This window comes from Benincasa hispida, chromosome 7 (assembly GCF_027475165.1).
Source record: "Benincasa hispida cultivar pf3 chromosome 7, pf3_genome.v1.1, whole genome shotgun sequence".
Lineage (NCBI taxonomy): Eukaryota > Viridiplantae > Streptophyta > Magnoliopsida > Cucurbitales > Cucurbitaceae > Benincasa > Benincasa hispida.
Window position 1 is genome coordinate 60,640,788 of NC_143484.1, and position 53,516 is coordinate 60,694,303.

General features: G+C 35.3%; 1 protein-coding gene, 5 non-coding genes and 1 pseudogene across 6 annotated transcripts; 1 reads left to right on the forward strand and 6 right to left on the reverse strand.

Moving 5' to 3' along the window:
* Positions 1 to 36,364: 36,364 nt before the first annotated feature.
* Positions 36,365 to 39,727, reverse strand: LOC120080935 (large ribosomal subunit protein uL22y). Its single transcript, XM_039035621.2, has 7 exons — positions 39,600 to 39,727; positions 39,383 to 39,419; positions 39,222 to 39,262; positions 37,058 to 37,288; positions 36,870 to 36,972; positions 36,713 to 36,780; positions 36,365 to 36,622 (listed from the first exon to the last, which is right to left on the reverse strand). The coding sequence occupies exons 1-7, from the start codon at positions 39,600 to 39,602 to the stop codon at positions 36,554 to 36,556; spliced, it is 552 nt and encodes a 183-aa protein (XP_038891549.1). The 5' UTR covers positions 39,603 to 39,727; the 3' UTR covers positions 36,365 to 36,553.
* On the reverse strand, positions 37,574 to 37,701 carry LOC120082276 (small nucleolar RNA snoR74). Its single transcript, XR_005483112.1, has one exon. It is a non-coding gene; the product is annotated as a small nucleolar RNA snoR74 (small nucleolar RNA).
* On the reverse strand, positions 37,873 to 38,007 carry LOC120082274 (small nucleolar RNA snoR74). Its single transcript, XR_005483110.1, has one exon. It is a non-coding gene; the product is annotated as a small nucleolar RNA snoR74 (small nucleolar RNA).
* Positions 38,255 to 38,384, reverse strand: LOC120082275 (small nucleolar RNA snoR74). Its single transcript, XR_005483111.1, has one exon. It is a non-coding gene; the product is annotated as a small nucleolar RNA snoR74 (small nucleolar RNA).
* LOC120082273 (small nucleolar RNA snoR74) lies at positions 38,502 to 38,631 on the reverse strand. The gene has a single exon (XR_005483109.1). It is a non-coding gene; the product is annotated as a small nucleolar RNA snoR74 (small nucleolar RNA).
* LOC120082272 (small nucleolar RNA snoR74) lies at positions 38,770 to 38,899 on the reverse strand. The gene has a single exon (XR_005483108.1). It is a non-coding gene; the product is annotated as a small nucleolar RNA snoR74 (small nucleolar RNA).
* A 1,862-nt stretch (positions 39,728 to 41,589) lies between the features above and the next one.
* Positions 41,590 to 45,301, forward strand: LOC120082220 (caffeoyl-CoA O-methyltransferase pseudogene; annotated as a pseudogene).
* Positions 45,302 to 53,516: the final 8,215 nt, after the last annotated feature.

A 53,516-nucleotide genomic window follows, 5' to 3' on the forward strand; every position in this document is an offset into this window, starting at 1 on the left:
ACTTGAATCCTGAGCTAACTATGAACTCCTATTTTTTTTGGGATTATCCTTAGATTTGCATGGGTGAGGGTTGGCTCAACAACGCCAACTCAATAAACCTCCCATTTTAGGGGTAAGACCAGGTAGATAGTTGGGGACATAGGGTGCAAAATGAAATTCACTCCTACCCGTTTTCAGGGATAGTAGAGAGTTTATTCCCTTAGGTACTGACTCTAGGTCTTGAATAAGGGGCCCTACCCTCTCATTGGCCCTAGAGGAACTTGGTTTGATGATCAGATCACAAACAAATTGTTCATTAGAGGATCAGTGGGACTTAAGAAACAAGAGGTAATCTCGGGGGTAAAACAACTGTTTGACCTAGCTGTTATTACGAACAACTTGTGAATAGTTAACTTACTAATCATGGTTATATCGAGTGGACATAATATATCTACAGTGAGAAGATTGCAACTTTGGGCTTTAGTGGAGTGACCCAGTAGTTAACGAATGAGGTTTAATTCGGTGTAAAGTGTTTAGCCAATTAATCTTGGATCGTTGGAGCTCATGATTGTAGGTTCACGAGGTCCCCCTACTAGCTCACAAATGGATTAGCTTTAGAGTAGTGTGATAAGTAAGGATGTTCAAAAAACCTGATGACCCGAAAAAACCGATCAACCCAACCCAATCCGTTTGATTTGGGTTGGGTTTATGAACTCTTTTGGGTTGGATTGAGTTCAAAATAAATGAATATGGGTTGGGTTGGTTCATGGGTCACCTAAAATAACCCAAACCAACTCGAACCAAGCCGAACTTATTATTAACTTTATTATTATTATTTTTTGCTTATGTACAATTAGATATAAATATATTTATTTTAGTTTTATTTAATTTTGTAAGTTTTTTGGATAATTTATTCTTAAAAAACTTTTAAAAATAGGTCTTTTGCACTTTGAAAAAAGATTATACATTATATAAATTGAAATTGAGTTGTTAATCTTAATTTATATCGAAATAGTTAAATAAAATTTTTACGTATTAACATTTTACTTCCTTTTATGAAAAAAATTAAATAAATGACCCGACTAATCCAAACCAACCCAACCCAAATGTTTCATGGTTGGGTTGAGTTGGGTTCATTTTTTAATAAGGATTATTTGGGTTGAAGAAATTTACAACCTTAACAATTGGGTTGGGTCTAAAAAGTTCTTCAACCCAATCCAACCCAACCCACGAACACCCTAGTGATAAGTTGATTTGAAATGTTCAAATTAGAATTAAGGGAATTAATAATTATATGTGATATAAACACGTTTAATTTTGGAATTAAACAAAATTGGATAATCAATTAATATTTAAATATGATTTAAATATTAAATTCATGAATAGGGTTTCATGATGGTGGAATTGGTGTTAAATTAATTTAATATTTGATATTAAATTGTTTAATTAATTATTAATTATTAATTTTATTATAAAAATTAATTTTTGTAAAATTAAATATAATTTCAGTTTTAGTTATTGAATTAAAAGCTAAAATTAAAATTAATTTGAAAATAAGTTTCAAATTAAAAGAAAAAGTAAAGAATTGGAGAGTGGATGAACCAATAAAAATGGGATTTTTCCACTTACTACTTAACCACCTTACTCAATATGCAACTTTCCAAATTTAGTCGATCTTCCAAGCATGAGCTACAATTCATGCAACAATAGTGTTTGCATGATAGTCATGCATCAAATAAAGAAGATTGGACTGAAAAAATGAGGGAGACAATAGCTGAATTGAAAAGAAAAGGCTGAAGAAATAGTTCTTCAAACTTTCTGCTGAAACCAGTAATCTCCTCTTCTCATTCCCTTAATCCAAACTTATTTTGAGTCCCACAACTCAATTCAAGACACCAAAAGGACAGTAGGGAAGATCTTATGGTGGTTCACAAGCTGAATTGAAGAAGATTGCAGCTGAGATTCAAGATTAAAGTGTTTCTTCAAAGGTATGTCATGAAACCCTCTTGATAGTTTATGAGCATGCTTAATTCAAAGCCAAAATTAACGAATTAGAATGCTTAATGATCCGTTTTCCTTCCGTTACATGTTTTCTAACTCTATCATTTTTGTCATTAGTTTGAAAAACCACTATATTCTTGAACTTAACCCTAGATTGTATTACAGTATATACACATATATTACTAAAAATTATTAAGGTTGAGTTAACAATTTAGTTTGGTGGTTTTAAATTTGTAGCAATCTAGTCTCTATATTTTATAATTTATAATAAAATGGTTTTCATTGTGAACAATTTAATGAAATTTCATACACGTGTAGATCGTCAAACTTATAAAAAATAAATTTTTTTAATAAATTTAAAAAAATTAAATTGTTACATAATAAAGTTAATACTTAATTGTGAAGAGATTTTTCATAGTAAGGAATAAATTGTTAAGAAGTCGTTTGGTGCACTGAGTTGAGTTTGTATGTGAAGTTCATATGTTTGTGTTTTTAGTATTTTGGGTGTTGAGTTTAGAGGTATTTGGTGCAATTTTTTTTTTGCATAAATAATATGTTTTTATGATGATTTTTTTTTGTTTTGAAAATTTTTTATTCAATAATTTAACATACATACATACATATATATATATATATATATATTAATAAACTATAGATTACATTTTATTTTATTATTTTTTAAGCACACATGTATTGTTTGGAGTTGTGGGAAATGAGGTTTAGGGTTTACTTTTGGATCATGCATTTCTTTATTTCTTCTTCTTCTTTTTTCTTTTTTAATTTAAGCAATCAACTTACAAATTTGTGCATGTGATGTTTCTAGTTAAGTCATTTTATTTTAACACTTGTGATCAAAACTTTTTAAAATCAAACACTTATGTGTCTGACAATCTTTTCTCAAAGATGTTTTTACATGTAAGTTTGTTTGATTTCTTAGATGTGAAAAGTGATTTTTATTAATGTTAAATTATTATAAAGAGCGACTATAAAATTCTATGAACTAATAAAAAAAACCCAGGAATTCAACTTATGTACTTTTGTATCAACAAAGGTGTTTTTATTAACAAATTTATGTGTTAAATTAAATATATTCATTTATTGATGTTTTATATGTATTTTTAATTAATATTTATTTTTAAGCTTTAAATTAAGATTTTTTTTACGGTTTTATGTCACGTCAACAAAACAAAAAATTTGTGTATCAACAAAGCCCAAATTTGTAGTAGTCATAATTTAAAACAATGGTCGTAGGAGTTAGCAAAATGGTTGTCGGAGTTGGGCATCAACTGTGGTGGTTGGATGTTGTTAGAGTTGGCCGCATGCAGTGGTTGTCGAAGTTGGTTGTCGAAGGTGGTCGCCGGAGTTGGTCGTCGAAGTTGGTCATCACAAGTGGTCGCCAGCAATAAGTTCAATTATATCTCAACTCGTCTCATCTCAATCTCCCCACCCCAAATACTATTAGAAATGACTAACATAACAAAAGAAAAGAAAACGAAAAAAAGGTTTTTATTATTGTTTGAAAAAAATTCCAAGAATTAATTGATTGTAATTAATTTCAAGAATTAATTCTATTGATTCTAAAACAGTTTTAAAATTAATTTCAAAACGTTTTTTTTAAATGGATCTTATCTTTCCTTTAAAAGGCTCTCAATTATTGAAAAAAAAATATATGAGAAAATCATCCTTTATTTTTTCTATTTCTCTCTATAGTCTGAGCATAATTTCCAATGATTCCATTCATTCCTCTGATGCACGCTTGAGGCTAGAAGTTGTATTAACCTTGAAAAGTAATCGGCATATGCAATTTAACACTGAAGTGTATTGAATTTTTCTAACAGTGAATTTTCTATGGTACAACAACGATCGATATTTGATGGTTCCAACAATTTGAAAGCAAAAATATTAAAATGAAAAAAAGCCTTCATTGGTTCCAATAATTTCCAATTTCGTTCTCACTATCCTCTCTATCGGATTTTGATTCAACGTTTTTTATTCAAAGATCAATTTTTATCTTAATTGATTTTTATCTTAAACATTTTTGTTAATATATATATTGGTTGTCTTCTTAAAACATTCACTTGGTCAATAGGCTGAAACTGAGAAAACCAATTTGAACAAGGTGAGCGGCGAAGATTTAGGTGGAACTGAGATGTTGCAATTGGATTTGGACGATGGTAAGCGACTGATTTCTAGCCTGAAAATCGACAGATCTGAACAACAAAGGTGGTCGGCAATGCAATGGAATTAAGATCTTGGACAGAAAGAGAGATCCACGAGCGAAGGTACTCACGGGGGTAGATCTGGTACCGACGGAGGAAGACGAACATGGAAGTCATGGATTTGGTTTTTAGAGGCGGTGGAAGATGGCATATTAGATCCGACTTGGTACCAGCGGCAGAAGACGAGAAAATCGATAGAGGTGGTAGTGACTATGCAGAAGGTCTACTTGGGAACATTCATCCCCTCACTCCTAGAGATTTGGAATTGATTTTACACACAGTTTAATTGTACGAAATTAGTTTGGTCTTGGAGTCGTGGCTATTCAAGCTAAGTTTAAGTGGAGGCATCCTATGCAAAGAATTTGCATAAGACTAGACCAAGAAATAAGAATTTGTATAAGACTAACCAAAAAATAAGTTCAATAAGCCTCCTATTTTAGAGGTAAGACCGGGTAGATAATTGGGAATATAAGGTGTAAGACGGAATTCACTCCTACCCGTTTATAGGGATAGTAGAGAAGTAAACAGGTTTGGACCCAAACGTTATTACGAACAACTTGTAAATGGTTGATTTACTGATTATGGTTAAATCAAGTGGAAAGAAATATATCTACAATGAGGGGAGTGCAACTATTAGGCTTTAGTAGAGTGATCCCGTAGTTAACGAAGGTTGATTAATTCGTTTTAAAGAGTTTTAGCCAATTAATAGCATGATGAGAGAATTTGAAACGTTCAAATTCGAATCAAGGGAATTATTAATTACATAATGTTTAATTATTGAATTAAACGAAATTTGAGAGTTAAAAAATATTAAAATTTGATTTAAATATTAATTATATTCAAGATTCATGATTGTGGAATTGGTGTTTTAATAATTTAATATTGGATATCAAATTATTTTAATTAATTAGATTGTTTAATTATATATTTAAATAAAATTTATTTAAAATTATTTGTTTGAATTAATTTTATTCAAAATTTTATAAAAATTTAAATATTTAAATCAATTTTGTTTTAATTTTATTTTTGAAAATTGAATTTTATTGAAAATTCAAATTAAAACTATGAGTGGGGTTTTCCCACTTAAATACTCATAATTCCACTTTCCTTATTGTGGTTTTGGTGTCAAGATAGCATGCAATCTGATTGCAGAGGTACTGAATAAAAATCAGTTCAATTTGTTGAGATGGTGAGAGAAAAAGTTGCTATTTTTTTCTTTCTGGTTTTGAGTAGAAGAAGAGGATTCTTCAACGTTTGAACAAAAACCATACCTTCTCTCTAATATTCTCAGAATTCAATTCATTTTGGAGTCCATCTTCCAATCTAAGATCCTAGAGGATAGTAAGGAAAATCAAGTGGTGGTCTACAAGGTGTTGCTGAGAAAATTTGAGTTGGAATTTAAAGATTGAAGAGTTCTACAAAGATATGAATTTCATAAACCCTACTTGTATTTTTTGATCTTGCATGTTTCTTTGCTAAAATTGATGGAATTAGAGTGCTTAAGATCCTAATTGTTTCCGCATGCTAAATATCAACACCAACAACCTATGCATCGATTCAGATAACTCACCTTCATTTTGGTTTGCCCACACGGGTGTCATGCAGACATCCAACTACGAGCAAGTTCTTTTCATGACTAAAGTGTTATGTTTTCTGTCTTGGGCTTAGATAGTGGAGTCTAGGACATGTTGGTCTTAGTTACTTACCTTCGATTTGGCTTGCTCCCACGGGTGTCATGCGGATATCTAATTACAAGTAAGTGCCATTTCCAATATTAACTCATATAAGGTTGGGTTATCCTTTTACGCTGATAGTGGAGTTTTGCTATTATGTCTAAAATATATTTATTATTATTATTATTATTATTACATTTTTTTGTGGAATAAGTGATATTATGAATATTTTTATAACTAGAGAACGCATGAAGTCGAACCTCCTCACCCCCAAATTTTGGAGGTCAGCAAGGTCCTCATTGTTGAACAAGAACTACAAAAATGTCTTAGAAAATTTCAAAATGAGGTTTGAGGTGAGGCTTGCACGCATGGAAAATAAAAAATATGTTTCATTTAATGAGGTTTTTAAACTTAGATTTCTAAAGCCTATCCTAAACACGGTGTGTTGGCTTTTTGGCCCTTAACCTCAAATTAATTTAATTAATTAATTAATATTTCGATGATAACAAACCTGCCTTTATTCATTAACAATTTAAGTGTTTTGAAGTACCTATTGTGTAGAGCTCGGAATAACGATTCCAACATAATTTGAATTGCTCAAATCAAAGTTCAAACGAAGAAGATATGACCGAAACAAGTTTAATGGAAAAATACCGTGGTGGATGACGTGGCAGAAGTTTTCTTATCAAAGTGGACCAATTGAAAGGTGCCACTTGGAGCAATAGAGGACTGACACACGGTGGACTTTTGATTTTTGGATTGTTTTTTAAAATAAAATGAATTTAAAAATAAAATGAATTAAAAAAGAAAATAAATTTAAAAGAAAAATAAATTTAATATTATTTTATTTTTTGTGTCTAACGGCTAGTTTTTTACACATGGTATGTTTTTACTTTTTGTTGGGTTTTTAAAAAGAAAATGAATTTCAAAAGAAAAAGAATTTAATATTATATTTTGTCTATGTCTAATGGTAGTTTAGTTTAAAATCTCCACCATTGATTATTCTTTTCCAAGATCCAATGACCCTAATTAAATGTGGTTTTCAACAAATTTTCTTCTCTATTTAAACTCATCTTCTTCTCCAAGTCATAATAACAATTTTACATTATTTTTCAATTCTCATAACTCAAAGGCTCCATTGTTACTCTCTTTGAGCTTCAATTTTCTTATTTTCATCTTCTTCTGAGTGCTACAACTTGTAAATCCACTCTATTGAGAGAGTTGTAATTGTGCTCTTTATTTTTACAAATATTTTGTGAGGGTTGCTCTTGATCCCAGAAAAAGAGTTGTTATAACGGTTTGATCATCAACTGTAGAAAGATCGGGTTCGTTCTTACTCCCGAAAAAAGAACGTTGTAGCAGTTCGACTCCAAGCCGTGGAAAGAGTAAAAAACTTCTAGTGAAGTACCCAAGAGGAGCTTGGGAAGTAGATGTAGGTTGGGTTGTGCCGAACTACTATAAAATTACTGGTGTCAATTTCTCTATCCCTCTTCTCTTTAATTTTTGCAATTAATTTGTTATTATATTTTATGCTTGAAATTAATTGCATTTTTTGTTATTGAAATTAATTGTTCATATTGGATTATTTTGATTGGTTGTTCTTGAATTTTTACATCCATTATCAATCTTGTTATGAGAACCAATTTGAGTACTTTAAAGTAGTATTATTAACTTCTTGATTATTTTGAGTTGAATTAATTTGCATGAATTTATTGTTCAAATTACTTGTTAGCAAAAAGTGTATTAAATTGTTTAATTGGGCCCACTTAGTAAAAAGTTTTAATTAAGTTAAATAAACCCTATTCATCCCCCCCCCCCTTCCCCCTCTAAGGTTGCCATACCGATTTAATAGTGAGTTATCAGATAGTGTCATCATTGGGGTACCAAAGCATGAAGCAAGACACAAGAGTAGTGATAAAGGAAAGGTAAGAGGAGTATTGAAGACAAACACAAGGATTAAAATGATGTAAATTTCATTCATGACAAAGTTGTATACATGGAATTCAAAATGGATAAACGCATACATGAAGTTTATATAAAAAAAGAATATAATCAAAAGGCTAACACCCCAAAATTTATTTACGAGGTCATTGCGTTCAGGGGTAGGGTCTTCATCCATGAATATAAAGGGATTGCGCAAGTGCTGCGACAGTGGAGGTGAGGCAAACATTTCCATCAAAACTTGATTAATATACCGCATCATGAAGTCGAATTAGTCTTGAGTCCTCTACATTTGCTAATACAAGTAATCCCTCAATACAAGATTTTGGCATTGCAGAGTTGCCTGTTGTAGGTGAAGAGCTTCCATAGATGCGACCAAGAGTTGGAGTTGTGTTTGGATGAACTGTTTGAGCTCATCCATATTGACTTGTGCGGCAGAAGTTGTAGATGCATTAGATTGGAGAGGTTATGGTTCATGCATCTCCTAAACTGGACTATTAGTAGGGTGAACATTGCTTGTTCCCAATCCAGCTGGGTCATAGATGACTGTTGGAGGGTCAAAGGTAGGAGGTAAGGGAGAGCGGAGAGGAGAATGCCGAGGGCTTACCGTTTCACTAATCTGGTCCCTATGCATTCCATTGTGTTGACTTGGACCATAACAAATGCCTTATGAGCTTTATGTTCATCAGCCTATCAACTTCCTCAAAGTCATCCCCCCAGAGGATGCCAGCGTGTTTGCACAATGCACAGATAAGCCACGGAAAGTAGCCTGTGTGGCTTCCCCTTGACACTCTTGATTTGATCAACTATAAGTTTTCCCATGTCAAGGGGTATGTGTTGCATTATACAGTAGGTGGTTAGGACTCTCTCCCGCAATACGGTTTCATCATGCGTTTATTAGGTACAGCCAGGTTGGAGTCGGGGAGAAGGTTTCTAGGTGCCATGGTAATGACGCTCGTTCTTGAAATTTGCCATGAGCTCTCGGGCTTGGCCACTACTCGGACCGCATCTCCCAATTGGTTTGGAGTTGGCTACTCTATGATACGGTTCACATCAAGATTATCTTGTGCATCGAGCACTTCGTTGATGATTCTAGGGGAGAAGCGAACAACACAATCTTCCACCTATGTCGTGTTCCTTGCTTCGTCGAATTCGCTGTTGTAGAACATGCGGATGAGGTGGGGCCAGATTCTTAATGGACTGATACATAGTTGACACTAACCCATTGCGTCATGGTATCAGAGATGTACTCTGGCAGGGAACTTTGTTCTGGGAAAAATCCCTTCTTTATGAGGATGTCATTGAATTGATGCTTCCTCCCCATTGCTTACTTGGGTGATGCAAGTGCCACACTTTTTCTTTCTTCTCTTTTTTTATACCTTTCGGCCTCTCGAGCCAATGCTCTCGCCTCCTCCTCTAGCTCTCTTTGGAGGGTTCCCTTTTTCTATCCAAGTTTTACAGGCCTATACTTTTCTAGCCTGAGTTCCAACTTGTTTGAATCAGATGAGCTACCTTTCTGCATTGCAACTACGGGTCTGACCGCAACTTTATTATTCTTCTCTTCTTATTTTTCCACTATTAACCTTCTTTTTCTTCTTGGAGGTTTTACTAAAGACCCTCATTCGCATCTGAAAGTCGTGGTAGAGATGCATCAGGGTCGACTGTTGCATGGCTAAATTCCTATGATCCTTCTTCGTCTTCCACAGTGGCCATTTCTGCTTCCAATATAAGGGCATAGCGGTCAACATCATCCATTTATTCCTCTGCCTGGATTGACACACTTTCAATCCTTTCTCTTTTTGGTTCACTTCCAACAAAGTGACACCAGCTTCTTAATGCATGAGCTGATCCACTTCCAAACATTGTCTCTGGTCAAGGCTGGCTAAAATAGGTCCAATGACCTCTTTCTCGTCTCTTCGAGCCAGTTCACTAAGATCAGGATGAGTTTCTTCAGGTTGGACCTTGGTGGATCAATTGATGGTGGTGGTGGTGTAATAGAAGAAGGGTTAGGTGGTGTGTTTGGTGAACCAGGCGAAGATGCGGGAGAAAGAGGGGCTACCTCAATGGGGAAGATAGTGGCTAAGGGCTCTATAGCTAAGGGTATTGCCAGATGCATGACAGGTGATAGTGCGATTCTTAAATGTTCAGGCACAGAGTCATGCATTGGCACGTGGGTGTGGTGGTTGGAATGATTGATGGAAAGGCTGGTTGTTTATAGGACTTTGTGGCAGATTTTTTGGCAGGGCCTTTTGATGCATGCTGCCGCGACGGTTTGGAAAGAGTTGTAATCTTGGGATTTTTAGGTCTAGGGGAGATGAAAGGTTTGGGTTTTGAAGGGGTTTTGGAGGAGATGGACAATTGTTGGAGGATGGAAAGTCTCGCCGGCACCATTTATGTGGAAGGTCGCATAGCTCCCTTGGGTTTGGGTTGAACGGTTGTTTTCTGGGAGGAAGATGACATGGCCAATTTCTTGGTTGAAGCAATAGATTTTGAAGGTGGAGATGGGGATGAAGGTGGGGAAGGCGAAACTGATAGGGATGAGAATGAGCTTACGAGGTTGTCTCTGATGAAGCTCATTATTTCATTTTGATTGTCTGGGGCATTTGATATGGCTTCCGGTGAGGAAGCTTGAAGATTATTGGAGATGATGATCAAAGTTGCAGAAGAACGACAAAAGGGATGAAGATGGATTAGGGCACAGGAAGATAGAAGGAGAAGAAGAAGACTTAGAGGGTGAACTTTAATCCTTTCATAGAAAATGCATGAGGGGAGAGAGAGAGAGGGGGGGGGGGGATATGACCCTTGTCAGCTGTGGGTAGTGTTACGATTGCGCAATTAATGCGGGCCTGAAGAGACACACCTACAATACTTAAGTGGTTTGTCTCCCAATATAACGACTCTTCTTCTTCCAACACATGGGTATGCATTAGTTCAACTTTAATGTCCCAATTCAAGTTCCCTAAATTAAGAATCCATAAAGTTGATTTTAAGATATACATTCAAAAGAAAAACTCAAAACTCACTACCAAACAAGAATTTAAACATGTGCATAAATGAAACATAATATATAAAAAGCAAAAAGAAGGAAAAGGAAGCGTCCCTAGAATATATGTATCTGATTGCACGAAGGGACGACTTCGACGTAAGCTTCAAGTAAGCTTGCATAGGTCGATGGATGATTTGCAACAATCCACATTCCCTTCAAAGTATGGCTTGACTCTTGTCCCATTTACTTTGAAGGCGTCTGTTCCATCCTCTCGAGTAAGTTCCACGACCCCATAAGATTTCCTAGATAATGAATGGTCTGGACCACCTGGATTTTAGTTTTCCTAGGAGCAATCGTAAATGCGAGTTAAATAGCAAAACTTTTTTACCAACGAAAATTTATTTCTTACCGAGGCATTGGTCATGCCAACGTTTGGTATTTTCCTTGTATATCTTCTCGTTTTTATACACGTTCAGCCACCACGTCCAACTTGTTTAGTTGTAGCTTTTGACGTTCTCTAGTGACTTCTAGGTCTAAATTTAGCTTATTAACTACGTAGTACGCTTTATACTCCAATTCTAACGACAAGTGGCGTACTTTCTCAAACACTAAGACGTACAGAGACGTTCCTATTGGCGTTTTGAACGCTGTTCGATATGCCCAAAGTGCTTTATCAAGTTTTTGTGCCCAATCCCTTTTTGACCCGTTGACTACTTTTTCCAAAATCATTTTGATTTCTTTATTTGAAATTTTAGCCTGCCCGTTTATTTCTGGGTGGTAGGCGGTAGCCACCTTATGCCTAACATTGTATTTAGCAAGTAACTTATAAATAATACGGTTTATAAAATGTGTACCTTCATCACTGATTAACGCCCTGGGTGTTCCAAAACGTGTGAAGATATACTTGGTCAGGAACTTTGAAACTGTCACCACATCATTCTTTGCACAAGCTACTGCCTCAACTTATTTTGACACATAGTCTACTACTACCAACATATATTGCTGAATAAAGGAGGGAGGAAATGACCTAATGAAATCAATACCCCAAACATCGAATAGTTCCACTTCAAGTATGTTGTTAAGGGGCATTGCGTTTCTTGCTAATATATTACTCATGTGTTGGCACGGGTCACATTTTAGTACACAGTCTAATGCATCTTTGAACAGAGTGGGCCTAAAGTACCCACTTTGAAAAACCTTTGCAGTGGTCCTTTGTCCTCCGAAGTGGCCTCCATAGAGGGAGTCATGACATTCAAATAGTATGTGTTGTATCTCAACTTCGAGAACACATCAACGTATGATTAAATTAGGCTTTACTTATAAAGGAATGACTCATCCCAAAAGTAAAACTTGCTGTCGTGCATGAGCCGTTTTCTCTATTGGGCGTTGAACTCTTTAGAAAACTGTTTGGTGATTAAGTAATTAACAATATCAGCATACCAAGGTTTTCGATCTTTAACTTTAAGCAGACGTTCGTCAGAAAATGTTTCTTCAATTTCAACCAGCTCCAACTGAATTTCCTTATTCTCCAAGCGTGATAAGTGGTCAGCCACTTGATTCTCTGTCTATTTTTTATCCTTAATTTCTAAGTCAAATTCTTGTAGTAGTTGTTGGGATTGGTGTCCTAATTCTCCCAGAGTCTCGTAGTTTGTAAAATGTACACATTGTTATGAATAAAATAAGAGTTATTTTATTTGGCATTTACTCATATCCAATAAACAAAGCTCCATGGTTATTGTATGTAAAATTAAGCATGTATATGAGATATACAAGTGGGTTATGCCTTAAGTGATAACCTAAAAAGGTCTAGAATATAAGGATTAAGGAAGGATACCTGATCCTTGTGACACTATGGATACAGGTTTACAAGTTTTGTGAACTACTACAGATGATAGATCCTGACCATTCATGTGGAGACATGCAAGCGGGGGTTTCCTATACAAAGAGTTTGTATAAGACTGGACCACGAGATGACTAGTCTCTTTAGATAACGTCGTTGATACTTGAGACTTACATCTCACCTAAACAACCATAGGTGACATGACCTTAATCCTGAGTGTTTTGGGAACTCCTACCTTTGAGGTCAGTCCTTTGATTAGTATAGGTGAGAATGGCCAAATTGCCAACTCAACAAGCCTACCTTTATGGGGAATTATCTAATTTGGGAGTTGATAACTCAGTTACAAAAGATGAAATTCACTCCTTCCCCGAAGCAGGGGCAAGTAGATAGATTACTCCCTTAAGGGTTGATTCTGGGTCTTGAACATAGTGGCCACAACTTCTCTTTGAAAGAGAAGACTCAGTCATAGTAGGACTATGACTTATGTTCATTAGAATGATTAGTGGTACTTAAGAAGTTAGATGTAACTATAGGGGTATAAAGGTTATTGGCCTAGCTGTACTTACGAGCAATTTATGAAGGGTTATCGCACTGTTGATTGGCTGATATGGACACAAAATATATCTATAGTAAGGAGAATGCAACTGTCGATCTTTAGTGGAGTATCCGACAGTTAGCGGATGTTGGATCCCGTGACTAAAGAGTTTAGTCAGTTATTCATGTACCGTTGGAGTTTCAAGCTATAAGTCCATAAGGTTCAGTTGGTAGCTCAATGGATTCAAGTTGAGAATCAGTTCTTGGTGTTGATTTGAAATTTTCAAATTGACAAGAAGAAATTCGATTATATATGATATGATCGGTGTGATGTAAGAGATACATCAAGTGGAGGATTAATGTAAATATGATTTACATTAAGTGTCATAAAATAGAAAAAGAACTATGGTTTGTATGTTTCATGAGATGAAATATTAAACCTATAGGTTATAAATATATTATGGTAAGTTGGTTATCATATATATTTATAATAATATTAATTATTGGATAATTATCTCTTTTTTCTCTAATAATCAATTGAGTGGAAGGTTATTGGTGGTTTTATGGTAACCGTGAGATAAAAAGGAAAAATATTTTCCTAAATTGGTAAGAGTTGCTATTCTCGGTAAGTACTCATGGATTGCTATCAAGTGAATCGTTTTTCACTAAATGATAGCTAAAAGAGAGACTAAACGATCGTGGAGTGTTACTATACAGTAGTTCACTCAGCTGGTCATTGCTAAACGATCGCAGGGCATTTGTTATACGATAGCTTGCCTTCTTCTACACAATTGAGCATTCGTCTATACGATAGACTCGTCATTTCTCACTTGCTCAATCGTTTACATGATCGTTATTCCTTTGGTCTCTTCCTCTAACCAAGTCCACACAGAAACCACACTTCTGGATTCTCACATGAAGAATACCAAGGTAGCCATTGTGGTGGTATCCTCACTCAACTCGACTGAGTTCAAGGTTTTTGAGGCCGTTCGTTGGGTACGTGATCTTGGAGATCGTTGAGTTCATGTTTACTATTGATCATGTTGTGTTACGGTCATAGTGTTCGAGCGTTCGTGTGTTGCTATCATGGAGAATGAACGAGCATTCGTGATCGAGGGAGTTTGAGGCATGAATCTTCAAAGGTATGTATAATCTTTCCATTGATTATCTTATAAGTATGTTGTAATTTCGTATTATGCATGACCGGTTAGTTTCCGTTTCTTGACTGTAATTGTTAGTATTCAATTTCGAATGAAATTTGGAACGATCAATCCGCTGCTCATGAAAATCCTCATGTTTGATTTCCTTTAGTAGTAGTACCCAACGAATGAGTATGGGTTTTGCTAAAGGAACTCGTATGAGGAGAACCATGAGCGGAAGTGGATTGACCAAATTTCATTAATTATCAAATACAAAATTTACAGTAAACATACAAATAGATATGCATTTAAATTAAATTACAACATGTTATGACAAGAAAAGAGTTCAGGAAATAATTGAAGGAACTCTTATCAAAGAGTACCTATGAGTGGAAGCAAGATCGTTATAAATTCATTGTGACAAAAATACTACATTCACAAACAAACATACAAATTATGCATTTAACAACAAATTATGGCATGCTTTCCAAACTTAAAACAAAGGAACCGAGAGACATATCTCTTGAAGAACTTTTCTTCTTTGAACTCTCTCTCTCATCAGGAACAGCAACTCGCGCAGTCGCTATGATCACCAGGTCTATCGTCTACCAAATCTCGTTGTTGCTCATCACCGCATGGTCTTCTACACGAACAGACAGCAAGGAGGACACCACCACTCAGTAACCTTAGTATTCTCGGAGTGAGAATCTAGGAAGTGTGAGCTCTATTGGATTTGGTAAAGGGGAGGAGGAAACAACAATCGTTTACAATGACCAAGCAAGTGGGAGAGATATGGAGTCTATCGTGTAGACGGGTGCTTGATCGTTTAGCAAAGGGTGCACGATCATTTAGTAAAACGGTGCTGATCGTTTAGGTAAATCACTCGCGCGTGCGATCATTTGGAAAAGACTATGTGATCGTTTAGGTAATCCGCGCATGTACACGATCGTTTAGTAAAACTTGAGCTATCGTGTAAACTCTCGTTAGCTAGATGATGGGCAGTGTACTAATCGTGAAATGGTTATTCGATCTCTTTACAAAATGAAAACTATTTTCATTTTATTCTTCAGTTACGAAAACTGAATGCAACCTCCCACTATCTCATATGGTTATGGAGAAAAGTCACCAACAATTATCTTATAATTGTTTAATTAAAAATAAATATAATCATATTATATTTATAACCTATGGTTTAATATCACATCATATGCAACATATGAACCATAGTCATTTTCTCCTCCACTAGATATAAATCATACTTATATCCCCAATTAATGTATCTCATACATCATGTCAACTATATCATATATAATTGACCAGTTTAATCACATCATATATAATCAAACTCCTTTTTGTCAATTTGAACATTTTAAACTGACCCAAAACTGATTCTCAACTTGAATCCATTGAGCTACCAAAGGGACCTTATGGACCTGTGGCTTAAAGCTCCAACGGTACGTGAATAGCTGACTAAACTCTTTAACCACGAGATCTACCATCTATTAACTGCCAGACATTCCACTAAGGATTGAAAGTTACACTCTTCTCACCACAGATATATTTTTGTGTCCATCAGATATAACCAATCAACAATACGATAACCCTTCACAGATGCTCGTAAGTACAGCTGAGCCAATTTACCGTTTTGCCCCTGTAGTTACATCTAACTCCTTAAGTACCACTGATCCCTCTAATGAACAATACAACATAGTCTTACTATGTGTGGACCACCTCTTGGGCCATAAGGTGTATGGTGCCACATCGTTCAAGCCCTGGAATCAGCCCTTAAGGGAGCAATCTATCTACTTACCCCTGCTTCGGGGAAGGAGTGAATTCCATCTTGTGTAGCTGAGTTTCCAACTCCCAAATTAGACGAATCCCCAAAGTGGTAAGTTTGAATCGGCAATCTGGCTACTTGCACCCATGCAAATCAAAGAACCATCCTCAAAACCAGGAGTTCCCAACTCATTCAGGATTGAAGTCATGTTACCTATGGTCATCATAGTGAAGTGAAGTCTTTGTCATGAACGACGTTATATAACGAGATAACTATAACACTTCGTGATCCAGTCTTATATAAACTCCTTTGTATAGGATGTCCCCGCTCACATGTCTCCACATGAATGATCAAGATCATACCATTTGTAGCAAGCCACAACACTTTTAACTATTCTATAAAGCGGGTTGCATCCGTAGCGTCACCAGGATAAGGTTTCTCTCATATATCCATATACTACAGACCACTACAGACCATTTTGGTTATCACTTAAGGCATGATTCACCTATATGTCTCCACATACATACTTAAGTTACAACAACAACCAGGGATCTTAGTTTATTGGTTTGTGGTAAAGAAATTAAAACATCCCATGTTTCATAGACAATAGTGAAGAAAAACATCATATATTATCACTTCACAAACGTTTGTTCAATACAGTATTTACAAACTATAGGACCCAACGAGAGTTGAGGGCATCATCCCCAACAATATTACCTTTGAAGAACCTTTTTTTCGTGAATTTCCCCGAAAGTCACGTACAACTTGAAGACTTTCTTCAAGATAGATCTCAAATCAAAACCCAAACACTACCACAGTGTTACCTTGGTATTCTCAAGGTGAGAACCAAAGAGTGGTGGGCTCTGACTATTTTGGTTTAGAGGGGAAGATTAATATGGAGGAGAAAGCTTGAGAGCTTTGTTCACACGAACACTCAAAGATACAGAACTATTTTGTCTTTCTCTCAATCGTTCAACAACAACGTTAAAAACGTAGAGGAAGAAGAAAAAATATTTTTCTTTTATTCCTCTTGCCATAAAAGATAAACGCCTCCACGAAAAGTGAGTGTAGAGAAAAGATGGGGAAGTGAGTTGTAACTCCCTTCCTTATTATTCAAATAATAATATAATATAAATAAATATGATAACTAACTTATCATATTATATTTATATTAAATTATATGTTATATCAAATATAGCATATAACCTATAGTTTTAATATTGTATCACATACAATATAAACTATAGTTTTTTTTCTCTATTATATGGCATTTAATATAAATCATATTTATATTAAATTTAATAGCTATGAATCAAATTCATAAAAAATATATTTGAATCTCATTCAAATATTTATTTCCTCCCATTAAGCTCGAATGTATCAAATACATTATGACAATTACACATATAATTGAAATAATTTAATTATATCATATATAATTAAATCCCTCTATTAATTTGAACAATCCAAAAACTGATTCTCAATTAAATCCTTTTGAGCTACCAAGGGGACCTCATGGACCTGTAGCTTGAAACTCCAACGGTATATGAATAATTAATTAAACTCTTTAATTACATTATTCACCATCTGTTAACTGTCCGGCACTCCATTAAAGATTGGCAGCTGCACTCTCGCACTACAAATAAATTTCTGTGTCCATTGGATATAGCAATCAACAATGCGATGACCCTTCACAAATTGCTCGTAGGTACAGCTAGGCCAAAATACTGATTTGCCTCTATAGTTACATCTAACTCCTTAAGTACCACTGATTCCTCAAATGAACAATAAGTCATAGTCTCACTATGACCAAGTCCCTCTCGGGCCAGGAGAGAGTGTGGTCACTATATTCAAAACTCGGAATCAGCCCTTAAGGGAGCAATTTATCTACTTGCCCCTGCATTGAGGAATGAGTGAATTCCGTCTTGTGTAGCTGTGTTCCCAGCTCCCCAGTCAGAAGAATCCCCAAAATGGTAGGCTTGTTGAGTTGATAATCTGGCCATTCACACCCATACAAATCAAAGGACCACCTTCATGAGTAGGAGTTCACAACTCACTCAAGATTCATGTCATGTCACCTACTATCATCCTAGTGAAATGTAAGTCTATATTATTAACGGCGTTATATAAAGAGACTAATCATTTTGTGGTCCAGTCTTATACAAACTCTTTGTATAGGATACCCTCGCTCGCATGTCTCCACATGAATAATCAGGATCAAATCATTTGTAGCACTTTACAACACTTGTAACACCTACAAAGCGAGCTGTATCCATAGTGTCGCCAGGATAAGATATCCAGACTTATCCATCTACTATAGACCGTTTAAGTTATTATTTAAGCAAGATCCACTTGTATATCTCTACATACTTGTTTAAATTACATGAGATAACCTCGGATCTTAGTTTATTAGATTGGGTATATGCTTATAAATAACACTTATTTTATTAACAACAATATGCTTATATAGAGTTTACAAACTACAAGATTACAAGGAGATTTAGGACACCATTCCCAACATTTACATCCTTCTTATCCATCAGAACTTAACGGTGGAGTGATTAGTATAGATGGTTGCCGACACACCAACTAGATATGCTCGAAAACTTTCAATTGCAAACACCACCACTAGCATTTCCTTTTTGGTAATTGTATAGTATTCTTGAGATTCGTTGAGTGTCTTAGACGCATAGGCAATAGGATGTATAAGATTTCCCCTATTCTGACCCAGCATTGCTCCAACTGCTACATCGCTGACATCACCCATCAAGATGAAAGATTGTGTCCAATCATAAGCTACCAATATAGGTGTTGTTGTTAACACATACCTTAAAGTTTCAAATGCATGTTAGCAGTTTTCATCAAATACATAGGGTCTATTCAATTCTAACGACGTGCTTAGTGGGCATGCGATTTGGACAAAAACCTTTGACAAACCTTCAGTAGAAACCTGCCTGACTTAAAAGCTTCTCATAACCTTGACATTTGCAGGTGCAGGCAACTTTGAGATCACATCTATCTTTGGTTCATCAACTTTCAACCCTGCCTTAGAAACCTTGTTTGTTGAGTTATATGTCCTAAAACTCGTAGTTTGTAAACAATAAACATATATATGAAGTTTATTCAGAAAAATATTGTTAAATGGAAATGAATTGATTGCTTAATAACTCTAAATCCAATAAACTACGAACCCTTGGCTATTGTCATGAATAGTTGGACTTTATATGGAGACATAAACTGGATCAAGTTTGAGTAAAATAGTCTAAACAGTCTATAGTACTTGGATTAGGTTGGGTACCTATTTCTAGAGATACTATTGAATACGACTCGCTTTATGATTGTTACAAATATTGTAAAGTGTCATAAACGATGTGATCAGTTCGTTCATGTGGAGACATGTGAGCGGGGTGTTCTACACGATGAGATTATGTAAGACTGGCCACGAAATAATCACTGTTACGTATTAACACCGTTTACTATTAACACTGATTAATTTTACTTCTTGATGATCTAGATAACTTGATTTGAATCCTGAGCTGTCTGTGAACTTCTGTTTATTCGGGGTTATCCCTTGATTTGCATAGATGAGGATAAGCTCAACAGCGCTGCTCAATATACCTCCCATTTCAAGGATAAGATCAAAGACATATAATTTGCAAGATGGAATTCATTCCTACCCATTTTAAGGATAGTAGAATGGTTGTTCCCTTAAGAGCTGATCTCCAGTCTTGAATAAGGGGTCCCATCCTCTCACTTGCTTGAGAGGGAATGGATTTAGTGATTAAGATCCTAAATCAATTTTTCATTAGAGGGACAGTGGTACTTAAGGAGAAAAAATGTAAATAAGGGGTAAAACGGTAATTGACCTAGCTGAGGTTACGAACAACCTGTGAAGGATTAACTTGTCGATGACGGTTATATCAAATGGACACAAAATATATCTACAGTGAGAGGAGTGCAACTACAGGCTATAGTGGACAGTCTTGTTAGTTAACAACTGTTGATTAACTAGGTTAAAGAGTTTGACCAGTTAGTCTCGGATCGTTGGAGCCCATGATCTGTAGGTCCACTAGGTCTTATTGCTAGCTCACTACGGACAAAATTGAAGATCTAGGTGAAGTGAGAATTTGAAATGTTTAAATTCGGTCTTTAGGGAAAATCGTATTTTATATGAGATATAATTTACAATTAAATAATTTATTAATTATTTTTAGAGGGTATATTTTATATTAAATAAAATATTAGAAAAAATTGATTAATGTGATTAATCAAAATTAGGTATCAAAGATAATTTACAATGTGATATTAAATTATTTATTTTATTAATTAAAATTATTTTAATTAAATAATTTCTAAAATATGAAAAATGTATTTCTTTTTTCTTTCTTTCTTTTTTTTTTTTTTTTTTTTTTTTTATCAAAAATTGATTTATTATAATTTTATTTTAATAAAAAAATTAATTAGTAGAAAAATCCAATTGTTGGATTTCCTCACTAACTAAGTGGATTATGAAGTATTTCTTGCACTTAATTTTAACATGCTAATGAAGTTTAAGGTGGAGGCCATGCAAGAAGAGTTTTTGCATGTGTTTTGGTTATAAATAGGTTTTGTTTTTTCAAATGCTAAAAACCTATGTTTCTTTAACTTTTGACCAAAAACTTCTACAAATTCTCTTTTACTCTCCAAATTATTAAGTGAATTTCCATATCTTTCACTAAAGATTCGGTCCCACAACCGTGTTCTTCAATCGGATAATACCGAAGATTTACCGTTAGTGGTGCCGATTGCTCACGGAGACGAAGATTCTTGTGAAATCTACAAAGCTTGTATTTCTCTCTTTGCGTGTTTAATCCTAGTTTATTTAATGTAATTAGAGCGTTATTAATTCATTGCTTCCGCTGTGCATGCTTCTTTTTATCCATCAGTTACAAGCATAACACCTTCTGTCACCATAAAGTGACAATTTTCCCAATTAAGCACTAAGTTGATTTCCTTGCATCTAGCAAGGACGACTTCAAGGTTGTTGAGGCAGGTCGGATAAGAATCTCCAAAGACTGAAAAATCGTCCATGAATACTTTAATAGATTGTTCCAGAAAATCGAAAAAATAGTCATCATACATCTTTAGAATATCCCTCGTGCGTTACACAGCCCAAAGGGCATGTGTCGAAACGCAAACATTCTAAAGGGACAAGTAAATGTTGTCTTATCATGGTCTTCTAGGGCAATAAGGATTTAATATAACCAGAATATCCATCCAAAAAGCAATAAAATTCCTTTTCGGCCAATCGGTCAATCATTTGATCAATGAAAAGGGAGTGGAAAATGGTCTTTCTTAGTCGATGTAGGATTGTATCAGCAACAACGGAAGCACAAGGATCATTTAAGCATTCTAATTCACTAATTTTGGCAAAATATAAAGCATGCTCTTGCAAAAAATGAGTTTCAAGACATACCTCTTGTAGAACTTCTTCAAAGCTCGATCTCCAGCTGCAATATTCTCCAAATCTTATTGCAGACCACCTCAAGATCTTTCCTACTATTCTCTTGGTGCTCTAAATTGAATTGTGGGACTCAAAACAAGCTTGAATCAACGGATGAAGGAGAATAACTCACAATAGCAATCTTGTTGAAGAACCCTTTCTTCAACCCAAATTTTCTCTAAAATTCTCTATTGATTGCATGCCCGAATTTCACTTCAAACTCTTCAATAATGGCAAATTAACATGCAAGGGAGAGAGTTGCATGAGTTGCAACTCATGCTTGGAGTAAGACAAGGCAAAAAAGATGGCTTTTGTGTGAGCAAGTAAAGAGATGGATAATGGAAAACCAAAATTTTCCATTTAGTGTTTTGTTTTTCTATTTTCCAATTTTAACTCAAAAATCAAAACTTGATTTTAAAATCCATTTTGATTTTAAAAACTGAAAAATGAAATTAATTTTATAAACAAATTTTAAATAAAACTGAATTAATTTAATATCAAATATTAAATTATTTTTTACACAAATCTATTAGGGGGTCGTTTGGATTGAGGTTTTCTCAATGCCCAGGAATTAAGGATGTCTAGAAATTATATGTCTGGGAATAAAATTACTGGGAATCAAGGATGACTATGTTTGGTTGTGCATGGGAAAACAATGTGTTCGTTGCTATCGTGATTCGCTCTAGGAGTGTTTTGTATAAAATAAATTGGAGGAATAAGTTCTAAGTATAAGTGATGCGTTTATGCTTTGATGCGTTTAAGTAATTATAACGCGTTGGGGCGTTAGATATATGCAGCAGGACACGTTGGCACTCAGGAAAGAAACCTTTTTCTACAAATATGTCACTAAATTGACGCTTTCTTCCCGAGGTCTTCTTAGGTAACGCGTCGGTTACCTTGTGTTTTCCTGCCGCATGCTCTTTGGCTTCCCTTGCTAGTTTCCTCAATTCATTCTCCAATTCCCTTTGGAGAGTCGTCTTCCTTCGCCTTTGCCTTGCGGGCTGATAGTCTTCCAATTCCTGCTTTAATGCATCGTGCCTTGAGCTATTTCCATGCATTGCATCCTCGGGGCCGGATGCAGATTGCTTATCTTCTTCCTCCAATATTAACCTTCTTTTCCTTGTTACTCTTTTTGATTTTAAGGGCCCTTCATTCGCATCGGATGGGCGTGATTGAGACGCGCCAGGGCCAATTCTCCCTTCTCTACCTTCTTCTTCTTCCCTTTCTTCTCTTAATTCTTCTTCTAATTCCTCTTCAAGCATCATAGCATACCGCTCCGCTTCGTCTAATTCAAGTGATGCGTTAGGTGGGTCTGAACGCATCATCTACTCTTTCTCTTGGCTTTGATTGAGAGAGCCAAAATCGCACCAAAAACTTCCTGCTCGTCCAGCCGAGCCAATTCTTCCAACTCTTCAAGATTGCGCTCTGACGCAAGACTGTCGGGGGGGGGGGGGGGGTTATGGGTGAAGTAAATGGAGGGGTGCCCACTGGGGTATGAGGCGTCCCAGGGGAGGATATGATGATAGGCAAATGAGGCGATTGGCTCGACGCGTCTAATTCCACTGGATAAATGGTGGCTAAGGGCTGGATCGAAAGTGAAGGTGGTGAACGCACGGCTGGTGACGGTGCGTTGTGGAGGTAGGCTGAGAGTGGGTCATGTGTTGCACCCACCATAGTGATGTTAGGAATGACTGGTGATGGGGCAGGCTTGGTGTAGGGTTTAGAGGCGGCCATATGACGGATGCGTCCTCGGTTTTGCAGGTGTTTTGGCCCTTGGCTTAGGGGTAGTTTTGAGTTTTGGTTAAGGGTCTTAGGTTTAGTTGAGGGGTCTTGGCCGGAGGGGTAATGAAGGCTTTGGAGGTTTTGGAAGGGAGTTTTGTGGATGTTGTGGAAGGTTTCGACTTAGACGGCCGCTGGGAAGAAGAGGTGGCTCTACTGTGCGTGGGTTTGGTTTGGACAAGGGTTTTGGAAGTTTTGCTCAGGCTCGGGGGAGGTGAAATCGAAACAGAAGAAGAGGAATAGAAGCTTACCGGTGATTCCTTCCTGAAGCTCACGGTCTGGTTCTGGATGTCTCGGATGACATTGTGGCCAGAGAAGCTTGAACAAATCGGAAGGGGGGGAGACAGGGAGGCTAGTTTTTTTTTTTTTTTTTCTTTTTCGTTTCAGAGAACTCGAGAGTGAAATGAAGAAGAAGAAGGCACTCGAATCGTTAGGTTTTTTTATAGGCTGAGAGAGAATTAATGGCTGACGTCAGGTGGCGCCTGACGTTTGTAATAAGTGTAAAGCCGAAGGGATATCTCGGGTTTCTAAACACTCGAATGTTTTTGTATTCTCGAGACGCGTCCTTTCAATTGGGCCATGCGTTAGACTTGCATCTAATGCGTCCGTTATTCCCAACTCGATTATACACAACTTTTAAAGAAAAACAAACAAGTTTTCAACTTTTATGAAGGCAAAAACAAGGTACAATCAATCTTAAAACAGACAAACAAACAAATCTACAAACTCAAACGCATCGTAAAATACAGAATGCAAAAAGATAAGGATAGAGGAAGCGTCCCTGGAATATATGGTGATGCAAACACAGGGATACTTCGACGCGGGTCTCAACTGGCTTCGCGTAGTGCGAGAGATGAATGTTGGTGTTCCAGTTCATCTTCAAAGTAAGGCTTCACTCTTTGGCCGTTTACTTTGAATGCGTTGGTGCCATCTTCTCGTGTTATTTCCACTGCTCCATATGGAAAGATTGTCTTAATGATAAAGGGTCCTGACCACCTGGATTTTAGCTTTTCTGGAAACAAACGCAGACGTGAATTGAACAATAGAATTTTTTGGCCAACAACAAGTTCTTTCTTACTGATGCGTTGGTCATGCCAACGCTTTTGTCTTCTCTTGTATAGCTTGCTGTTCTCGTACACGCTCAATCGCCACTCCTTGAGCTCATTGAGTTGAAGTTTGCGTTGAGCGCCCGAGGCATCCAAGTTCATGTTTAGCTTTTTAACTGCCCAAAACGCCTTGTGCTTCAACTCTAAAGGTAAGTGATAAGCTTTTCCAAACACAAGAGAGTATGGGGACATACCTATAGGAGTTTTGTAAGCAGTCCTGTAGGCCCAGAGCGCTTCATCCAGCCTCTATGCCCAATCTTTCCACGTTGCATTGACGACTTTCTCCAGGATAGATTTGATTTCTTAATTGGATATTTTCGCTTGACCGTTTGTTTGTGGGTGGTAGGCAGTAGCGATCTTGTGCCTAACATTATATTTTGCAAGTAATTTGGAAATGATGCGATTAATGAAGTGCGTACCTTCGTTGCTTATTAGGGCTCTTGGCGTTCCATAGCATGTAAAGATGTTCTTGGTAAGAAACTTAGATACAGTGGACGCATCATTCCTAGCACAGGCTACTGCTTCCACCCACTTAGATACATAGTCTAATGCAAGCAGGATGTACTGTTGTCCGCAGGACAGGGGAAAAGGTCCCATAAAATCTATGCCCCAAACATCAAACAACTCAACTTCGAGAATATTGTTCAAGGGCATTGCGTCCCTTGAGGAAATATTCCCACAGCGTTGGTAGGGGTCACATTTATGAACAAACTCCCTCGCGTCTTTAAAGAGGGTGGGCCAGAAATATACGCTTTGAAGGACCTTCACTGCGGTACTTTGCCCACCAAAATGCCCTTCGTAAGGAGAGTCATGACACTCAACTAAGATGCGTTGTGTCTCCTCCTCCGGAACGCATCGATGCATTATGGAGTCAGGGCCTTGTTTATATAGAAATGGTTCATCCCAAAAATAAAAATTGCTGTCATGAACTAACCGTTTCTTTTGCTGAGAGTTGAAGTTCCCAGGGAATTGCTTGGTGGTTAAATAATTGACTATGTCTGCATACCAAGGTTCCCTGCCTTCAACTCTAAACAGGCTTTCATTAGGAAATGCGTCCTTGATTTCACTTTCTTTGTCTTGCATTTCTTAATTCTACAGCCTGGACAGGTGGTCGACCACCTGATTTTCTGTTCCCTTTCTGTCCTGGATATCAATCTCAAACTCCTGTAGCAGCAGCACCCATCTTATCAATCTTGGCTTCACATCCTTTTTGCTCATCAGGAATTTTATGGCTGAGTGGTCTGTGTATATAGTGGCTGACGCACCAACTAAGTAAGATCGAAACTTTTCAATGCCAAACACTACAACCAATATTTTTTTTCCAGTAGTGGTGTAGTGTTCCTGAGAGTCATTTAGAGTTTTGGACGCGTAAGAGATGGGGTGTATCAAATTACCCTTCTTCTGTCCTAACATTGTTCTTACTGCCACATCACTCGCGTCACACATGAGAATAAAGTGTTGCATCCAGTCTGGTGCTATTAATACTGGAGTTATTGTCAACGCATACTTCAAGGTTTTAAACGCGTCAGTGCAGTCTTCATTAAAATCATAGTGTCGATTCGCCTCTAGTAATGTGCTCAGAGGTTGCACAATCTGAGAGAATCCTCTAACGAACCATCTATAGAAGCCAACATGCCCTAGAAAACTTAGTAAAGTTTTAACATTTGATGGTGGTGGAAGTTTTGCTATGTCATTTATTTTGGCTTTATCTACTTCCAGGCCAGCCTTAGATACTTTGTGGCCTAAGACAATTTTTGTCACCATGAAGTTACATTTCTCCTAATTCAGCACCAAGTTTGTTTCCTCGCATCGAGCGAGGACGACCTCCAAATTATCTAGGCATGACTGGAATGAGTCTCCAAAGACTGAAAAATCGTCCATGAAGACTTCAACGGTCTTTTCTAGGAAGTCAGAGAAGATAGCCATTATACATCTTTGAAATATCCCAGGTGCGTTACATAACCCAAAGGGCATGCATCTGAATGCAAATGTTCCAAAGGGACAGGTAAATGTAGTCTTCTCCTGATCTTCCGGATCTATCAAAATCTAGTGGTAACCAGAGTATCCATCGAGAAAACAATAAAATTCTTTGTCCGCAAGTCTATCAAGTATTTGATCAATGAAAGAAAGGGGGAAGTGGTCTTTTTTAGTTGCTGCGTTAAGCTTCCTGTAATCCATACAGATGTGCCAGCCCGTGACAGTCCTCGAGGGTATGAGCTCATTATTACTGTTGACTATCACAGTCGTTCCCCCTTTCTTGGGAATGCATTGGACTGGACTTACCCAACTACTGTCGGATATAGGATAGATGACTCCCGCGTCCAACCATTTTAAAATTTCTTTCTTGACCACTTCTTTCATTATGGGGTTCAGCCTTCTTTGAAGCTCGATTGACCCCGACTTCCCTTCTTCTAGCCTAATCTTATGCATGCAATAAGATGGACTAATGCCACGGATATCCGCAAGCGTCCAACCTATTGCGTGTTTGTGCTTTTTCAGCATCTGTAAGAGAGACTGCTCGTTAGGCTCTGTAAGATTTGCGGAAATGATCACAGGTAAAGTGTTATTGGTTCCAAGGAATGCATATTTCAGGTGTCTAGGTAACTGTTTCAACTCGAGTTCTGGTGGTTCCTCAAGTGATGGATGCATTGGTTTTGTCCACCACTCACTCAGACTTGGCGGCTCTGATTCTTTCAGGTTCTCCTCCAACGCAAGGACCTCACATACATGGGTGTCTTATTCAGGCAACTTAATACTGTTTAGTTAACAATCTTCACTATCTGGGAATTTTAATGCGTTGAGCACATTAAACTTCACCTCTTCATTATCTACACGCATAGTCAATTCGCCTTTATGCACGTCAATTAAAACTTTCCCAGTAGCTAAGAAAGGGCGTTCAAGGATAATTGGTACCTCTCTATCTGCTTCATAGTCCAAGATAATAAAGTCTGTTGGGAATATGAAGTTGTCAACCTTCACCAAAACGTCTCCAATCTTTCCTTCTGAGTACTTAATTGTTTTGTCAGCGAGCTGAAGAGTAACAGAAGTAGGTTGTGCTTCACCAATCCCCAATTTCTTAAAAATTGAAAGTGGCATGAGATTGATGTTGGCTTCCAAATCGCACAATGCATGACCCACATCCAATCCTCCTATCGAGCAAGGAACTGTTTGCTGATGGTTCGCCCCTGGGTGGTGCTCCTGATGATTTCCTCCTGTCCAAGAAAAATTTGGATGGTTTCTCCATCCAGGATTATATGTATTGGAAAATGGGTTGTTTTTTATGAAGCATACTGACTGAGGGTTTTGTGGACATTCAGCATAGGAGTGAGGATCTCCACAGCCCACACAGTTAACCATGGGCTGCCTAAACGCCTCTACCTGATTCACCTTCTGTTGATTTGATGCGTTTCCCAGCGTTATATTCTACAGAAGGCTGGTCATCGTAGCCACTTGAGCAGAAAGTGTGGCTAATGCGTTGGAATCGATAGAATTAACGTTCTGAGATTTCTTCTTCCTGTCAGCTCTTCCATCATACGTATCATCCACCCATTCCATATTGTGTTTAGCAATGCGGTCTAGTATCTCTTTAGCCTCAGTGTAAGATTTGTCTATAAGTCCACCAGCCGCTACTGCGTTTGCTGCCATCTGCGATGCTCTATTCAGTCCTCCATAAAACGTCTCCATTGGGATAGTTAGAGGTAGTCCATGGTTCGGGAAAATTCTTGACCAAGCCCTTAAAACGCTCCCATGCGGCGCTTAAGGTCTCAACATCTTCTTGTTCAAAGTTCATAATCTCTCAACGCCTCCTTGCGTTGGTGGTAGGTAGGAAGTATTTTTGCATAAATATTTCCACCAACTTCTCCCAGGTGGTGATTTCACCAGGCTCCAGTGAGCTCACCCATTTTTTTGCGTCATCACGCAAAGAATAGGAAAACAAGGACAACCTAATCGCCTCTAGGGTGATTCTAGGAATCACAAATGAATTACACATTTCTAGGAAACACTTCATATGGGCGTGAGGATCTTCACCACGACCACCCCCAAATTGTCCAACAGTCTGAAGCATTTGGAGCATAATAGATTTCATCTCGAACCTGGTTCCATCCGGCATTGGGTATATGATTCCTGGAGAGAAATCATACAGTACAGGGGAAGCGTATTCCCTCATGGGACACGTGTTGTTATTCGCCATCAGGATCGGATTCTAGGCAGCATGAGCTAGTTGCTGATTTACTTGTTCTTCCACCATTGCTCGTTGCCTGTTCTGTTGTCTGAGAAATTGCTGCCTCAACCTTCGACGACGGTTAGATCGGTTCCTACGTCGAAAGATCCTTTCCATCTCGGGTTCGTATCTGAGTTCAGGAGTGCTCTCCCTGCTCATAAACGTTCACAAATTTAGGCTTAGCTTGTAATACTCCCTCGACCTAAGTGTTCCTACAACAGATACAAACGAAATTTTTGGTTAGTCTTGTTTCTGAATCCCCGACAACGGCGCCAAAAACTTGTTCGTTGCCATCGTGATTCGCTCTAGGAGTGTTTTGTATAAAATAAATTGGAAGAATAAGTTCTAAGTATAAGTGATGCGTTTATGCTTTGATGCGTTTAAGTAATTGTAACGCGTTGGGGCATTAGATATATGCAGCAGAACGCACACAATTCCTTCTAATGACGTTCAAGTTTTCCTAAACCAGACCCAAATATAAATCTAATTTAGGTTCCTGGTAAATCCAGGGTTGAACTCAGGGATTCAGTTAACCAAACGCAGACCTTGCGTTGTATCTCTGTAGGGGTTTTCCTAAATAAATGTGGGTTATTTACATTAAATTGTTGTGCCTGTGCAAGAGATACAAAAAAGTTGAGTAGTTAGTGATGGATCATGTGAGAATGGAGTTTAATGTAAGTGGATGCGTTGGTTTAAGATGAATGTACACAAACCAGGATGTGATGTGGATGAGATGGAGTGATTTGTTTATCTTTTGTTTATGCGTTAGACTTCATTCAACATTTCTCAATGCGAATAACATACAAAACCTATCTCTAGGATACATGCGTCTAACACAAAATGCAACAAACACCAGTAAGTCTATCTCTAGCTGTACTAGGCGTCCTACTTGATACAGCTTAGATATTCTTTCGAACAATCTAAGTTAAAGATGTTTTTTACCAATTTGTCAAGTTGGCTTAAGTGTTGAAATGAAGTTTGCATAAAGTATTAATGCATTCAACATAAACAAGAGACAAACAAGGGCAAAGTGTGATGGATCAAATATATGAATTTTATAAAGGAATCAGAGAGTCTTTACAAACACAATATTTAATCAAATGAAATGAAAGCAATAAATGAGATGAAAGAAACTGAGTCAAGCCAAAGAATACAATCTCTTGTATTTCTTTGGCTCAATCTCGTTGTGTACAATCACTTGTATAGGAATTGGACGAAGTGTCTTTCTCAAGATTGGCTTCCTCTGCTCCCTGATCGATAATGGTGGTGGTTCTCAACCCTTCTGATCGTCTTGGCACTTGAGCACAACTTCTAAAAGACTAAAACTATGACTACACTATATAGAGAGTAAGGATCTTGATAATTTCCGAACTTTTTGATACTGGAGGGACTTCATCTATTTATAGGCGTTGGTCACATCCACTTGGTGAATGGGCAGCATTAAAGTCCATGCTCTGGTTAGCTGTCTGACTCTCGGAAGATTTTCAGACGCCGCCTGCTGCTTGGAAGCTTTTCAGACACCGTCTATTGTAGGTGCCCATACTTGCAAGTGGTGATGTGACACAATCAGCCTGGATCAATGAATCTTATCTGCATTGAACTCCTTCCGACGCATGGCCCATGCGTTAGAGCCTTCCCTGCGACACTTGTCTAATATGTTAGCGTTAATCCTCGTGTTGAAATCCTGCAATACAATGCGTTAGCGTCGCGATATTTAGTAATAAAAATTCTTTTGCATGAGTTTGCTAATGTTTGAATAAATCCATGCGTTTCTTCTAAAAATGAGGAAAATTTATCATTAAAAACCTTAGTTGTTCCAACTTAAGAGCAAAAATAACTTATATTTCTACAAGTTATCACAATGTCTGGGAATAGTATGTGGGAATTAAAAAAAATTGTGATAGTGAAAACAAGTCCAAACGATCGTTTACAAAATACTATTAGATCGTTTAAATTATCTACATGATCGCTGAGCTCCGCTACACGATCGCTAAGTAACAAAATGCTATACGATCGCCTACCAAATGTTATACGATCGCTTACCAAGTGCTACACGATCGCTGAGTAACAAAATGCTATACGATCGCTTACCAAATGCTACACGATCGCTGAGTAACAAAATGCTAAACGATCGCCTACCCAATGCTATACGATCGCTTACCAAATGTTACACGATCACTTAGCTCTACTACACGATCGCTGAGTAACAAAATGTTATACGATCGCCTACCAAATGCTATACGATCGTTTACCAAATGTTACACGGTCGCTGAGTAACAAAATGCTATACGATTTCACGGCTAGAAGGAAGGAAAATCGCGGTAGGAAGCGGAAGAAGAAATAAAAACCCACACTTCTCAATGGGTATGCAATTCCTTCATTTGTATGTGTAAAAGGTACCTAAGAATTGCCTTTTCCAAGATAAATAAACAAATCCCACCAACCAAACATGAGCTTTGTAAACCCATTCCCATTTCCACCTTCTTTTCTCTCCAACCAAACGGCCCTTAGAGCTGTTCAAAAAACCCGATGACCCAAAAAAATCGATTAACCCAACCCAATCCGTGTGGTTTGGGTTGGGTTGGGTTCAAATAAATGAAAATTTTATGGGTTGGGTTGGTTCATGGATTCACCTAATATAACCCGAACCAATCCGAATTTATTATTAACTTAATTTTTTTTTTTTTTTTTTTTTTTTACTTATAACACAATTATTTATATATATATTGATTTTAATTTTATTTAAGTTCAATATTTTTTGAATAATTTATTCTTCGACAACTTTTAGAAGTAGTTCTTTACACATTAGAAAGAAAATTTTCACTATATAAATTGAAATTGAGTTGTTAATCTTAATTCAATATATGAAAATAATTAAATTAGACTTTTACATATATACGTTTTACTTCTTTTTAGAATAAAATTTTAAATAAATGACCTGATTAACCCAAATCAACCTAACCCAAATATTTCATGGTTGGGTTGGGTTGGGTTTATTTTTTAATAAAAGTTATTTGAGTTGAAAAAATTTACAACCCGAACAATTGAGTTGAATCTAAAAAGTCTTTCAACTCAATCCAACCCAACCATGAACACCCTAGTAGACATTACAGTCTTACTTATGGATTTTGTAGACATTTGAAAACATTGTTGCCTATATTTTGAATTTTGTAGACATTATGGTCTTTCTTGTGAATTTTGGAGACTTGTTTTGTTATAATAGATTTTGGATATTGTTTTTGTGGATTGTGGAATCTTATGTGTTTTTTATTGGTGATTCCAAGCTTTTTTTTTTAAGGGAACCGATGGAACCGAACCAACCCAACCCATTTTTTATGGGTTGGTTTGGTTCAGGTTCATAATTTAACCATGGTTAGTTTGGGTTAGAAAAATACACAAAATGAATAATAGGGTTGGGCCTAAAATATCCTTAATCCAACTCAATCCAACCCACGAACACCCCTAAAATCCATCTTTATATATTTAAATCGTATTTAAATATATAAATTCTCCTATTCCATTTAATATCAAATTAAACACGTAATTATATCTCATATAATTACTAATTCTCTTAATTCTAATTTGAACGTTTCAAATTAACTTATCACGCTATTCTAGAGCTAGTCCATTACGAGTTAGTAGGGGGACCTCGCAAACCTACAGATCATGGGCTCCAACGATTCGAGATTAATTGGCTAAACTCATTAGACCAGATTAATCCTTATTCGTTAACTAATGGGTCACTCCACTAAGGCCCATAGTTGCACTCTCCTTACTGTAGATATATTACGTCGACATGATTTAACCATAATCAGCAAGTCGATCCTTCATCGGTTGTTCATAATAACGACTGGGTCGAATATCTGTTTTACCCCCGAGATTACGTCTTATTCCTCAAGTTCCTACTGATCCTCTAATGAACAACTGGTTTGTGATCCAATCACTAAACCAAACTCTCTCAGCCCAGTGAGAGGGTGGGGTCCCTTGTTCAAGACCTAGATTCAATACTTGAGAGAACAACCTTTCTCCTATCCCTAACTCGGGTAGGCGTGAACTCCGTCTTGCATCCTATGTCCCCAACTATCTATTAGGTCTTACCCCTAAAATGGGAGTCTTATTGAGTTGACGTTGTTGAGCCAACCCTCACTATGTAAATCTAAGGGCAATCCCGAATAAATAGGAGTTCATAGTTAGCTCAGGATTAAGATTGAGTTACCTAGGTCATCTAGGTGAAATAGTCAGTCTTATACAGTAAACAACGTTATAAAGTAAGAATGACTCATTTCTTGGTCCGGTCTTATGCAAACTCATTGCATAGGACGACCCTCACTCCTCATATCATAACATGTACGAATTAGGATCACATCATATGTAGCACTTTATAACTCTTTGTAACAACTACAAAGTAGGCCACATCCAATAGTGTTACCAGAATAAGGTACCCAACCTTATTCATGTACCATAGATCATTTTGACTATTTACTCGAACCTGATCCACTCTTATGTCTCCACATAAAGTTCAAGTACTCATACAATAGTCATGGGTCTTAGTTTATTGGATTTAGACTTTCATACAATTTATGAAATCAATAATAAGTTTATTGATTATAGAAAATGTTTATCATTTTAAAAACTGAGTTTTAGGACATAAAACCCAACAGTCGACACATTCAATTTCCTGTAATCCATGCACATGCGTCATCCAGTAATAGTTTTGGGTGAAATTAACTCATTATTGCTATCGATGACCATAGTTGTGCTACCTTTCTTTGGCACACATTGCACTTGAATTGCCCAACTATTATAAGAAATTGGGTAGATAACCCCTACGTCGAGCCATTTAATGATTTCTTTCTTCACTACCTCCTTCATAATGGGATTGAGCTTGCGTTGGGGCTCAGTTGATCCCGTTTTCCCTTCTTTCAATCTGACTTTGTGCATGTAGTAAGATGGGCTGATCTCTCTTATATCAGCCAACGTCTACCTTATCGCATGTGTGTATTTCTTGAGTATCTGTAGTAGACGTTGTTCATTAGTAGGAGAAAGTTTAGTTGAAATTATAATGGGTAGAGTATTGTTGTTGCCAAGGAAAGCATATTTAAGATGATCCCAAAGAGGTTTAAGCTCAAGCGTTGGTGGCTCCTCCAGAGATGGGAGTGTTGGTTTTTACTGCCTCTCATCCAGACATAGCGACTCAAATTTCCTCGTATTTCACTCAACGCATGGACCTCACAACCTTGATCCACTTTTTGGTTCTCTTCCTCAAGTAATTGAGTTGATCCAATGAATTGACAAGATTCTGTGTCATTTGAAAAATTCAATGTGTTTAACACATTGAATTTTACTTCCTGATTATCCACACGCATAGTCAGTTCCCCTTTATGTACATCAATCAAGACTTTGCTAGTAACTAAAAATGGGTATCCAGGAATGATTGGAACATCTCATTTTCATAGTCTAGAATACTAAAATCTACCGGAAAGATAAACTTATCAACTTTTACTAGTACATCTTCAATTTTCCCTCCAGGATATGTGATGAATATGTTAACAAGTTGTAGTGTTACAATGGTAGGCGTGGCTTCACCAATCCTAAGCTTCTTGAAAATTGAGAGGGACATCGAGTTGATGCTAGCTCCTAAATCACATAACACATAACCCACATCTATTCCTCCGATCGAATATGGGACAGTAAAACTACCTGGGTCTCTTTGTTTTTCAGAAATTTTTCTGTTGATCAATGCGCTACACTCCTGAGTTAATGCCACGAATTCAAATTCGCCGATATTCCTTTTCTTCGATAAGATATCCTTAAAAAACTTCACATAACTCAACATTTGTTCTAACGCTTCAATGAGAGGAATATTAATGTGTAACTACTGAAGAACATCGATGAGGCATTTAAACTGATTTTCATCATTTTTCTTCCGTAGGCGATGGGGGAACGGTGCATTCAAATGCACATCTGGTACCCTGTGTTGAATGTACTTGGTTACGAATGACTATTAGAGCCAAATGCTCTTTCTGGTTGAGCTCTTTTAGGTGTCGTAGTTGCTTGAGTTGTGTTTGTAGGCATTGAAGAATGGTTCTCTTTTCTTGGGTCTTTTCCTTTCTTTTTTAGTGGTCTACCACCGCGCAATGTCACTGCTTGATATTGCTCCTTTCCATTACCCTATCTGGGTGCTTCAATGTTGCTAGACAATGATCCATGTGGTTGGCTCTTTAGCTCACTAGCAATTTGTCCAACTTGCATCTCTAGATTTCTAATCAATGTTGTTTGACTTTTAAACAACGTATCATGCTAGACAATGATCCATGTTGCTTGACTTGCCTCCTCTGTTGAAAGACCGATGTCGTGGCTGTTGTTGCATGTTTAAATCTATAATTAAAATGTTGTCCAAAAAAACTAGATCGATCATCATGAAAGTTGAGACCAAAATGTTTGGAAGGTTTGACATCATTGCCCTTCAGGTTCGTCTCTCTTCTTTTATTCTAATACAGACCCTGGAAGAATTTTAAATTAGTCATAACTATGACTTATATTCCAAGGGATGTGAGCTTTGGAACGAAAAAATGTCAAAAATAGCACCTTTAAATTTTTAACTTACAAAACTAACATTAAAAAAAAAATTGTAAAAATAATTTTTTTTAATCCATATCGTACGAGATTTTATGTCACAAATCTTTAACCAATCTTTCGCAAAATTTGATCTTTCCCAAAATTTAAAAATGTCAATTTGAAATATCTATTTTGATAATTGGAAAAGCTATTTAGAATTCTGAAAATTCATATAATTGTAAAAACATAAATTATAAAGTAATTTGATATAATATCTGATCTAGGAAAAAAATTGAAAATAATATAAGATTTGATCTAAGATTTAAGAAGATTATATAAAAATTTACAGTAATTGATTGCCAATTGATAATTAATAAAAAAAAAAAATCAACCGTTCGTTATCCACATATCTAAGTCATGTCCCTAAGCTGTGTCAATATAAGTAATGTTAAAAGCGTTCATCCGCCTTTTAACTATACAAGTTGTCAAGTAATTAGTTTCTTTACTCTTGCTCGAAAGTAAACACGAATTGATGACTACTGTCTGAAGGAAAGATCGTCGACATGCAACCAAAGTCTCAACTATTGGATATTACAAGACAGAGTCATGCATCTACCTTGCAAATGTGGATATGGGCTTCATTGTCCCTAACAAAGCTCACCTTAACCGTAAATTTTAACTAGAGGAACGTAAATTAAAAGAATAATAATAGATAAATAGAACGTAATTTATTTTTCTTTTACTTGTCATGAAAATTTAATACCAATTATTGAATCTTAAAATCATACCCAGCCAACCAAAGCGTTAACCTTTCCATTGGGAAAGGATAGGTAATTGAAAATTTCCTTTTCATGTTTCAGTATATAATTAGTCACATTATTTATGAGAATAAGTTATCGTATATAGCCTCAAATTTTCAACTAATGAAAACATCCAATTCATGGAAGTTTGATTCTATTCATTTTATCTGTAAATTGCCAATTGATCTAAAACCCAAACCAAGCCAAACAAAATTTCCAACCCCTACTACAAACTGTCGCAAATTAGTGACAACAAAATCTTCAAAAGACATCATTACCGGTTCGAACCAATATTACCGAAAGAACACAGAGGAAGAAAGTCTCGATATGTAGAACTCTTTGCTTAGGATGAAAACCCAAAATTTGGAAAAGAATTTCTAACAAATAGAACTTGATCGATGATTTCATAAACTACAAAGTCGGGGGCAATGGATATGGAACAACTCATTCTATAATGATCAAAGCAACGAACCACTGTTTTTTTAAAGGAAAAAAAAACTCAATGCAGCAATATTGATCAAGATGAAGCACCACTGCGGAGAGCTTGAGATTTCTTGGCTTTACTCGTTGCCAACTGGATCTCAGGCTGTTACCAGAAAAATAAGAATTCAAGAAGAATCCCTAAAAACAATACACACAACATAGTTCCCATTAAATTCTACAGTCCAGAATTTACCTCTTTCTTGACAGGTTCTTCCTTTTCTGACAAAATAAGCTCGATGTGGCATGGAGATGACATATAGGCTGCAAAACAACATCATCAAATTCCATAATGTATGTAATGATCTAACCTGGGAAGATATGATTTATATTTAAGATCTTAGAAATCATACGGTTAATTCTTCCGTGAGCACGGTATGTACGACGCCTTTGCTTTTGGGCTTGGTTCACCTGAATGTGGGATACGATGAGAGAATCGACGTCCAGTCCTTTCACCTGAATAAAGACATACCATTGTCAGAATCAAGGAGACATTAGAAAACAGAACCATCAAGCAACTAGGATGTGTGGTAATACATACTTCGGCGTTACTCTCGGCATTCTTAAGAAGATCTAGAATAAATTTTGCGGATTTAACAGGCCAGCGTCCTTGTCCATTTGAATGCCTATTTTTTGCCTGAGCAGTTCGACCAACACCTCCACAGAAACGTCGGAATGGAATAGCCTGCTTGTGGGCGAGAACATCCTCCAAGTATCTTTTTGCCTTGGCCAAGGGCAACTTTCTGAGGGCATGAGCAGTCTCACGTGTATTCTATAAACACAAAAACCAGTGGATAAAGTAAATAACACTGCACAGAAATGAAAAAGAGGGATCCAGTTCATAAAAAATCCATGAATTCACCAGGACAACAGGAATTATTATGATTGAACCCTTTGATAGAGCCATATATTAAAAACTATATTTCAATCAAATTTGTAAAACAGTTCATATGCCAGAGACCACAAACCTTTTATAATAAAATAAGTTGAAAATCTAAAATTTGGTTGTTAACATTTAAACTTTGATACACTTATGTTACATTAAGCTATATTATTTTCATGTAGGATTATTTACTGAACCTTTTGCAACTAGCTTTACAGAGGTTTACCCAACAACAACGCATTTAGTTTCCCTGAATATAATGAGGATCCAATTCACAAAATGTAACAGAGCCCTGCTTTTTTTAATCAGGTAATATATAATCACGACCATGCATATAATTCCAAGAAAATGAAACAAAATCAACATCTGAACACTTGCAAACGAATCAGTCAAGAATAAAAACGAATCTATCTACAAAAGTCACACTTGATTCTTTTATGTATATCACCTTTTAGAACATCATGCTATATTACTAATGCAGCATCATTTACTGAACCATAAGTAACTATACTATATCTACAGAGGTTCACCCAATAACAATGCACCTAGTTACCCTGAGAAGTTTACGAGAGCCCTATCCACAAGAGGTAACAAAACCCTGCTTTTTTCATCATGTTACAGAAAATCATACTCGAATGCAGAAAACATACAACAGCTTCCACGTATTATGTAGAATACTGAACAGAGTATTATTTACTAACAAAATGTTATTATAAAAATAAATAGTCAATAACATTGACCCTGTGTTCTTTGAATTAATCAAAATAAGACCCATCAGCAATGAATAGCCCTCTAAGGATCATTTATCTTTCTTTATATGAACTTACAGATAATATATGAAAAATGCTATAGAGAATATGTAGTATCATTTACTGAACCTTCAGCAATCAGTTCTACAGAGGTTCACCCAATAACAATACAATCAGTTTCCCTGACATTTACAAGAGCACTATTCACAAAATAGGCAACAGAGCCCTGCTTTTTTTATCAGGTTAATCACACATTCACGATATCAAGATACATTAGTGCAAATTCATATATCTTGCATACACAATCAAACAATTATCAACCAATTCTATATTAGGACCCAAAACTTCAAAGATCATGTAGTATCATTTACTGAACCTTCAGCTATTATCTATACAGAGGTTCACCCAATAATGATAAATTCAATTTTCCTGAAGTTTACGGGAGCACTATTCACAAAATAGGCAACAGAGCCCTGCTTTTTTCATCAGGTTGATAACAGGACATCTCAGATAGTCACCATATTCACGATGTCAAGTTACATTAGTGCAAATTAATATATCTTGCATACGGAATCAAAAAATGATCAACAAAATATACATTATGATGCAAAACTACAAAGATTATGTAGCATCATTTACTGAACCTTCAGTTATTATCTATACAGAGGTTCACCCAATAATGATACATTCAATTTTCCTGAAGTTTACGAGAGCACTATTCACAAAATAGGCAACAGAGCCCTGCTTTTTTCATCAGGTTGTTCACAGGCAGTCTTGGATGTTCAGCACATTCACAACATCTAGTTCCATTACATGAGTGCTCAGTTACAAATATTGCGTAAGCCATTACTCAGAATCCATAAATTAGCAACCACAAAAATTTTACAAATAGTTATCTCAGTGAGGCAAATTTCAAAACAATACATCAGGCCTCTGAGATAGAGATTTCACTAAAATATGCATTAATAGAGAAACGTATTGAAACCCTATAAGCTTTGCAAAGAACTGATCGGTTTTAACGAATTCAACGAAAAAACAATGAAGGGAGAAAACAGATAAAGATGTTAAGCTACCTTGAAATGGACTCTGAGGTCGGAGCCTCGCGCTTTGCATGCTGAGCAGAAATAAAAAAACAAGTATTAGATTACGCATTTCTAACAGCATAAGAACAAACTGCATAACGAAAAATCAATATGATATAAACAAGAATACAATAGGATAATAGTAAACTTACACTTGGTGGGGTTATCTGGCTCCCTTGAGTACTTAACCTGTTAATATTGAACATGGATAAAACCCTGAATTCAGAAACTTGCTAAGATCGAAACACATAAGCATTACAAATGCACTGAGAAGTGAGAACGAGGATCGAAAAACTAGAAGATGCAGTAAGCATTACAAAGCAATGAGAAGTGAAGACGAGGATCGAAAAGCTAGAAAATGCACTGTACCATGGCGGCTGATGCTAACTCTCTGCCAAACTTGAGTCCCTCCTGGGAGAAGAGAGTAGGGTAGAAGAGTTTCAGTTTTTATGGTCAAAGAAACCCTAATCGTGAACCAATGGCCTTCTTATTGGGCCAGGTTTATAAAAGCCCACTATCAACCTTTTCTTTATCCATTGTGTTATACGATATAAATTTAAGAAAGATATCAAGAATTAAATTAAATTATACTTTTGAAATATAATTGCATTTGTAGTATTAAATTAAGTCAATATTTCAACATTTTTTATGGGCTTGATATCGACTAGAGAGGTGAATTGATATTTTTATTATATTATATTAAATTCACAAAACATAAAAATAATAATAATATAAACAAACAAATGTCACTGACGTAAATATAATATAAATAACATATATATTAATTTGTTTAAATATCGTAAAATGTTTACTTACGAATTTAATTTTTTTTTGTTTTCATAATTTTTTCGTAAATATCCATCGTCACCAACATTTTATCGATATTTTCATCTATTTTCGTAAAATTAAGATATCAATATTTTCAACATCCACATTTTAAACTCTGGATACATGATGAAAATATTCGATGATATGTCGATATATTCGCCGATATAATCGTAAATCGAAGGTTTCGTATTCGATATTAAAAATGGAAAACATAGATTGTTAAAACATACAATAATGTATATTCCAAAAGAGTGGTTGCATTTTAGTTATTTTTCGTATTTTTTCATTTAATTATGATAGTTCATGGAACTAATTTATGGTTAAAACATCGTATTATGTTTACATTGGGATCTCAATATATCCATATTGTGGTGATTTCAACGATGACATTATATCAAAAAAAATCTACAAAACATAAAAATAATGAAATATAATTAATGTAAACATAATAATAAACTTGTTAACTTGTTTAAAATCATGTTTATTTAATAATTTGAACATATATTTTTTTATAATTTGTTCAAAATATCTATTAATATCCATTATTTATGTTTATGTAAAATTAAGATATTTGGTTAAAAACACAAAAAAAACTTAACCAGCCTAATTTTAGCCAAGTACGAACAAACAATAAGTCGAAATGAAAAAAAAAAAAAAAAAAAAAACTCACTTTGTTATAATTTTTTTGGCAATGTCAACACATAATAATAGTGTAATGATTAGGTTGTATCTAATCACATATATCCACTTTATATATTGGAAAAATAATAAATTAACTTTTTTGGTTTAAAAAAATGATCACATGAAAGTATGCTATTGGGTATTGTGTATTAAATGGGTTGCACCCTAAGTTTTTTTCTCTATAATGAATTTTAGTTTAGGATTCATAAATATTTTTAAATTTGATTTTTTCAAAAAGGTCTTTTAGTGTTATTTTTTTGAATAGTTTTACTATTTTCTATATTTATTTAGTTTACTATTTTCGAAACTACTTTAATGTTAGTTTTTTTCTCTCTAATGAATTTTAGTTTACTATTTTCGAAACTACTTTAATGTTAGAAAGAGAAAATACATTTATTAAAACGAGAGTAAATGCATTCATTTTAATTTTTTCTATTTTCAATTTGAAAAGAATGTATTTAATGAAATTTTATTTTCTATTCCAATCTTAATCTTGTTCTTGATTTCACTCCAATTCCAAATACTAATTAATCTCTAGGTTGCATCTTACTTGCCTCAATTCCTCCTCACAATTTTGCTAGAGAATAGAGATTAATCAACTCAATGCTTGAAATTAATCAAACACTGTTCCAAAAAGTGGTTGAAATTAAAAACATATGTATTTGATTGCAGTATATACTGAAAGCCAACTCGTACTCGAGAGAACTCAGAGAAGCCACCTTCGAAAAGTTTGACAAGCATTAGTTAGTTTCCCACTTTTCTTTGAAAATTTAGAGTTCTGATTTGATTTTAGAATGAAAATTTTATATCGATTCATTCAATTTCGCTGGAGAGTCGTCAATGATTTAGAATGAATGTGGGGTTGAATTGTAGGAGGCTAATGAGTGTACCGAAAGACCAAGGATTGTTTCTATTGATGCTTTTGAAATTGATGAATGCAAAGAAAACGATAGAGATTGGAGTATTCACTGGCTGTTCGCTTCTCACCATGGCACTTGCATTGCTCGCCGATGCCCAGGTTAGCTAGGGCTTAGTTTCCCCTAGATTTTCATCGCTTTCATCAGCTTCAGCTAATTAATTCTCATTTAATTACATATTTTCCACCAAAATTGTCATTGCCCCTGCCTCCCTCCATGGCAGCCATCGTCGTCGTTGACTATTGTAACCCCGATTTAGAACGGTGTTCTTTTCGATTGAGTCCATTCGTTCAAGGGATATGTGTACTTTTTGAAATATCACAATTTTATTCTTGGTTTTCTTTTTAACTTATAGGGAAATTTTCATAAATAAGGCTTTCAAGTTTTCACACCTTTTCAAAACCAGTACCATTTTTAAAACTTGTTTAAATAACTTTTCTCGCTCCATCTTAGAAGAGATCGATCACTTTTTTCTAATGATTCTAGTTATTTTTCTATATACTATATAATCTTCCTAAATCTTATACCAAATCTTGTATATTTTCAAATTTTCTTAGTTATCTTTACCAAATATATATCACATCTTAATAGGATTCACTGATATTGTTAATCTGTATGAGATTAATACAAGATTTTATATATTTTTCTATATCTTACCTATTTTTTGAAAAATTTAGACCCCGTTTGATAAACATTTTGTTGTTTTTTGTTTTTATTTTAAAAAATTAAGTCTTTGGACACAAATTTCTTTTTTTCAAGCCAAATTTTGAGAGTTTTTAAAAAGTTTTTTTTTTGGTTTTGAAATCTGGTTAAGAATTATAAGAAATGCTTATGGAATAGGTTTAATTTTAAAAAACAAAAAACAAGGGTCTTCATCTTTCCCAAAATTTAAAAATCAAAATGCAATCACTTGATATCCATCTAAAAATAAGGTAAATATAACCAAATTTGGAGAAAATTTGAGAAGATTACATAATAAAGTTTTTTTTTTTTTTTTTTATAACTAAATCTCGATGGTCGATCTCAGGACCGACAAAAACTATTTGAACGAGTTTTCAAAAAGAGTGCTAGTTTGTAAGATAAAAACTTCAACGTGTTATTTATAATAAGTTCTCAACCTATAGATACTGCTGTCAACTCTAAATTTCATGATTTGTTATCTTTTTATCAATATTTTTAAAAACTAAACCAAAATTTAAAAACTAAAAAGAATAGTTTTTAGAAACTTATTTTTGTTTTTAGAATTTAGCTAACAATTCAACCTTGCATCTAAGAAAGATGCAAATTATGATAAGAAATTGAAAGAAAATAGACTTATTTTTTAAAAATTCAAATTTAAAAACGAACTGGTTACCAAACGAGACCTTAGTTTTTTCAATTTGGTTTTTAGGCTTTAACATTTACACTTTTAACTTCGATTTTCCTGTCAATGTGCACTTTCCTTCTCGTGTGATGTTTATTAATTAATTTTAAATATTTTTGAAGTGAAATTTTAAAATTTAATTTTAATACCCAAAAAATTAGTAAATTTATTTAATTATAGTTTTCTTAATTCTTTTGAATTAATAAATAGAAATTTAACAGTTTTCACGGAAATTGAGTATTTAATGAAAACATTAAGGTTAAAGTTATAAATATTGAAATTTAGATATCAGATAGAAATAAAACTCAAAATTCAAAGATAAGATTGTAACATTTCAAAACTCATAAGCTAAATTAAAATCAAATTCAATAATAATAATAACCTAAAGAGATTAGATAGAAATTTTTTTAAATATATGTTAGAATTTGAAAACGAAAAAGGAAAAAAAAAGACACGTTTCTGGAATTTTATTATCAAATATTCGATTTAAATTTAAGTTATGATTGTTTTATTTGGATGGTAGATAACAACAATTGATATTCACAGAGAATCATTTGAGTTTGGTTAGCCATTTATAAAAAAAGGCGAGAAGATCATTTTTGTGGAATCCCAAGCATCGGTTGTTCTAAATAACCTCCTCAGTCTTGTAAGTGATTGCTTTGATATAATTTTAGTATTAACCCTTTTTTAAAAAGAAAATAAAAATTCAATGCATCCCAAATATTATCTATAATTGTATATATTATCAAATTATCTAATTATAACTTCTCACCAAACAAATTCTTTAAAATTCTCTTTTGATATTTTTTTTTCTTTTGGTATGTTGGGAGGGAACTGAATAAAATCATAATTTACTTTTTTTTTAAAATATAGAAAAATAAATTAATTTATTTATGAATATAGCAAAATGTCATTGTCTATTAATGTATATCACGGATAAACAGTAACATTTTTTACTATATTAAAAAATATTTCTAACAATTTTGCTATTTGAAATCATTATCTTTTTTGTTCTATTAATATATAGTATATATTTATTTCTCTAGTTTTAGAATGTCATTCTTTTAGATATGTTATTATTTTTCCACCAATAGATATATATAAATCTTGTATATTATTTCATCCTCACATCACTAGTGTATTTGAAATAATTTTTTAAAGGAGACGTCTTTTTTCTTATATACAATAATTTTTTCTAAAAAAAATAAATGAACTAAAGTGAGCTCAATATATTTTTGTTTGAATGATTTTATGATAAAAGTATATATTTTTTAATCTTATTAAAAAAAGCTTCAAAATTTTTTTATGAGTCTTATTTTGATTTTGAAGTAACTTTTTTTTTTAATATCTAAAAAATGTCTTTTAGGTAATAGTTGAAACTCTTCCAAGTATGTAGCTGGAAAAAGATATTTATAATTAATATAATTAGTTTTGGACATGTAACCAAAATAATTTGTTATTTAAAACATATTTAAAAAAAATATAAGATATAAAAATATTTTTAGTAAGCCAAAATGAACTTACGTCAATAATAATTGACCTGACCTTATTTTGTAGAGATTGGAGGTTGGATATCTATCTTGTAGTTATTATACTAAAAAAAAATATTTTTACTAAAAATGATTATATAAGAAGTGCTTAAAAAAAGAAATACACTAACTTTATAGATTGAAAGTTGAAATTTTTTACTGGAATACTATATTCTATATTGTTTAGAGGGAAAAAAGTCAAATTTTATATTGAGTAAATAAAAAAATCAATTTATCTTTAGGATATCTACAATGAAATAGAAACATTTTGTGTTTATGATTATCTACTATGAAATAGAAAACCATGTAGATAGACTAAAACTTAGATGTAAGTAAATTTAACCATACTTTTGTGCTTATGATTATTTTGTACAACATTTCCTTATAAAGTAATATGATACCATTTTTTCTATTTTCATATAAATAAAATAGAGTTTTTTTTTCTGTGTTTCTTTTTTCTTTTAAGAGGCTAAAGAAGGAGAGTATAACTTTGCATTTGTGGATGCAAACAAGGTGGAGTATATTAAATATCATGAGTTACTTTTTAAATTGGTGAAGGTAGGTGGGGTAATTGCTTATGATAGCACTCTATGGTTTGGATCAGTGGTAATGAACAACGACGTCGTTGAAGATTTGAAGGAGGGTAGAAGTTGTACACGAGAGCTCAATACTTTTCTAGTTAATGACTCGTGGGTAGAGATTGTTCTCCTCTCCATTGGAGATGGCCTCACTCTTTGTCAATGTATCAAATAATTTGATTGTTTTAAAGAAAATATTTGCTTAAGTTAACACCTATGTCCCCTGTTCCAAGGTAGCCTTGCCAAATTTGTTCAAAAAATAGGGAAAAACTGCCAAGTTGATTCAATAATAATCAACTTGGTAGTTTTTGTGTCCATTGGATATAACCAATCAATAGTGCAATGACCCTTCACAAATTGTTCGTAAGTACAGTTGGGCCAAAATTACCATTTTGCCCCTGTAGTTACATCTAACTTCTTAAGTATCACTGATTCCTCTAATGAACAATAAGTCATAGTCCAACTATGACCAAGTTCCTCTCAAGCCAAGAGAGGGTGTGGCCACATTGTTTAAGCCTCGGAATCAACTCTTAAGGGAGTAATTTATCTATTTACCCCGACATTAGGGAATGAGTGAATTCCATCTTGTGTAGCTGTGTTTCCAACTCTCCAATCAAACGAATCACCAAAATGGTAGGCTTATTGAGTTGGCAATCTAGCCACTCTCACCCGTACAAATCAAAGGACCGCCTTCATGAGTAAGAGTTCACAACTCACTCAGAATTCAAGTCATATCACATATGGTCATCCTGGTGAAATGTAAGTCTCTACAATTAACAGCGTTATATAATGAGACTAACCATTTCGTGGTCCGGTCTTATACAAACTCTTTGTATAGGATACCCCTCTCACATGTCCCTACATGAATGATTAGGATCAGATTATTTGTAGCACTTTACAATATTTGTAGCATTTATAAAGCAGACCATATCCATAGTGTCACCAGGATAAGGTACCCAACCTTATCCATCTATTATAGACCGTTTAGGTTATTATTTAAACAAGATCCACTTGTATGTCTCTACATACTTGTTTAAATTACATAAAATAACCTAGGATCTTAGTTTATTGGATTGAGTGTATGCTCATAAAATAACAATTATTTTATTAATAAAAATTTGTTTATATAATGTTTACAAACTATGAGAATAAAAGAGCTTCAGGACACCAATACTAACAATCTTCCACTTGTTCTAAAGCTTAGGGAGCCTAATGTACAATACAAATAAAGTATAAAATACAATAAACTAGGACATACACTATATCTCAGTAACATCTCCCACTTGCCCTAGACAATATGTCGCATATCCTATAGACCCAGACTTCTATATGACCTCGAACATTTTAGCCGTGAGAACCTTTGTAAATGGATCAACAATGTTGTGCTCCGAAGTAATCTTCATGACAGTCACGTCACCTCAATGCACAATCTCTGGAATCAAGTGATATTTTCATTCTGGAGGAAATCAAATATGAGGATTTCCATGAGCAACGAAAGATCATTCCAAATTACAATCATATATGAACTTTACAATTACAGTCATAAACAAAAAAACATACGGTTATGCATTCATTATAGAAATTATAGCATGATACTACAAATAATCAAGGAGAAACGCTACACACATTTGTAGACTCATTGCCGAGATCTTTGATCACAAACGCTCGAACACAGCAACCTCGAACGCTCGTCCAACATGACCGCTATACAGCACGAACACCGCGCACTCGAACTCAGCGATTGCCTCGGTCACGAACACCCCAAACAACATGAACGGCCTCCACAGAACCTCGACGGTGTCGAGTTGAGTATGACACCACCAAGAAGGCTACCTTGGCATTCTCGGTGTGAGAATACAAAGAGTGGGCTCTGTGTGGACTTAATTTGAGGCAGAAGACGAAGGAAACAACAATCGTGTAAATAATTGAGCAAATGGAAGATGGCTGAACCTATCATATATGTCGATGCACAATCGTTTAGGAAAAGCTAAGCAATCGTCTAGCAAAAACTATGCGATCGTTTAACTCATTGCTTAGCTAAGTATCTGTCGCCTACAAACACTACACGATCGTTTACCTTAGTCCAAGTTGTCGCTTAGTAAATCCTATTTACTTGACAACTTCCATGAGATTCCAAGAGAGAAAAATCTCAAAAAACAATTTTGCAAAACTTTAACATTACTAAAATTAGGAAAACATTTTGCCTTTTATCTCATGGTTATCATGAAATCACCAATAACCTCCCACTCAATTGGTTATTAGAGAAAAAGAGTTAATTATCCAAGAATTAATATTATTATAAATATAAATGATAACCAACTTATCATACTATATTTATAACCTATAGTTTTAATATTTCATCTCATGAAACATATAAACCATAGTTCTTTTTCTATTCCATGACACTTAATGTAAATCTCATTTACATTAATCCTCTACTAGATGTATCTCATATATCATACCGATCATATCATATATAATCGAATTACCTCTTGTCAATTTGAACATTTCAAATCAACACCAAGAACTAATCCTCAACTGAATCTACTGAGCTACCAAGGGAACCTTATGGATCTGTAGCTCGAAGCTCCAACGGTACGTGAATAACTGACTAAACTCTTTAGTCACGGGATCTACCATCCGTTAACTGCCAGGCACTCCACTAAAGACCGACAGCTGAACTCTCCTAACTACGGATATATTATGTGTCCATCTTAACCAATCAGCAGTGCGATAACCCTTTATAGATCGCTCTTAAGTACAGCTCGATCAATAACCGTTATGTCCCTGTAGTTATATCTAACTCCTTAAGTACCACTGATCTCTCTAATGAACATAAGTCATAGTCCTACTATGACTGAGTCCTCTTTTCCATAGAGAAGTTGTGGCTACTATGTTCAAACTCTGGAATCAACCCTTAAGGGAACAATCTCTCTATTTATACCTGCTTCAGGAAAGGAGTGAATTCCATCTTGTGGATTGAGTTCCCAGCTCCCAGATCAGACAAGTCCCCAAAAAGGTAGACATGTTGAGTTGGCAATCTGGCCACTCTCACCCATACTAATCAAAGGATCGCCCTCAAAGATAAGAGTTCCCAAAACACTTAGGATTAAGGTCATATCACCTATGGTCGTTTAGGTGAGATGTAAGTCTATAGTATCAATGACATTATATACAGAGTCTAGTCATCTTGTGGTCCAATCTTATACAAACTCTTTGTATAGAACACCCCCACTCGCACATCTTCACATGAATGGTCAGGATCTACCATTTGTAGTAGTTTACAACACTTGCAAACCTCTACAAAAAGGGTCGTATCTGTAGTGTCACCAAGATCAGGTATCCCATCTTAATCCTTATACGATAGATTTATTTAGGTTATCACTTAAGGCATGTTCCATTTGTATATCACATATACATGCTTAAGTTCACATAAGATAACCATGGAGCTTTGTTTATGTTGGATTTTATGTCCTAAAACTCGTAGTTTGTAAATTAATAAACATGTTCTGTTTTTTTTTTCGATAAAGTTGTTATTGAAATTGTAATCTTGAATCCAATAAACTAAGGTCCTGAGGCTATTTAATGTAGTTTGAATTTTATGTAGTGACATAAAGATGGATCAAGTTCAAATAAATAGTCAAAATGGTCTATAGTATATGAATAAGGTTGGGTGCCTTATTCTGGGGACACTATGGATGCGGCCCACTTTGTAGTTAGTACAAACGATGTGATCCTGAATCGTTCATATAGAGATATGTGAGTGGGGGCATCTTATGTAAAGAGTTTACATAAGACTGAACCATGAAATAGTCACTTTTTACGTTCTAAATGTCGTTTTATGTATAAAACTAACTATTTCGTTAATTGATGACCTAGGTAACTTAATCTTAATCCTAAGCTAACTATGAACTCCTGTTCACTCAGAATTATCCTTAGATCTGCATAGGTGAGGGCAGCTCAATATCGCTGGCCCAATAAGCCTCCCATTTCAGGGGTAAGATCGGGTGGATAGTTGGGAACATAGGGTGCAAGACGGAATTCACTCCTACCCATTATAGGGATAGTAGATAGGTTGTTCCCTTTAGTACTGAATCCAGGTCTTGAACAAGGGGCCCCATCCTCTCCTTGGCCCGAGAGGGATTCGGTTTATAGGTTGGACCTTAAACCAATTGTTCATTAGAGGATCAGTGGAACTTAGGGAACAAGATGTAGTCTTGGGGGTAAAACGGTTTTTATGACCCAACCGAGATTACGAACAACCTGTGAAGGATTAACTTACTAATCATGGTTATATCAAATGGACACAAATATATCTATAGTGAGGGGAGTGCAACTACGGGACTTTAGTGGAATGACCCGTTAGTTAACGAATGTTGATTAGCTCTGTCTAAAGAGTTTAGCTAGCTAATCTCGGATCGTTGGAGCCCATGATCTATAGGTTCATTAGATTCCCCTACTAGCTCATATGGAATAAACTTAGAACAGTATGATAGAATAATTCGAATTGTTCGAATTATGTAGAGAGAGAGAAACCGACAAGTATATGTGATACAGTGGTTGGATTTTTCAGCTTAGAGATATAGCTTTAATATTTAAATATGATTTAAATATCAAGAATATGAAAATGTTCATATTTGGAAGCTCGAAAATGATGGAAATGGTCAAAGATAAAAAAAGTCAAATAGTTGACTTTTGACTTTGAAAAATCAAACTTTGACCGACCTTATATTCAAATTTGATTTGAATTTCGAGAAAATGAATGCGGATTCATGCTTGGGAGGTCAAAATTAGTCAACATGGGAAAAATCATAAAAAGTCAAAATATTGACTTTTTGGTCAAAGTTTGACTTTGACCAAATGACTATTTGCCCTTTGACTATAGTTAGTGGGAAAATCCAAACTTTTGTTGGATAATTCCACTAACAAAATAGTGGGCTAGGTGTTGGCTTATAGTGGAGACATTAAGCCCACTAAGATAGTGGAATATAGGTGTTGGGTTTTTTATGCATTTAGTTCATGCAATTGTTGCATGGATTTTTCTATAAACTGAGCTTTCATTTTGAATGAAAAGAGTTTTTGCAATTTTGGAAATTGGTTTTCATATTTGGGCTGGAAAAATCACAACTTTGAAAAAAAGAAAAAAACCCAAACCTACCCAAATTCCATCCTATTTTCCATCTCTTTTCTCTTTCTCGGTTTTCTTCATCCACTGGGTCTCACAACTCGGTTCTGAGTCCAGAGGATAGTAGGTCAACTCTAGTGGTGGTCCGAAAGAGTTCGGGTCGAGATTCAACGAGGAAAAGCAGTTTTCAAGAGCTTAAAAGGTAGTATCCTACACTTTTAATTCACTGTTTTCCCTTCATGATGCATGCTTATTTCCTTTAATTTAAGAGCAATTATAGTGTAATTAGATCCTAATTTCGCTGCTTATGTCTCGTGTTCCATCAGTTTATTGGATATGAGTAAATGCTAGAATGAAATAAAAATTATTTTATTCATCAAACAATGTGTATCATTACAAACAATGAGACTTCGGGAGAAATAGGACACCAATCCTAACACATTCAATGTGTTTGCCTCTTCGATGACTCCTAGGTTCCTTTGAATTTACCACAACACCACTGTTATCACAATAAAGTGTGATGAGCAAAGACATATTTGGAACAACTTCCAAATCAGTAAGGAACTTATTAAGCCAAACAACCTTTTTAGCAGCTTCACAAGCAGCTACATATTTGGCTTCTATAGTGGAGTTTGCGATTAGCTCCTCCATTTAGAGAAACACTGACCCTGATGTGGATTTTCAAGAATTTCGATCAGTCTAAAAGTTAGAGTCTATGTATTCTGTAAGGATCAAATTCTTATCTTCATACATAAGCATATAGTCCTTTATTCTCCAAGAGGATTTTTTTTTACCGCTGTTCAGTGATCTAATCCTGGATTGGATTGATAGCGATTGACAATCCTTATTGCATAACAAATGTCAGGTCTGGTACATAACGTTGCATACATAAGGCTACCAACAATCGACGCATAGGGAATTCGTCTCATTGCCTCAACCTTTTAAGGAGTCTTAGGACATTGTTCCTTAGACAATACAATTCCATGCCTGAAAGGTAATAAACCCTTATTGGAATTGTGCATCGAATTTCTGATAAGCACCTTGTCAATATACGATGCCTGAGACAAGGCCAACTTTTGTTCTTACTATCCTTAATGATCTGGATCCCTAGAACAAATTGCGTCTCTCCCGAATCTTTCATTTGGAATTGGACGGCCAACCATTCCTTTACATTAGTCAGAAAACCCACATCATTCCCAATGAGTAGGATATCATCCACATACAACACGAGAAAAGCTACTAAGTTGTTGATGATTTTCTTGTAAACACAAGGCTCATTAACATTCTGATCAAAGCTATAAAATTTGATCGCAACATCAAATCTTATATTCCAAGATCGAGATGCTTGTTTCAATCCATAAATGGACCGATTACGATTGCAAACCTTTTGCTCTTGATCTTGTTTAATGAATCCTTTTGGTTGATTCATGTAGATGGTCTCTTCAAGATTACAATTCAAAAAGGTAGTCTTGACATCTATTTGCCATATTTCATGGTCGTAATATGTGGCTATGGACAAGAGAATTCTGATAGACTTTCACATGGCAACAGGCGAGAAAGTTTCTTCATAGTTCACTCCCTCAACCTGGGTATAACCCTTTGCCACAAGTCTAACTTTAAAGGTCTGTACCTTTCCATCTACACCTCCTTTTCTCTTGTATATCCATTTACAACCCATATATTTTACCCCATCAAGTTGATCTACAAGCTCCTAGATAGAATTGAAGTACATGGACTCAATTTCTTGATTCATGGCTTTAATTCATTCATCCATGTCAACATATCCATTGCTTATTTATAAGACAATGGATCCTCAACTCCATCATCAGCTATGATGTCTTGGGCTTCTATTAAACCCATATAACGTACAAGTGGGTTCATAACCTTCCCACTACATTGAGGCAATCTCAACTCTTGAGATGGATGTGTATGACTAGACGAACCTATATTAACAACTCTTGTTGATGTATCAACCCCTTCAACAACCCTTGTTGAAGTTTCAGTAGATTCATTAGAAATTTCACTTAAAACAATTTTGCTTTGTGGCTTATGATCCCGCATGTGGTCTTCTTCCAAAAAGGCAGCGTTTGTAAACACAAACACTTTATTCTCACTTGGATCAAAGAAGTATCCACCTCTTGTTTCCTTGGGGTAGCCTATAAATAAGCATACTTTTGAAAGAGGTTCCAACTTTTTGGGGTTTGCCATTAACACTTGGGCTGGACATCTCCAAATTCTGAAGTGGCGTAAACTATCTTTTCGACCTCACCACAACTTAAAAGGTATTTTAGAAACACTCTTCGAGGGAACATTGTTCAAAATATATATTGTAGTATCTACTGCATATCCCCAAAACGAATTAGGAAGTTGAGTATAGCTCATCATCGACCGAACCATGTCCAACGGGGTTCTGTTTCTTCTTTCCGATACACCATTTTGTTGAGATATACCAGGGGCTGAGAGTTGAAACGTAATTCCATGTTTTATCATATAGTTTTGGAATCTTAAGTCCATATACTCTCCACCACGATCAGATCATAGTGTTTTTTTAAATCTTTTTACCTAACAAGTTTTCAACCTCAGTCTTGTACTCCTTAAACTTTTCAAGTGCTTCAGACTTATGTTGCATTAGGTATAGATACCCATATCTAAAATAATCATCTATGAAAGAGATGAAATATTCATACCCTCCTCGTGCTCTTACATTCATCAGACTACAGAGGTCTAAATGTATAAGCACCAAGGTTTCTTTGGCTCTATAACCTTTTCCAGTAAAAGGTCATTTCGTCATTTTGCCTTCAAGGCATGACTTACATACAGGTAAAGATTTTTCTTCTAAACCATTTAGAAGTCCACTTTTTACCAATCTCTCAATCCTATTGAGATTGATGTGATCTAACCTTAGATGCCAAAGATGAACATTTTCTTTGGGAGAAAACCTCGGTCTTTTAACAGTTGTTGCCTTTTTGAACATTTCAGTTTTTAGTACGACTTTTGTAACTAGCGGCCTTAGTACATGTAAGTTATTTTCCATTGAACCAAAGCCTAATTCTATTCCATTCTTAAAAATAAACATTTTATTTTTCAGATAAGGACAATGAATACTTTTGTTCAATCATACAAGAAACCGATATTAAGTTTCTCTTAATTTGAGGTACTACATATACATCATTCAATAACATATATCATTTCTTGTCCAAAAATAACTTAAGTCTGCTTATGACAACAACTGAAACGACCTCATCAGTATTGACTGTAAAAGTCA

What these genes read in the sequence shown, in the direction of transcription:
- LOC120080935 (XM_039035621.2), bottom strand. An exon ending in ATGCCGAGAGTAACGCCGAA is followed by an intron (nt 36,973 to 37,057) that starts GTATGTATTACC and finishes GTCTTTATTCAG; the next exon opens with GTGAAAGGACTGGACGTCGA. An exon ending in TGCTCACGGAAGAATTAACC is followed by an intron (nt 36,781 to 36,869) that starts GTATGATTTCTA and finishes GTTGTTTTGCAG; the next exon opens with CCTATATGTCATCTCCATGC.